Here is a 72,089-nt window from a genome sequence, read left to right on the forward strand (position 1 = left end):
CCCCCTGAAATGTTTGCGTTGCTTTATAACCCCCTGCTCCTCCCACTGCGAGTTTCTTGTACCCCTCACTACAGCTGTTCATGGTGCAGTGAAGGCTGCACAGTCCTCTGCACTGCTCAGAAATTAGCTTCCATTGATCCACCTACACCATTCACCTCCTGCACACCCACCTACACGGACTAGATCAATTCATCCATCTATTCAAGCACTGCCTATATCTTTGAATTATTTCACACACTCACCATTCATCATCCTTGCACACACACTTCAATCATTCATGTAAACACACGCACTCTGTGAACCAGCTCATAAACTCACCATTCACCACCCATACATACACCCTTCATACATCAATCCACATACACTCCCGCCATCCGTTGATTCTTTCACTAATTCACCATTCATCCATACACTCTAAATCTATCTATCCATACACATTACCTACATTGTTTTTTCATCAACCCACTCACCTTCCATCAATCCACACACTCTTTATTTCATACATGATCCCTCCATCGATCAATCCAGTCACAATCCTCCTTTCACTCACCATTCCTCGACTACTGTTTTATCGCACATTCAACATTCATTATTCACTTACAGTCTTTTCATTACTCACCATCTTCTTGCATGACTTTGTTTTTAAACAAGCTAAAAAGTCATCTGTTGAAATCCCCAAGGTTGTGATAAGCACCTATAAATCACACTACCAGAAGGGGGAGAGGTAACATCCCTACTCCGACCTCCCCATTCAATAACTTTAACACACCAAAATGAGTTGGAAAGTGAGTTCTTAAGCAAGTTGCATGTGCTCAGTGGGGAAACAACTGCCCTCACTCACAAAATTGTGACATGCTTCATCATTGGGCTTGCTTACTAACGCCCCTGCGTAGACCAACGCCTGGGGTGGAGTAAAGGGGAAGGGAAAACAATACAAGCAAAAAGATTTAGGTTCACCGAAGAAAAGTGCATCCAGTGAAGGTTAAAACAAGCTCAGATGTGTCCCGTCTCGAAATTGTATTTCTGGGTCATCCTGGCTAGGTTTAAAAATGTGAAGGATGGTGGTGATAGAAGTAATTTAGGATTTCTACACCCCTCCTTACTGCCAATGTGTCCACATGTTTCTGCCATTTCTGTTGTGCTCACAGTGTCGGGTCACTTCGGCATTCGTCAGGACCCTCTGGATCCCAAAATGTATCAGCCTTTAATCCTGGTTCAGGATTCTATGGAATATATTCTTTCCATATCGGGTATACCTACTTCACACTCTCTCCATAATCTGTAGGAAAAGCACACATGGGGGAGAGTAATATTACTATTACATTGCTTTCTTCTCCTCCGAAAAGTGCATATTCCCGAGTGCATTTTCCCTCCTTGTTCAACAACCAAGCATCATCCCACTGCCTACAGTACCCAGTTAGCTGAAATGTAAACACCTGGTCCAACTTGAACCATGCATTCAGTATGGAATAATCTCCACTCTCTATACCACGCAGAAAACTGTTTTTCACCACACAAAACTCCACATCAATCGAAAAACGCGCACTCTTATTGTGCACAAGGGTTTCACTCACTGAGTTTCACCAACCAAATTGCTCGAATTAGCGAGGTGTTGGAGATGACCTCCTATAGTCAAACTCCATAGGAACATAACATTTGTACATATTGATGTTACACAACGGCATGATTACTAATGATCTCTCAATGGATAGGAAATAAATCAGGTAGCATTTGATCGTGCCCTCCACGCAATCTCCAAAAACAATAAAGAAAAGAAATTGTGACAGTCATTATCAGGATCAAAACTGAATCTATTGATGTTATCGGTATCTGTGGATATATCACCCTCTCAAGTCAAAATCAGTCCGGTATCAAATGGATGCTAAGGATGGTTTCTTTCTCATCATAACCTGTGTATCTTTATCTCAAGCTCGTGGCGATGTGTCAGCTCACGGGACCCCCACCCCTTGCTCCTTACTTCATCAAGGTAGGTACATCTCCTAGGGGTAGGAGAGTTAACTTTGTCTCTATGTCCACCACTTTGGGAGTGAAGTCCTCCACCATGTGGACTATCAGTATATAGATCCTTATTTTCCATTTCCTGGGATACAAATGCTCTTTAATAGTATGCCAAAGAACATCTAACTAATATCAAGTGTTGAGACCCTTCCATACTAAAGGTTCGTAATTAATATTAAGTCCACTCCATCCACCAGAATAACATTCAGTGTTGGCTAAACCAGCATGGTTAGTTGTTTTGGTATCTTATATTCATCCAGTACCCTCTGAATCTGGGACCCATGGGGCTCTGAAGCCTATATTCAATACAAAATCGAGAAATATGATAACATGGTCTTCAGGGCATTCCATGGAATATCACCATTCAGCCCCACCACATGGCTTTGTAGACGGTACACCCACTTTTGTTCCCTTAGTAGAAGTAATCTCTTTTGATCAACTGCAGAAAGATAGATTTTGGGTTTATCCAAGACACCCCGGGATAGGTTGTTTATTGTATGGTGTTCCTCTAGGTAGTGTATTGTGAACCTCGTGGACTTCCGGGTCATACGGGTGCTGGCGGAGACAGAATAGGAACAGAGCGTACACGCTAAAGAGTCCGATATTGCAAGACCCATTGGATTTAAAATTTGATTAGGAAGTGATAATCGACATATAAAGTGAAGTGTCTCCACTCGGAGACACTATGTGAAGACTGAGCAACTTATGGAATAATTAATATTGATGTGAGGAAGAGAGAACTATTTTCAGCCGGGACAGAAGTACAACTGGCGGAGAGAACTTACCCGACTTGTTATTTTGCAGACAGCCCTGAAGAAAGTCAAATGGGATTATTCCCCATGACGAAACACGTGTTGGCTGGGCAAAATCCTAAAAATTAAAAGAACACAAGAACGACATCATAAACACGACTATATTATTTTAAAGAGCTCAAGTTACTATGTCCTATGATTGTGTATATTAACAAAAGAATGTATACCAAGTGCAATATAATTAGCGTGTGCGTAGTCTAGTGTTTTGATCATATAAATTACATTTTCTGATTTGCAGTTCGTATGGCCCCTCTGCTCCCATGGGTAGGGTAGAGCCACATCCATGCTTTTAGAGTTCTTCGTAAAATGGCAAACATTGCATGAGCCGCATCTCGTGTGTCCCGCGACCGGAGTCGAATCCAATCAACCTTGTGTAATGTTTGATCTAGTCATGTGCGGTGGTGTATGAACTAGTAAATCTTTCAAGTTGGTGCTTCTCTTAAAACAAAATAGGGGTTTTTCCAACTTGAGGCCATTGGAATTCAATATTCGCCAATTTTTTAGTATTAGGCGTTTGATGTGCTGTAAGACATTGTTAAAAGTGGTCACACAGACAGTATTGGTAACCCTTTATTTCTCTACCTTCTCCAGTAGGTTCTCTCTGTTGCTATTTATGGCTCTCTTCTTGGCTCGCTTGACCACTCTATCTGGGTATCCTCTATTGCGGAGTTTCTTGGTGAGGAGTCCTGCTTCATTGTTAAAATCCATCCTGTCTGTGCAACTGCGCCAGTGGCAAAATAATTGCCCCACTGGTACATTTTCTCTAAGATATTTAGGATGTAAACTCTCAAAAGAGAGCAGGGAGTTCTTGTCTGTAGGTTTATGGTAGACACGGGTGGTTCAAATGGCCAAATCCAGTAATGGCTACTCAGTTTTAGTGCTGGTAGATGTAAAATGCAGTAATGGGTTTTGGTTGTTGAACCACTCTAGAAATTCCCGCACTGTTGGCTCATCCCCCCTCCATATCACTAGTACGTTGTCAATAAATCTACACCATTGTCTGATGGTATGGAACCATGGGTTTCCCTGATCGTAAATGTATTCCTTTTTCGAATCCCCGACGTACAGTCCTGCCAGACTCAGGGGTACTACCCATGGATGTACCATGGGTCTGTTGATATATAGTACCTTCAAATTCAAAGAAATTCTTCATGAGAGCAATTTCCACCAGGTTCAAGATGAATGCCCTTCGGGTTTTATATAACCATTCCTCTGCATATAGGAGGTCCTACAACACCCTTAGTGTTTCTCTCTGGGGAATATTCGTATAAAGTGCTCGATGTCCAGCCCCAGCAGGTATTAATTTTGAGGGTCGAACTCTATCCCCTTTATCAGATTCAATATGTCACGTGTTTCCTGTAGGTAAGCTTTCATCTTCTGCACCAGGGGTTTAAAATAGAAATCACAAAATTGAGATAGGGGTTCCAAAATGGACCAAATGACCCATAAAATCAGTCTCCCTGGTGGTGGTTGTGTGGACTTATGTATCTTGGGGAGTATATAAAACAATAGGGTATGACTGGTTGGTCCTTATTGAGGTATTCTGCTTCCTGCTTTGAAATCCAGTCATTGGCCAAGCCCTCTTCCACTACAGAGCATATCTCATTTCTTGATTTCTGTGGCAGGGTCTCTCCTCAAGATATTATAATTCCTTTGATTGGACAGTAAACATAAGCACTCTTCTGTGTATGTCTTTTATACAAAATGACAATGGCACCCCCTTTGCACCGACTCAGGCGTTGGTCTGCGCAGGGGTGTTAGTAAGCAAGTCCAATGATGAAGCCTGTCACAATTTTGTGAGTGAGGGCAGTTTTTTCCCACTGAGCACATGCCACTTTCTCAAGACACTTTCCTACTCCTTTCAGTGTGTTAAAGTATGTGACAAGCACCTGCCAGCAAATTAATTTTCAGTTGTCACTCTAAACATGTACTGGATAGACGAGGCTAAAGGCAACATAACAGATATGGATGCTGGAAAGCATTGGTGAATTTTCTAGCAGTGAACCTTATTTTCAGATGTTAATATTGATTATGGCTCATAGAACAAGTATGGCGAAGCCAATAGATTTCTCTTATGCAAGACCTGTTGGCATTGTCAATGTTTTTTAGTCATGTTACGCAAGAGCGCAGGCTGCTATGCAACATGGCTTAAAGTAAATAAAAACAGGGCTGGTCAAGCTTTGAGCACTTCATAGCACTTTTTTTGTTTAGTTTGTCATGTTGCATAGCAGCCCGTGCTGCTGTGCAACACTTCTAGAACAGTAAAAAAAACAATTTGGTCTATGAGAGCTTTTTGGCTTTGTGAACGTTTTTTGTGGCATACGGGAGGGCCAGAGAGGTATGGGCGTGGAGGGAGGGGGAGTAATGCGGGCAAGCAACATGAGGAGGGTAGGGGAGGGAGTTGGTGGAAGACAAGGAATGGAGGCAGGAGGGTTGGATGGCACAAAGAAAATGGACGACAGAAACTGTTGCTGGTCCATGTTCCATTGCAAGGACAGAAACTTGGAACCCAGGAGGAAGCAAAGAGATGATGACCAATATGCACGGAAACAAGAGCGACATTCAAGCCAACCAATGGTAAGTAAGGGGTGGGCTTTGAGCACCCTTTAAGTCTTTGGTCCTCAACGGATCTCCCGTCCAGACTGCGTAAGCGCTGTTTGCAGGAGAAACTTAAAAAGGAGGTTCTAGTCCCACACTTGACTTGGCTCTTCGCTGTACTAAAACAGGCCACTATTTCTAAGCACAATGGTGCTCAACCAAAAAGAGGGGTTCGGTGTGTTAAACTCATTTAAAGAATAGAAAAGGCAGCATGAATGTTCAGTCGAAGCACTTTGAAGGAGACTTTTCAGTATTCTGTACAGATGAATAAAGAAATCCCATCCCTTGATTGTGATAATTGTCTCTGGCGTGGATTGTAACTAAGGCTCCCAGTTTAGATATATTCTGCTTTATTCACATAAATGCAGTTGGACAACTGTCTGCAATTAAGCTTAAATATTGGAAATATAGTAATTTGATTGACTGCACTATAAATATTTAATGCAAACTATATCTATTGGAGATTGAATAGATTGGGAACCTCTGTCACATAAAGTGGTGTGATGGGAAAATAGTTTTTAATGTTTACTGCATGTAATGAAGTTTTATGTTTACCTTCTAATCCTTTATGGGTTCCGGAGTGAAGCGCTTCAACACCCTGTCAGGGGTAGCAAGCGCTATATAAAGGCAAACCTTTTTCCCTGTTCTATCCCTACGCTCTCCTTCTGAATCCAAATAACTGACTAACCTATCCACCACTCAAATTACTTTCATATTTCACTATACTAATTCAACACTAATCCTTTATGGGTTCCGGAACAGCGTGCTACTAGCTGAACAAGTGCTTCGATGCCTTGTCAGGGGTAGTAAGCTCTATATAAAGGCAATTACAATTACAATTACATTTATTATGCAATCCAGTGCTACAGTCAATACTTCAGTTGTGTGGAGCCTATGGCTCCCCACAGAACTTTGTTTCTACTGGTTCGCCTACCCACCGAGTCACACTCTGCTAGGGCAATCTTTATGGCACCTAGATGCAGTTCTGTTCCATGTAACTCCATAATCCTGTGCAGCTAGTCTGGCAGGTGAGGGATCACAATACCAGGCACAGTCAGTTGATTTGCACATCTTTGTCAGCACCCTTTATGATTAAGGTTGGCATTGGCAGCAGGATCTCATGGAGCCACCCAAGACCACCATTCATGGTCAGCTGCATTGTTCAACAACTAGACCACTGCTCTCACTGTCAAAAGTGAAACCTGCACACTGCTACATCGTCTGAATGACAGCGGTCATGTTAGAAGTAAAATGTGCCTTTTGCATCTATTATAGGACCATACCAATCTGTACCCAACAACATGGCCTGAGTGGCAGTGGGATGTTGTAAGTAAAAATGCCTATTGTAACTGTTGTAGGACAGTTCTATCTCAGAGTAACTTCAATGCAATTTTAAGAGTTGGATGTGCTCAGAAGCACCTCAAAGCATGTGCCACCATCTCCACTTCAGGCAACAAATAAGAAGCTAATAAAATATATCTCAAATGTATCTTTAGGAAATGGGAAGGAATGGATTGATACGTCTCTGCCTGATCACTTCCTGGATCACCCTGCCCCAGCAGCATAGGCAGGAGGTGTGCCTCAGCAGGAGCGGCATGCTCCATGCTAAAGGGTGGACCCGCCTAGTGAGTGAAGGGGTAGACTATGGGCTCTTTTACACGTCCATTGCACTGTTTGTAAATCACTTTTTTGCTGCACCGATGGCACAGTATGTCTGCCATATTTACAAATTACTCTGTGCGAAAGCGGTGTTCCATGAGAGTTACTGTGGGTGTTTCCATGCAACATCCATGGAACCTGACACATTCCCAGATTTACAACAGGGGAGGCGTAGGAGTGGTGCAACGAGCATTATGCAGCATGCATAGAAAGAGGAATATTCCATCATTTCTTGTTTTTGTGCAGGAAGGTGTCCCTTCCTGCGCAAAAACAATCATCCTCGCAACGCAGGCACCCTTGCAACATGACTCAAGGGTGCCTGCACCGGTATATGGCAGCCAATTGTGCGCCAGCGCAGGCGAAAGCAGACAAATGCATCGTATTGTTGTTAATACGACACATCCCAGTGCTTTTAAAATTATGCCGCTTGGTGCAGCAAAATGGCTTGCGGCACCCATCAGCATAATTTTTTTGTAAATGAGGCCCCTTGTGTCTGGACTATCCATGTGGACGCCAGAGGCAGGCTCTTCCCCTCCCAGGCAATTGTAATATTCTGGGGGGCGACGGGGTTGTGTGTGGGGGGGGGGGGGTCCTAGACAGATTGAGGAGCTAGAATCTCACTGTGAGGTAGACCGACACCTTTACATCATGGCAATCAGGAGCTTGGCATGACCCTATACAAGATGAGTGAATTGTTAAACTGGGCCTGCCGGGGCTCATTCCTTGGTATGTTTCTTTACAATAAAATCATATTTGTCCATAAGGACTTACACACAACCTTGAACATTCACTGCACCAGTTCGAAATATTTTTGGAATTCATGGAACCATAACCAGAGCAGGCCACTCTTTGATTATTAAAGCCCTTCCCTGTTCAGTATTCATGCGATGAAAAGCACCCTAGGATGGACATTTCACCAAATAAGCCTTCATGGTTCAGAAACAAGTGCTTGTGTGACATCGGTTATCATTTATCATTTAGTTGGTTATGAAGTGGTTCTTTTTAGATTAAGAACTGCTTTGATTGGCACCGAAACGTGAAATAGTGCAAGTGTTTTATTTCTCTGCGGTTTACATCTTTAAAACTGTTTTTTTAGTTGCAAAATGCTGTTTCGTTCAATTAGTATCATTAGGGAACTCCAGTTTGCCTCTAGCATGCTCTATAGAACATCTTTTTAAAAAGTAAATAAAATGCATTTATTCAGGAAAAAAAGTATATACTATTTAACTTGAAAAATATTTGCATCACATTACACAATTAATACTCCACTACCGAGGACGTTGAGACATGAACGCTAGTCCACAATTTTTTTTTTAGTTTTTCTGCTAAACACTATCAATAATAGGTGTGACTGTAGCCCAATGCAATGGAACTTTATTTTCTGATCCCGAAAGATTGGAAGACGGATTTATTGTTACTGGACTTTGAACCTGTGCCCGTAGGTCACAACAGAGGCCAATGGTGAGAATTCACAGACTGGAGTCAATTCTATAGTTTATGTAGGTATATTTTATCCACTTCCTCTGATGCCAGCAAGGTCATTTACCTCGTGCTGCAATTTCCTGTGAGATCTGCAAAGTTAAAGTTCACGTGGAGCAACTTCTTATGCTAGGGTCATTAGAAGTCATATATCAGACAGGATTATTACCTATGGTATTTGGGTTTGTGCAATATCAGATTATGTAATGAAATAACGGGTGGCCAAATGGCTAGTGAATCACCCCATTATCCCTGTGATTTTGGTAAGGCGATGTCTTTGGAAGCAGGTGTTCCGGCTAGCCATTACATATCTTACTCATATGAGCCCTGTAGGCCAACTCACAGCAACATTTTGAACACGTTCCTTCTTTTAGAATTTTTCAACTGTCCATGTTTCTATCAACTATCACACATCAGGGAAGCTGTGGAGGGAATGCTTGCATAATGTCAAATGAATAGGATCACCCATATAGTTCACGCCACAAATGTAAATGTTCCCTGGTGCCCACACAACAGCGTCTTTTTTTTTTTTTTTTTTTTAAGTTTAAGTTTATTGAGACCAGCAAGAAAATACAATGTACAATCAAAATCCGTTCAGAAAACATAAATAATTATGATATAAACAATAAAGGATATTAAGCATATTGGTTACAATAAACACGGTAACCTAGAACAAAAAAAAAAAAAAAGGAGAAAGAGGAAGAAAGGGGGGGTGGGAAGCAATATGAATATCATTGGAAAGAGTTCAGAGCAATTAATGGCAATAAAAGAGGTAAAATGAAGCACTACATTGCATGCACTTTAAAACTCTAAAAAGAATATAGTGATATAATGGGAGGAGTACAGTATGCAAAAACAATAATAAATTATTCAAACAAAAGACAACGAAACTAAATCAGGGCGGTTTGCGGACATCATCTGACGTTCTCACAGTAGCAGTAATCGAAGTATTCGAAGGGGGGGAAGCAGATAAATATGTAGTGAGAGGGAGCCATAATAAATCCCTTTTAATTGCTAGTGATACAGGGGTAACATAATTAGTGTCAAGTCTGTGATGAAAACAGATGGCGTTCCACCAGGCTCTGTAAGTGACTTTATCAGCATGTTTCCAATTCAAGGTGATTAGATGTAAGGCTATAGCAATTAACAAATCAATTAACTGAAAATGTGACGGAGGTTGAGGCCATGAGGGGGATAAAGAACCGAGAAAAATATTTGAGAGGGAAAAGGGAACTTTAGTGTTAAATATTTTGTTAATTTGAGACCAAACTAAATGCCAAAATTTAGCAATGTTGGGACAATCAAATAACATGTGTTTTAAGTCAGCCTTTAAACATGAGCAGGACCAGCAGTGTGATGAAGTGGTAGAAGAGAAGGAAGCTAAGTGTGCGGGTGAATATAATGCACGCTGATATACAAAATAAAGAGTCTGAGTGGTATTGGCCGCCTGAGGTTCCGTGTGGGACGGAACGACACTTTTGAGTGGTGACTAATATGGATGAGTTGGGTATCTACGAACCGCAAATGACGAGTATAGTGGGTGTACGCAGTTTCGCTACGCAACCACGTATGGTTCGTCTTATTTTTGGGTTTGTTCATCTGAACCCTCGGGTTCCATTTTAGATACGGCATCCATTTTGTTTCTTGCCCTCAAGTAGCCAGCGAACGGACTTTGTCCGCTTCGTGACCCTGGGACTCCCAAGCTTACACGAGGGACACGTGTTCCTTTGAGTATGACTTTTATGACGAGGGAAATGACACGACGAAGGCAGATGGCCCCGCTCAAGGCTCATCTTGCCGTGCCGGTCTATTGTTTCAGTCATGCATACATTAGACACGGGGTCTCTGATCCCGTTATCAAGTTTCCTTTACTACCCCTAACACTCTTCTCTAATCTGTTGTGCATCCTTGTCCTTTCTTTGCATCTGTTTTTGTCCCTTCTCCTAATGTGTTTACGGTCAGGATGGAATGTGTTTTATTGCAGAGAAGATATGTTTTTACAGTTGGGAACTGGCAATATTGTTGTAATTATGTTCCGGCCTCCTGAAACATGAACGTGACTCTTTTGAAGTTTATTGTGGGAACTGAGTTGTAATCTTTGTTCACCATACTGTTCTATGGGAAAAACGTGTATAAAAGGAGCGATCCACTTTTGCAACTCGAAGCAGTCTCCGAGAACCTACACGTTGTGTACTTCTTGTGACCTCTGTATCCCTGCAGTAAATAAACGCTGATCTCTGACGTCGCTGGAAGTGTCCCGTGTCTCTGTGTTTGGTACGCCAGAACAGGTAACCCACGAAGGTTTCAGGTGTTGTTCCCTGGCACCGCTGGGTCTTAGAATAACCCAGTCCTTCAGTTGGCGCCCAACGTTGGGCGACATCAACGGTACCGGTCCAAAGCCCGACGATCGTGAGGAACTTCGTGTGAAATCTCCGAGGGAAGGTGCACCCCGCTTCATCGATCCAGTTGTCGAAATAAGTGGCCCGACGTCTTTTCCCGCGAAGATCCCCGCCTCCTGACGGCTGCGACGGACTGATGCCCTGACTGTCGACCTGTTTTGGCGCCTGGCGTAGTCCTTTGTACGGCGAGACGATAGACGGGCCTTCCTGGTGACGCCATTGTTCTCTCAGTTAAGTATTTGTGGGTCGCTCCCAGTGTTCCTTTGTTGTTTGCATGGTACCATAGCATTCGTGGTTCTTAGTTGTTGGGTTTTATTTGACGATTGCAATTGCCAAAAACCGAGGGTCTCGCATTTTTTTGCGAGGATATCATAAATTCGATAGCCCTTGAAGTTTGTAAACTCGGTTAGTGTGCGCGATGCCTAGCCGTAGTACTTTGTTTGGGTTTCTCAAATGTTGCAGAATGGATTGCCGGCTGGAGGATTCATGTCCGATACCTCCGGTTGGAACTCCAATTTACGAGCTCTATAGTCGCCATGGTGTGGGTCCTATCGTGTATAATGAATATTGGGTCCGCTACACTAAAAATGATGGTGTTCTTAGTTGGCCATCTCATGGTAGTTTCGAAACTGCCGTTTTAGATAATTTGGAAGCTAAACTGTTTAAAAAGAAGGCTAGGCCGGCCATGTTTGATTCCTTCCGGTTATGGCGGAAAGAGGCCAAGCAGAAAGAAATCAAACAGAGTAAGAAAAATAAAAGAGAAGGCGTTATTACGGTGATGCAAAATGCTGAACAGTATCAGCGAGACAAAGATGAGAAAGAGCAGGAAGTTAGTGCTCGACTTCATCATATGGCGGTGGATAAATGTTATCCGGTGCTACCGTCTAATGTTGATAAATCGGGAGAAGAAGCGGTAGAGGATTCGCTATTGTCTTAGCTGTTGAAATCACCACCTCCCTATGCTCCCGATACTCTGGGCCCTGTGGTTCTACCTCTTCCTCCACCTGCTGTTTTGGCGGCTGCTGGTCAGCCCGCCGTTCCTCCCGCTCTCCCGAATCCCCTTGTGCCACAGATCGTTCATCCTCTTTTACCGGCTTCTCTTCCTACTGCGCCTTTTCAAGTCCCTCCTCAGTCTGTCGTTCCCACTACTCCTGGTGCCGCGTCTACTTCTACTGCCTCCACCCCTACTGTTGCTGCGCCTGCATCTTCTTCCTCTTCTCCTTCTGTTCGTAGTCGTCTTCTGACTGCTGTTGCTACTCTTTATTCCCCGCTTTTTGGGCCAATACTCGGCTCGACTCTTTCAGATGTCGCTCAGAGGCGCAGCCAGCTTCCTGATGGTAGGGAACGTGAATCGCTGGCAAAAATGGTACGTAAATGGATTCGTAATCCTGTTAAATACACTTCGCGTGTAGTGTTTGAAACATTTTCTCAGTTTAATGCGCCCACTCAACGATTCGTGTTTGAGGAATTGTGTAAATCGTTGAAGGAGGAGTGGGATCATGATGTGGTAGATAATGTACTGTCTGAGGTTTCTGAGCTCCAGCATCAGTTCACAACTGGTGTGATCGTGGGTGACAAGGTTCGAGAAGCTCTAGAACGTTTGTTATCATTTCGATGTACAGTGCAACCTCGAGCATTGTTTAAGGAAGAGACCGCAGAGTGGATGGCAAAACCTGGTCAATATCCGATGCGGGAGGTTCCCCCAGTATGGATGCCAGGTGATCCTAATGCTAACCCTCCTGTCCCAGGCCATTTTCAGAGAGTGTGGATACACCTCCCTTGGAAACGATCGGAAGTCTTACAGGTGAAGCAAACCTTGCCTGATCCCCGTAAAAATCCAGCGGGTTATTATAAGGAGCTGTCCCAATTGGTGGATGCTACTGTTATGAACCTTGCTGATATTGACATGTTGTTCGGCAATGTAGTGCCTCAGCCGATTTGGGCGAAAATTCGTCACGAGAATCACGCGGCCGAGTTAGGCGGTGACTGGGCTGCCCTTACGGCGGCAGACGCTCAGCAAGTCGGTGGGGCTAAGCCTGAGCAGCTTATTGTGGCTTTGCCCCAGAGGATAATTACCCTTATGAAAACGCTTATGCCGGCGATGCGCGTCAATTGGGACAAGTTGTCCGCTTGCAAGCAAAAGAGGGATGAAAGCGTTTCCGATTTCTTTACGAGATTCGAGGAATCATTTGTTGATCATAGTGGCCAGGACATGGGTTCAGAGGGTGGTCAGCGGCTGTTTGTTGATAAGTTTGTATCGAACTTGTTGCCCGAACTTAGCAATAAGTTGAAAAATTCTGAGAGTTCGTGGGCTGTTTCTACCACTGCTCAAATATTGGCTACGGCCCAATATTACGAAAATAGGGAAAAGGAGGAAAGTGAACGTGCAGATAAGAAAACAAAGGATCTTAAAACTAAGGTCTTATTGCAGCAAGCGTATCCTCCGCGCTCGAATTTCAGTGATTCGCAACAGCCAAATCGATCGCAATCACAGTTCTCCAGATCGCAGACGCGAAATGACTCTCCCGCACCTCGTTTTGTGTTGGGATATAATCAATGTGCGTATTGTCGAGGGGAGGGCCATTTGAAGTTTAATTGTCCGGTTCTCCGTGATAGGAATAATGGTGTGTCAGCCCGAGGAGGTCGTGGTGGTCCTCAACAAGCTTCACGTGGTAGAGGTCGTGGAGTTACTCAGAATCAGGCCGAGCGTTTTGCCACTTCCTCAGACTCGCAGAATTGTTTCGATCGACGCGAACCATCGTCCGGTAGATCTGCACAGTATCATGTGGATGACTATTACGTTGAGCGTGATGTTGATACGGATGGTATCTACTAGGACAGCCATAGACGAAGGAAGGGAGAAGTATCAGTTCCGGTTGATCAGAGAGGGCCTTATGTTGCAGTAGCCACATTGGGCGTCGTTGAGCCTTTTCTGTTGGACACTGGTGCAGTAAAAAGTTCCATTATGCATTCGAAACTCCCTGGCGCGCCTTTGTCTGGCTTAACGAATGTTTCCGTTGGATTCTCTGGCGCCCCCGTTAGCAATCCAGTTTCTAGCCCCTTGCCCCTTACGATTGGGTCTCATGAGTTAGAAGCTCCTTTGATTTTGACTACTGGTTGTGGTGAGAATCTTTTGGGCTTGGATTTGTTGAAGAGGTTACATGCGACTTTGTACTGCTCTCCTACGGGTGTGGAGCTTACATTGGGTGAGAATGTGATTTCCCCTATGTATCTATCGATCGATAAGCTCCCACCGGAATTGAGTTCTCTTCCGGTTTCTTTGTGGGCGACAGGTCCCAATGATGTGGGCCTGCTGGATATCCCACCTTATGTTGTTCAATTGAAAGTTGATGCGCGCTTACCACGCATACCCCAGTATCGTATTTCCCTTGATGGTGAACGGGCACTATTAGCTATCATTTATGATCTGATCGGTAAAGATGTTATCGAGGAGACACGAGGTAACGTGTGTAATAGTCCCGTGTTGCCTATTCTGAAACGAACTGATCCGTCCAAGCCTCCCGTGTACCGTCTAGTTATTGACTTACGGGAAGTAAATAAAATTGTTGTCCCGCAGTTTCCTGTGGTTCCAGACATTACAGCTTTACTGACTCTGATTCCAGCCTCTGCATCCTGGTTCTCGGTAATCGATCTGAAGAATGCGTTCTTTAGCATTCCGATTGCCGAGGAAAGTCGTGATTTGTTCGGATTTTCGTTAGGAGGTCGCAGTTTCCGGTTCAAACGCGCACCTCAAGGCTACTGTGAGAGCCCATCGATATACAGCCAAGCTCTTAAGAGTCAACTAGATGCATTTGTGCTGCCGACTGGTGCGGCTTTGATTCAGTACGTCGACGATCTGTTGGTAGCTGCAGATACTGAACAAGTTTGCAAGACTGCTACTGTGTCACTGTTGCAGCATCTCTGTGACTTACACCACAAAGTGTCACCTTCTAAATTGCAATATTGTTGTCAAGAAGTTACCTACTTAGGTCACTTATTGTCAAAGGCGGGAAGAAGGTTGACCCCTGAAAGAATCGCAGCAATTGCTCGAATGACTGTGCCGACGACCCAGAGAGATGTGCGTGCCTTTTTAGGTATCACGTCATACTGCAGACAGTGGATTCCGAATTTTTCACTGTTAGCGAAGCCATTGATAGCTCTCACGTGCAAGGACGTTTCGACTCCTTTGCCATGGACGGAGGAATGTCAGAAAAGTTTTTCTGAACTACGTGATGCATTGTGTTCGGCTCCCGTGTTAGGTACTCCTGATTACAGCAAGCTATTCACATTATACGTTCACGAGAGGGAAGGTTGTGCGTTGAGTGTTTTAACGCAACAATTTGGTGGCAAGCAGCGCCCGTGTGCATATTTTTCCTCGACCTTAGACCCGGTAGCTAGAGCGTTGCCAAGTTGCTTGAGGGCGACAGCGGCAGCAGCGGCGTCTATTCGGCAGTCCGCAGGTCTTGTTATGGATAATATGCTCATGGTGATGGTTCCGCATGCAGTTGATACTCTTTTGAATCGGACAAAGACTCAACATCTGACGAGTGCAAGGTTGTCTGGGTACGAGCTGACCCTTTTGGCAAGTCATATACAGATCAAACGTTGTAATGTACTGAATCCGGCGACATTGTTGCCGATTAATATGGAATCAGATGATGTGCCACCACGTGATTGTTATTTACGAACTGAGGAAGAAACAAAAGGTCGTGTGGACCTGAAAAACACTCCCTTGACAGATCCCGATGGTACTTTGTATGTGGATGGCTCGTGCTTTAAATTGCCGAATGGCGATGTGACGACTGCGTATGCTGTAGTGACGTTGAGCACGGTTGTGGAAACTGCGAGATTGAATCAGAATTCAGCACAAGCTGCAGAGTTGATTGCATTGACAAGAGCGTGTGTTTTGTCTAAAGGAAAGCGAGTGAATGTGTTTACCGACAGTCAGTATGCATTCGGTGTTGCGCATAACTTTGGAAGACTGTGGAGAGAAAGAGGATTTATGACATCGCATGGTACGAAGATTCAGCATGGGCAGCTCGTGAATGACCTTTTGGATGCACTTACATTGCCTAAACAAGTGGCGATTGTTAAATGTAGTGCACATCGGAAAGTGACGGATGATGTTGGTCGTGGTAATGCGTTTTGCGGATGAGATTGCTAAGGAAACGGCTAAGGATCTTGCGACCCGAATGTATGTCACGAGTTCCGTGAGGTGGCCGACGGAGACTGGTATGTGTGAAAATACTATTGAGAGTGTGAAAGCAATTCAGAACGAAGCTACTAAAGCTGAAAAGACTAAGTGGAAAGAAAGTACGGGAAAGTTGGACATGCATGGATGTTGGGTTGACATGACGGAATGTCAGAGGTGGATGTTACCAGATGCGTACGTATTAGCTGTTGTGACGATGGCTCATGGGTTGTCACATATCAGCGCGAAAGGAATATGTAGGTTCTTGTCCCCTGTATGGAGGAATGAGGGTATTGCTAAATGTGCTGAGAGAGTGGTTAAGAATTGTATGGTGTGTTTGATGCACAATCCTGGCAAGGGCACCCCCACTCCACCTGGTCATTTTGCTCCTCCTGTTTGTCCCTTTGAGGTTATCCAGCTGGACTTTATCCATATGGAGAGATGCAATAACCTGAAGTATGTTTTGGTTGTGGTTTGTGCGTTCTCCAGATGGATTGAGGCCTATCCTCTTAAGGATAATACTGCCCTGTCCACAGCAAAAATCCTGCTGAAGGAATACTTTCCTCGGTATGGAATGCCACGGATTGTATGGTCGGATAATGGAAGTGAGTTTGTGGGAAGTGTAATGCAGAGTGTGTGTAAGGGTCTTGGAATTCGTCAAAAATTCCATAGTGCTAATCATCCTCAGGCAGCGGGTTTGGTTGAAGGGTACAATGGTACCCTGAAACTAAAACTCGCGAAGATACAGGCTACGACTGGTCTATCATGGCCTGATGCCTTGCCTCTGGCTCTCCTATCGACCAGAGCGACCGTACACTCTCGAGTAGGGCTTAGCCCATATGAGATTGTGTTCGGCCGCCCTGCGAATATTTGGGGGGTCCCGAGGCAAAGGGCTTTTGATAGTCTTGAGTATCCAATGTTAATTGATTACCTGCATGATTTGACCACTAAACTACGGTTAATCCATCAACAGGTCTTTGAAGCTTTACCAGCGCAGACAGAGGGTCCTGGACACCAGCTCCGGCCAGGGGACTGGGTTGTTACCCGAAATTTCGGTCGGAAACGTAACTTGGAGCCAAGATTTGTAGGACCTTTTCAAGTCTTGTTGACAACGAGGACTGCGGTTCGACTGGAGGGCCGGAAGAACTGGGTACACGCCAGCCACACGAAAAAGGTACCAATCCCCTTACCAACGGATGGTTGGGTGAGGACTGGGATTTCGGCAACGGAAATTGAGACTCCTTTGCACTTTGTGCCGTTTAGCGACGCTCAACCTGTGGGGAATGATTTGTCACTGCCAAACCCACATGTGGAGTCATCGGTAGCAGAGAGCCCAAGGTCTGACTCGTTGTCCACTTCATCGAATACTGTTGCGCCAGCTGAACAATTGTTTGTAGAGCAAACTCGACCTGGAAGCAGTCGATACTTTCTTCGTTCAAGGACTAATAAAAATTAGTTGTATATTTGCTTTTTGATGCTATGAACATTATGGACAATTATATCCTTCCTTTTTGAGTTTTTATGTGCTAAGAGATTTGTAATCTGAACGTTTCGAGGAAACCTCTCCATCCGGGTCACCGTAGGGCCGTGCGGGTACTCCTTTCTGTTTAGCAGGTTTCTGACGCTAGGTCGGTTACTTTTGTCGATTCCTGGGAACTCCTGGGGATTGATAATCGCTACTCAGAACGAAGTGCGTCAAGTACGTCACGGACGGTTTGTAGAGGATGGCATTCTCTAAGCTGTTGGAAGTAGAAAGGATGTCGGCGCAGAGATCAGAATTAAGAAGAGTTGTACGTACAAAATGTTTTTTGTTTCAGGTGTTCCTACTGTTCCTGACCGTATCTATGTTATTGGTGGGTGGAGTGTATTTTGGAGTACAGTTGTTATTACCTTCTGTTTCACCTACCTTTTCTCCTAAACTAAGCTCCCTCACCACTGTTTCCCCACATTCTTTTCATCCTCTGCCTCAACATGAACAGGTTAGACGTGCGGAATTTATGAATAACTCCTTCGTTCAACTTCTACATCAGCATCAGTTGGTGATGAATACTACCAATTGTTGGGTGTGTGGGTTAATGCCACATACCATGGATAGGGGTATTCCATATTTGGTCCTTCCTTACAGCTCCCAGGGTTCGGCTCGAGCATTCCAAACTATGTTCCGTAGTGCACTAGATTCCTACCCCAGTCGAGAGCCACGTTCTGCCAATTTTGGTCCTGGGCCGTATCACAAACCTTTGGCGATAGCGATAGCGGATTTGGATAGAGATGTTTTTGATGCATCGCTTATCCCAAATGAAGAGGTACAGGCTTATAAGGATCTGAGCGAGGCTGAGTATAGTACGTCAGTGGGTGATAGACAGCTTAAGAGCTCGTCCCCAATATGGATTGTACCACACCTCGGTAATTTCTGCTTGAAAGGTTTGGGTCGAAATCCGAGAGCACAACTTGGGAACAGTGCTTGCACTGACACGTATGTTCTGCCGATGCTCTCCTCCCCTGTTTTTCTGACTGCTAAGGGCACTTATTTTGTATGTTATGAACGCGCATATACATGGTTACCCCGTGATTTCTCGGGTACCTGTTATATTGCGAATCTTTTACCACCGACTTTCACTGTCGCCTCAGATTATCACAAAAATAGAGTTGTGAGAGGCGTTATTAGCAAAGAGGATACTGCCGGTCAAGAAGCAGGAGACTTCTTTAAGGGTTTCTTGCCGTTTTGGGGACCTATGGTTAATAGTAGGAACCTAAGACAGTTGACACGTGTAGTTGAGTCGACTGCTAATATTACTGCAAGTGCCCTTGGTAATTTAACAGCTGAACTTCAGGCGGATAGACTCATGACGTTGCAGAACCGGATGGTTCTAGATGTTGTTCTCGCAGATAGAGGTGGTGTGTGTAAAGTTATCCATTCGAGTTGTTGCATTTTTATTCCTGACAATGCTCCAACTGTCTACCAAGCCATCTCGAAGTTGCACAAGATTTCCGAGTCCATACACGTGGACGAAGGTAATTGGACGCTTCTAGGATGGTTTTGGGGCCTGATGTCAACTTGGGGTTGGAAGATTCTGATGATCGTAGGGGTTGTTGTAACGTTTCTGTTCACGTGTTGTCTTTGTGTACAGTGTGGTCCTGCCTTATGTGGCCTATGTGCTACAACGTGTATAAGACGGCCATCTGTCACCAAGGAGACGTTGATGAATAGAATGATGTTCCAGCAGCAACTGAACGATCTGATGAATATTGAAATAGATTCCGATCTTGACTAATGCTTGCCTACATGAGGGCAAAAGGAGCGTCTGAGGTTCCGTGTGGGACGGAACGACACTTTTGAGTGGTGACGAATATGGATGAGTTGGGTATCTACGAACCGCAAATGACGAGTATAGTGGGTGTACGCAGTTTCGCTACGCAACCACGTATGGTTCGTCTTATTTTTGGGTTTGTTCATCTGAACCCTCGGGTTCCATTTTAGATACGGCATCCATTTTGTTTCTTGCCCTCAAGTAGCCAGCGAACGGACTTTGTCCGCTTCGTGACCCTGGGACTCCCAAGCTTACACGAGGGACACGTGTTCCTTTGAGTATGACTTTTATGACGAGGGAAATGACACGACGAAGGCAGATGGCCCCGCTCAAGGCTCATCTTGCCGTGCCGGTCTATTGTTTCAGTCATGCATACATTAGACACGGGGTCTCTGATCCCGTTATCAAGTTTCCTTTACTACCCCTAACACTCTTCTCTAATCTGTTGTGCATCCTTGTCCTTTCTTTGCATCTGTTTTTGTCCCTTCTCCTAATGTGTTTACGGTCAGGATGGAATGTGTTTTATTGCAGAGAAGATATGTTTTTACAGTTGGGAACTGGCAATATTGTTGTAATTATGTTCCGGCCTCCTGAAACATGAACGCGACTCTTTTGAAGTTTATTGTGGGAACTGAGTTGTAATCTTTGTTCACCATACTGTTCTATGGGAAAAACGTGTATAAAAGGAGCGATCCACTTTTGCAACTCGAAGCAGTCTCCGAGAACCTACACGTTGTGTACTTCTTGTGACCTCTGTATCCCTGCAGTAAATAAACGCTGATCTCTGACGTCGCTGGAAGTGTCCCGTGTCTCTGTGTTTGGTACGCCAGAACAGGTAACCCACGAAGGTTTCAGGTGTTGTTCCCTGGCACCGCTGGGTCTTAGAATAACCCAGTCCTTCACGCCCGTGAAGTTTTATGAATCTTTAACCACAACTTATCCCACAAAGAGATAGACCAGGATTGTAATAAGTCCTTTTCCCAAGCCAGTTCAGTCTTTGTTTTGCACCGCGGCGAGAGAGATACAAGACCTTTGTAAAGGGAAGATGCAGAAGGGGAAGCGTTTAATAATGGAAACAATGTAGAGCAAGTTGTAGGGAAATTTGGAGAAGGTGTGTCGGGATCCCACTGGTTTCGCTCCTCAGGATGACGCTGAAGCTTAAAGGGGTCCACCTCCCATCTGCCCCTAGTCCGGCGGATGTGTAATACACTCGGACGAAAGGGGTAGGTGAGCGAGGGAAGGACGGATAGGGACGGCTGGGCGGGAGATCTGTGAAATAGACAAACACACAATGAGTGATGGCTCCCTTTACCCCTTCCCCTGGCTCCCCCTTGTGTGTAGCTCTCTTACCGGTCGTCTCTTTCCGTCTACTGTGGAGGGAACGAGAAGGGTTGTCTTCTCCTCCTTTCCGAGCGCACGAGGGTCTCCAGCACCGTTACGTCACGGAACTGTAAGAACCTCGCTGTGGCGATCAGATTCGCGGAAGAGGTGGAGGTTGGTCTTGTCAGGTGTCTGCGCTGCTACTCTAGGCTCAGCAAGGTCTTGAGCCGAGGAGCGCGAGACTATGGGAAAGCTGTGGCCCGGAAATCCGTGGGCGCTGCCTGCGGCGTTTCGCTGCTACTCAATGCGCCAGGAGGAGCCGGGAGCAGAGGAGCGAAACCCCCAGGTGGAGATGCCCGGAAATCCGTGGGCGCTGCCTGTGGCGTTGCGCTGCTACTCAATGCTCCAGGAGGAGCCGGGAGCAGAGGAGCGAAACCCCAGGTGGAGATGCCCGGAAATCCGTGGGCGCTGCCTGTGGCGTTGCGCTGCTACTCAATGCTCCAGGAGGAGCCGGGAGCAGAGGAGCGAAACCCCCAGGTGGAGATGCCCGGAAATCCGTGGGCGTTGTCTGCCTCTTAGCGCTCTCCCTCGATGGTCCGAGGTCGCGTCTAAGTCGAAAGGGTTAAAGTCGGGCTGTTCCTGTCTCAAATACTCACAGGCTGCCGAGCGAGGAACAAGAAGCAGTAGAGGCGTGGTCGGAGTCTCTCGTGCTCTGGAGTCCAAGCCGCTGAGGAGAACCATCCGCTCGAGTCTTCCGGTACCGAAGGCTTCAGAGAATCATCGGCACTGCTTCCCCGGAATTGGCCGCTTTTCAGCGTTTCCGGCAACGTGAACTGTCACGTGGGACGGGAACTACCGGGAGTTCTGGGGGATGTAGTTCTTGCGGTCGCCGAGTTGCTCGGCCGTAGTCCAGGGGTAGAGGAGATGCGTCACTCAGCGCCACCCGAGCGCGGACCGTGACAAGGTGGGAGTAATGAAAGATATTGGTGAAGAGAGGGAAGCAGAAGGTCATATTGTTTCATACAGGAATTAGGAAGGGCAAAGTTAGATTTGAGGACTGCGAAGGATAAAGGTTTATTATCCATCAAGAGTTGAGAAATCCACTTCAAACCCTTGGAGTGCCATGCCTTCCAATAGAAAGCACGATTTTTAATACGTAGTAATTTATTATGCCAAATAGGTTGTTGAGAAAGTGAGTTAAGCGAGGGGTAGGAAGCTGGTAGGAGAGGAGTTAAGAGCTTTCGTGTATAAGAAATAACAGGATGACGCAAAGAAGAAGTGTGTGCAGAGAAAGCAAGGGATTCCATAAAGGCGAAGGGGGAAGTGAAAAACTTCTCGATGCTAAGCCAAATCGGAGGATAGGTAGGAGGGTCCAAGGAGAGCCAAGAAGAGGCTTGTTTTAGGGAAAACGCATGATGATAAGATTTAAAGTCAGGAAACTTAAGCCCACCATTTGATTTATCTTTTTTGAGAGTAGATAAGGCTATCCGAGGGGGTTTACCTTTCCAGAGGAATTTTAATAAAATGCGATCTAATCTCTTAAAGTAATAATCTGGGATATGTACAGGAATCATTGAGAGAGAGTATTAAATAACGAGAGCAAGCATCATCTTAATAGAGTCTAATCTACCCCACCAAGAGAGAAAAAGAGGGTGCCACTTAGTAATAGAATCATTTAGCTTCTTAGCAATGTATTCAAAATTGTGTTTAAGAGTTTCGGAAATAGACGGGGAGAACCATAATCCTAAATATTTTAATTTGGAGGATTGCCAGGAAAAACCAGTGTGGACAAAATAGTGTTTAAGACACAAAACATTAAGGGATAAGACTTCACATTTATCACGATTTAGGCGGTATCCTGAAAGTTTTGAAAACGCATCTACCTGGGAGAGGAAAGGAGGAAGAGAAGTATCGGGATTGGAGCAATATAAAAGAATATCATCTGCATAAACAGACATTTTGATTTGGCGGGAACCTAAATGGAATCCTGTAATTAGGGAATCCTGTCTAATTTTGGTGAGGAAAGGCTCTAACGCCACTACAAATAGAAGAGGGGATAAGGGGCAACCCTGCCGTACACCTCTTGAAAGAGAGAAATAATCGGAAACCTTACCATTAGCAAAAATAGATGCCTTGGGACCAGAATATAAGAGAGAAATCAAGGAAATTAATTTAGAGGGAAACCCTATCCACTGAAGAGCATGGAACATAAAGTCCCAACCAATCCTATCAAAAGCTTTCTCGGCGTCTAAAGCTATGGCAGCAAGCGGGTAATCTAAGGAAGAGGCCTTGCTAAGAATGTTAAAAAAGACTCTAGAATTATCAGAAGATAAACGACCTTTTACAAAGCCCAATTGCTCCGAACCAAGAAGCTCAGGTAAGATTGGGTCAATACGTAAGGCAAGAATTTTAGCAAAAATTTTGTAATCCGTATTCACTAAAGATATCGGGCGATAATTTTTACAGAAAGAAGGGTCTTTCCCTTCTTTGGGAATTAGGCAAATCATAGCATCCTGAAAGGTACCTTGAGACGCTCCGTTTGTGATAAAGGAAGTAAATAAAAGAAGAAGTTGTGGGAGAAGGAGTTTCGAAAAGTGTTCATAAAATTCAATGGTAAATCCGTCCGGGCCAGGGGTTTTCCCTCGCCTTAAAACCGATACGGCATGAGAAATTTCTGTCAATGTGATATCTAGCTGTAGTGAATCAAAATCAATGTGTTGCGAGGGGGGAGAAGAGATGGATTGGAAGTAGGAAGAAAGATCAGAGTGAAGTGGTTGGGCCTCAGGAGTATAAAGAGTTTTATAAAAGGAGACAAACTCATTTAAGATATCTTCATCTTTGAGAAGAACGTCACCATTGGAATTCTTCAAAGAATCTATCCTAGTTCTATCCCGACGTGATTTTAGATAATTAGCCAATACTTTCCCCATTTTATTCTGACCTCCATAGTAACGAGCACTACTCTTCAGAAGATAAGAAGAAGCCGCTTCCGTGGATGCTTTGTTGAAGGTGATTTTAGCTGTGATAAGATCTTTCAAAGAAGCTTCAGAGTACGAGTGGTAATAGGCGTATTCTAATTTTTTAATTTTGGCAAGCAATTGAGCCGAATGTTTCTCAAACGCTTTTTTCTTCCGAGAAACAAAGTTAATAATAAAGCCTCTGGCAGCTGCCTTAAAAGAATCCCAAATCATAGCAGGAGAGGAATCATGAGTTGTGTTTATGGTGAAGAATTCCGAAGCAAAAGAACTGAACTGGCTGGAAAAATTAGGATCTACGAGCAATGAATTATTAAAACGCCAACGTCCAGCAAATGGGGTATAAGGAAGAAGATCAAAATCAACAGAAACCGGTGCATGGTTTGAAATTAAAATGGACCCTATTTCTGAATGAAGTACGTGTTGCGTTAAAGGTTTACTTAAAAAGAGGTAGTCAATACGAGATTGTGATTTATGTGGGGGGGAGAAAAAGCTATATTCTCGAAGATCAGGGTGACCCAGTCTCCAGATGTCAACTAAAGATTTTTGACGAATGGTGGAAGTAAATTGTGAGTGCATTTTGTTGTTTACAAATCTGACTGGGGAATTCCTATCTAAAATGGAATCACAAACTTGATTACAGTCACCCCCAAAAACAATATAATCGTCTTCAAGGGAGAGCAACTTATCAGAAATATGTAACCAAAAAACATTATCAACTGAAACTGGAGCATAAACGTTAAAGAAAACCAATGGTATTTTGTCAATAAGTAATTTAACAATTAACCAACGACCTTCAGAATCAGTCTCTTGAGAGATCACCGAGACATTAAACTTTTTATGAGTAAGAATAAGAACACCATTTTTCTTACCTAAAGCTGGAGAAGAAAACACATTGCCTACCCAGCATTTTTTTAATTTAGATGCTTCAGCCTCAGAAAGGTGGGTTTCCTGAAGAAAAGCAACATCAGTTTTTAATTTTGCTAAATGGGATAAAACTTGTTGTCTTTTAATAGGATTGTTCAATCCTTTAACATTCCATGTGATAATTCTGAACTTGACTGGATGAGATTGAAGTCAAAAACCATGAACATACAATGCGATAAACAGAGTTGAGATTGAGAAGAGTAAAGAAATGAGAACTCAGGAGTGTACGAAGAAGAAGATAAGAGAGGAAAAGATTGAAAACAATAATTTTAAGAAATTCGATAAGGGAAAAGAACAATAAACAAGGAGTATGAATTTGCGAATGATCAAAGAAAGGAAGAAGAGGATAGAACGAGGGAGGCGTAGGTGGGAAGAAAAGAAAGGGAAAAAAGAAAAAGAAAAAGAGGAAAAGAGGAACAATGGCAAAAAACAGCAAAAAAGGCATAAAAAGAGAGTGTGAATAGGAGACATACTTACATGAAGAAGATCCAAGAGAACAAGGGGGGAGGGGAGAGGCCACACGAGACAGGCAGCCCATCCAGGCTGACCAGACGGAGGACGAGGGGGAGAACGCCCATAATATAGGATATCTACGGATGCGAGAGAGAACAAAAACAAAAACATAAACTATTTAGCACTATGAGTGATGAAAAATAGGAGATTTAAAACAGAACAAAACGATTAGGTACCAACTCAAACTAAGAAGACCATCCAAGCTAGGAAAGAACACCAAAGATTACATGAAGAACGATAATGAAGAGAAGCAGTGAATAAAAGAACCATAAGAAAAAACATCAGAACATCAAGTAACATTTGAAGACAAGGGTCTCGAAGCTTCCATGGTCTCCGTCCTGTGAAAGTTTATGAAACTCTGTAACTGCTGCGGGTCTTCATAGGATGTCGTCTTGTTATTGAACGTGACCTTAAAGAGGCTGGGGTGAAAAAGACCATAACGCGCTCCCATGGCACGAAGAGTAGGTCTCATATCAAGAAAGGCCTTACGTCTGTTAGCTGTAGACTTGGCATAATCTTGAGCGAAAAACAAAGTGGCACCGGACCAGGTGACTCGCTGAGAGGATTTAGCCGCTGACAAAACCTTTAGCAAATCCGTGTACTCCAAAAAGTACAAAATGACACCTCTCGGTCTCTGTGAAGAAGATGCATTCGAAGGGAGACGTCCCAACCTATGGGCTCGTTGAATGTTGAGAGCAGTGCCTTCCGGCATATGGAGAATCTTGGGTAGAAAAGTTTTAAAGAAGGTAGGAGGATCCGACCCCTCCGATCCCTCCACCAGACCATAGATACGCAGATTGTTCCGCCTATTACGATTTTCAAGATCCTCAACTTGGCGTTGGAGGACAGATACTTGAGATTGAAGGTGAGATACATTGGTGTTAGTGTCTGTAAAAGAAGACATATGACTTTCAACTGCAGTAATTCGTGAATCAAGTTGAGCCCAAGTGTCAGTGAGAACTTGTAGTTTATTATTTGTTTCCTCCATAAAGGGACGAAGGGCCCTAATCTCTTCCAGTAGTGTCTCCATGGAAACAGGCGAGGTCGATTTAGGAGGAGAAGGCGGGTTATGCTTTAAACGCTTGGTGATAGACTTCACAGCAGGCACTGGTGAGGGAGAGGGATCCATATTCCCCACGGGGTCTTGTGATAATAACAAAGAATCCTCTAGTTTGGAGAAGGCAGTAAAAACTCTTGAATTTTTGATGAGGGTATGCTTAGGCGTAGGATGTTTAGCAAGAGAGCCTTTCGTTCTCCCCATAGGAGGCAAGTCCAACAGTCTAAGTGAGAGGGGCAGAGACGTGGTCCAGAAGTAGAGTAGCACTAGTTAAATGTTTAACATCACTGTTAGATCCAGCAAGTATCAAGCAAACCTGGCGGGCCTCACTGAAGAGCGTGCTCAAGCAGAATTGAAGAATTAGACACTGAATTGACGTATCCGAAAAAATGAGGCAGTTCCATAAAACTATTTCAATATCCGAAACGAAAATACTCGTCAAGAATAATCATGAGTGAAAGAAGAACTGTCTTATTTGAGGAGAACAGCACAGGAAAACACTCTCGTGAGGTGCATGCATAAAATGGCGGCTGATTCGGTGGAGAAAACGCTGTACAAACTACGCACCTTCCGTATTTTCCAGGGATGCATCATTAAGTTTATCAAAAGTTGGTGAAAAAATGAAGAAAAAGCCAGAGATAATCAGCAATAATAACCAAGGGGGGCAAAAAACCACTTTTGCAGCATGTTTCTTCAAGACATTAGCTTACATTCTCCTCAGGCGAAAAAACAAAATGGCGGCCGTTCCGAAAACGGGACTGCCGGGGAAATTAAAGAGGATTAAATGCAGCTTACTGATACAGCGACTGCAAATTTCGGCGCTCCGGATGTTCAGACAGCTTGTCCTCACTTTGTGGCATCCTCGCACTCGCAGTTACGCGAGAAAAAATCGGCGTTATCCTCCCGACCCCGGGAGCGTCAGGGAAAAGCCGCCATCTTCGTTAGGCGTTAACCACGCCCCCACAACAGCGTCTTTAATACCCAAGTCTGTGGTACTTTTTTATGGGCTTGATAAAGTTTGAAGGTTACGTCGGCTCTGATGGGGTTCGAACCTGCACCCCGCAGATTGCACATCGAGGTCTGCAGCAGAAGATTAATGAAACGAGCAACAATACTGTCAGAGGAGCTGCGCAAAAGACCTTTAGCAGAAACAAAAAGCCCATTCACCCTGGCAAGCAAGCCCGAGAGATGGAGATTCAAGGGCTGCTGGTCCCGCCTCAGCGTCTTCTGTCATTTCCGCCGCTTCAACTGAAGATTACATCAAGTCTTAAACAGGACTTTCCATCAAAGATCTCGGGGCATATTATCAAGCACGGCGTTAAAATTATCGCCGCTTTGGCGGCAGAAAACCGCCGCTAAAGCGGCGATAATAGGCTTGATAATATGCCGCAGAGAATTCCAATAGAAGCCCATGTTGACACCAGAACATGGGCTTCTATGGGAATTCTCAAAGGCATATTATCAAGCCCATTTTCGCCGCTTTAGCTGCAGTTTTCTGCCGCTAAAGCGGCGATAATTTTAACGCCGTTTCTTGATAATATGCCCCCTCATTTTTCTCCCTGATATAACTGCGTAAAACAAACGGAGCTTTCGGCTCTCGTACATACACTAATTGTGCTATACATGCACACACACACACACACACATATATATTTTGAAGGTGGTTGGAAGCAGACGAATGCTGATTGAAAAGATATAATATGCAGATCCAGTCTGGACTTTCGTCTATCACTGTGAAAATCTTCGACCTGGTATTCATTAGATGACAGAAAATGGTCTGATTGGTACCCAGGGCCTTTGAAACTCCACGTGAGAGTGAGGGCAAGTGGGCACCACTGCTTGGAGCCGGACTCAAGATGTCATGTCTAAAGGGAAATTAGGGAATACATGGACAGTTTAGTGCTTCTGAAAGACTTTTCTCATTTAGACTGACACGATTGCTGCTACTGGACTTTCAGAGGCACCACTCTGTTGGGGTTTTTTCTGATTTTCCTATAGTACTGGCCAGCTGTGAATCTGTAAGTGTCGGCTCTCTTTCCTCTGGGACTTCAGCTGGAATAATCACTCGCTTGAACATCGAATGTTGCGATCCTCAATTTTTGGCTGTCAGTGTGAATAGGCTGATTCTGTCCTTAACCGAAAATGCATGCTAGAGCCTGATATTGTTGTCCCCATTAGACTACGTCTAATTAATTCAGGTTTAGCCAATCATGGCATGGTTATGGGTCCTGGGACGCCTAAGAGATGGATGAGCCTATATCGGTCCGAGTCTGGTGTTTGACGGTAAACATGGATGAAAGAGGGTGCTTCGATGAGTGGAGCATGAAGAATCACCAGACAGGAAGGGATCCAAAGAGCAAAATGCTCTCAACTTTCAAAGGTAATAAACGGAAATGAATTCAGAGAGCTTCTTGCGAAGCCAACTTTCCCCACTTTTGGAGTCAACAATCTTGAACTTCCTTTAATTTTCACAAACACTATGATTATTACCTGTAGTTTGCAAAGTTTTCTTCCTTATTTTTTTATGGTGAAAGTGAGACTTTGCATCTCCTTAAGTTGTATGGTGAGACAAACAATTGGTAACATCCAGCCAGTTTGAAAGACATGAGGAAAACAGCGTCAAAGTTAACTTATGACAACAGAACATGCCTCTTTGGCACCAACTAGACCTGTGATGAAATATTGCTTATTCGCATTGAAAAACAACACGAGAAGTAAGAACATTGGGAAACGCTACGAACTGCAGGTAGGCCAATAATAAAGAACTATGCAGTTTAGGTTTGACTAATAAAGACCTTGTATCTAAATAACAAGGACAGATTCCTTAAAGGCACACACTTATACCTAGAATTTAGGAAGATGTACCTGGAGTGTGTGCTGCCTAGAAAACCATCAGGTTTTGAAAAAGAACCCTCACTCACCTACCTAGTAGGTGACATGCTCCATCATTGGCTTCCCACCCTGGTCACCGAATGTTTATAGGGTGTGATACGACGCATGATTACAGCGGAGCTGGTTGTTTTTTTGGGTGAGAGTGTGATTGTGAGTGAGAAGTGCTCAAGTGAGGTGCGATTTAAAATTGTCTCAATACTCTCGTTTTAATAACCTCAATTTTATTATTGAGAATATTGGTCAATGTTAAAAGGATGGCGGATAAGGGAAGGATACTATTTTGATCCTTCATATCCTGAGATTGGTCTACATGTTTCAGCCATTTTCTAATGTGCCCGGTAGGGTCAAATGGCTTTCTTCAGGACCGATAGACGCATGCATGCACACTAAGACATACAGCTAGTGTGTGGATTGTACTTACAACCCACTAGAAAAACTCCATGTCGCAGTTAAGTTCTGTGGAGGAAAAATACAGAAGTCTAATCGCATTCATAGACATAAATATACATAGGCAGTGTTGAAAATAGTGCTCAATGCAGGCGAGGAGATTGTCCTGGTCTGCTATTCGACTCTGTGTCATTTGTATAGTCGGAATCACTTTACAAATGACCCGGACAGTTGTTAATCTATCCAAAGGAAAAAATAATAATTTGCAGTGAAAACCAAATGTTTTTATGCTTTTATCTATCAGAAATTTCCATATAGTTCCCAACATATATGAGGAATACAAGACATACCCATATGTAAACAGAGGTAAACACAAAACATTCTTTCCACAAAAACACAGGAACTCTTTACAAAAATGTTGTGGCAGATATACCCATTTCGATATCTGTTTCTCGTTTTCTTTGATCTAGCAATGTATGCATACCCTTGTAATCTCAGGCTAATGTCCAAAATGATGGACGACTATGTCAAAGGGGATTTGGGGGGCAGCCGAGCCCGCGAGGTCTGCCTCTCGGGCAGTTTGGGAGGGGGAGGGGCGGCCGGCAGCGGCCATTTTTTGTTAATTATTTTGGGCTCCGTGTGTAACAGCCCAAATGTAGCCCAATTGATTTTATAGCCCAAAGGCTATATGGGGTTTGCCACTCCTCTCCCAGCCACCATTTTAGGTTTGGTGACCTGGTGGCTGGGAGGGTAGCTGTAATTATATATTGTCTCTCCCGCCCACCCTTAGGCTAGGGGTTTTTTCTGGGCACGGTTTTGGGCAGCACATTTTTTAGAGTTTGCGGTTTTGTTGGGAACAGGTGCACAGGGTTACGATGTTTGTTGGATTTGCTGTCGCTTGAAACAGGTGCTGCAGGGTTGTTCTAAAGTTGGCCAGATAGGCCGAAGTTTGGAGTTACATTTTGGGAAGTTTAGAGGGCAGGGCCAGGGAAAGGTTAGCCAGGTAGGATAAGTTTACAATAGAGGTTAGGTAGTTACAGTTGCAGAAGGACAGATAGGGTTGTAGGTTTTATTTGATGGCAGGAGTTTGGAACTGCAATACTGTAGAATAGGATTGTTATGGAATGTTATGTAATGTTATGTTATTGGCAGGGTGGGGGATTTTATGTGGGGATCGTAGGGGTGGAGGTGGAAAAATGGAGGAGCAGTTTATTTGATGTATAGTGAGGTTTTAGTTTGTAAGGCAATGGCCTAGGTTGGACAGTGTGATATGCACCTCTTTTCAATAAAGCGGCCTTTTTCACACACAAAAAAAGGGTCTCGGTGTTGGCTGTCCCCCTCCCTCCCAATTGACATATGTTAGCCCTTTAGTTGTAATTGAAATGAGGTAGACTGCGCTTGAAGACTGTATGTGCACTGGTAGACATAATTATAGTGAGTAGTAAAGTAAGGTGCGCGTACCAACTTCTGCGACAGTAGCGACTTGCCACCTGAGATTGGCAGAGGGGGTGGAACCTGTAGTCACACTCGGTAATAGAAGATTTCCCTTTAAAATCTTATCAGGTAAATAGTTGAAAGTTATGCGGCCAAAGATCTAAACACGGTTCTACCCCTCTGAGAGCCCACTTACTTCATCAAGGTGTCTCACCCTTTGATACCTATTCTTCCTCGGTTGTCTCGCATCCTGATTGTGTGTTGCGGGAACTGGGTATAAATACCGAAGAGTCCTGATTGTGTGTTGCGGGAACTGGATATAAGTACCGAAGAGTCCCGCTTGTTTCCTGGACCTGTCCGTGCTTGCGTGCACGTCTTACGTGAGATTCCTCGGAAGACTGCGCTGACGCTGTGATGTATACGTAGCGTATTTAACGTAGATCAGGCAGAGTGCCTGATCCTAAGGGCTCGCCCATCCTTCTCATTGTCTATGATGGATTTATTGATAAAGTTACTAGAACGGATGACTATATTGAAGAATTTCATCATCATTGTCATCAATATGAAATATCGATTTTCAGTATGTGTGCATACTGTCCCATTCTATTATATTCATTATATGGACATGACGTTGTCACCAGATCCAGGTCCATGGTGTTATTCACATTGCATCAATGCGATCTACATAAAGTTATTTAAATAAAGTTGGTTTTAACAAAGTTGTTTTTAACATATGTTGATATTTGGGTGTCATCACTTAATGTATTTGCCATAACACTGTGTCTGTTTGTTGGACCCTGATTCTATTGTCCTTGTGCGTTATCCACATGTGTTTAGTGCGCTTTTGGTAAAGTTAGTTGGATTGGATAGTTGATTTCCACAATGTTTTTAATGCGTTTTTAATAAAGATAGTTTTATGAATTAGCTTTGGACAAAAATTGATATATAGGTGTTTTTCGCATGGTGTGTGCATCGTAACATTTTGTTTGTTTTTGAACATGGGCACCCCCAAAGTGAGGAGGCAGTCATTAGTGTTTGGAAAGGGGCCATTCGGTTTTTGAATCCAGTAGTTGGAGCAATTACAAAATGTTGTTTGGAGAAGCTTCTTGCAACGCAGTATATAAGGTTCTTGATAGACCATGACCAACAAGCCATGTCTGATGTTTATATCCTGATGCAGAGTACCACACTATTCTTGAAAGCAGGCCAATGTGCACCTCATCAGTGCTTACAATCCAAGGATGCTCAATCCTAGGATTCTTCGCCGATGTCACCAGTAGGCTGTCGCCGGAGCTCCTCCAGCACTTTCTGTGACTCACCACCTTGACTCTACCAAAACAAGGAGCCTCTCTCCCTATAAATAGGTCCTCCTATTCCTTTCCTCCTGGGGTGACAGCCAGCTCTTGATACCTTTGGAAAATAAAGGCTACCACAGGCCAATTAGCGGTTGAGGAACTCAGATGTGATCCCACCTCCCATTAGGGAATCTTCCTCTGAGCTAGAAAGATCCCTTGATGCCGTCAGATCACCGGACACCCTGCTCCAGTGAGTGACAGGCAGTTTGCCCTTCTTTTCGTTTTATGTTCAATCTCAAGTCACATTTGGCATTTCCTAACTCCACGGCCATGCTCAGCCTCAAGTGATATTTGACATGGCCATATTTTCGACGTCATCATGATGCCTAGGTCCGATATCGAAGCTGAAACAACACCAAAGAGAATGGTGCCCCCCTTGGCACCATGGGTTGTCCCCACTTCCCCCATCAACTCTTCCTAAATATGGAGAGTGAAGGAGTCCTTATTAAATAGTGAGGCTCTTTCCCAGGCCTCCCTAACCTGCCTGCACCAGGGTCAACCAATCATAAACTCGCTGAGAAATCAGCAGCGAATCAAAACTCACGTGAAGCAGTACCATATGGAGACCCAGTGCTACATGTGGTAACCCTTACATAAAAAATACATTTTGGGGTCTGATTCTGCTTTTCTGTATAAATACTGTGCACCTCAAGGAGGTAATACAGATACCACTCTGAATTTACCACGTTTGTGTAGGCACCTCTATGAAAACAATAGACGTTTGTTCTTACAGGGTGGTCAAAAACTGGTGCCTTAGAATTACACTTGAAAGTCTTTTAAGGGTTTTTGAATCAAGGGGACAATTAAGCACTCCCAGGCTTTAGCCTTTTTCTTACAGAAACTGATGAATATGTTCAGAAAATATTTAAGCATAATTAGTTTTATTATAAAAACACGTCCGACTTCCTGACACAGCATATTCGTCTGAGAAAATGTTTTTTTTCACAAAGTTAAGTTAGCTGGATTAAATTAAGGTTGAAAATCCGTCTAAAAGTTCTCCAGCCAGTCCTCTAAAGTGGTGGGCGGTTATGGAGGCAGGAAGCTGATCTTGAAGGTATATAATTTTCTCTCTAATACAATCAGCAGGATTTGCTGTTGGCTTTGTGAAATTACTACTGCAGGCCTAAACAAAGCTCTGATGGGCTAAAAATGGACGCCCATGCCCCTTATGATGGCTCGGAAGCGACAGATAATAATGCGGTGCCCAGCGGGGCAATTATTGGTCCAGACTAATGCGGCGTGGGCGAAGCGGCTCTTGATTTCACGTCGCATAAAGTGTTCTTAACAGTGAAGTACTCTCATCAGTCCATCAGTGAGTGAATGTGAACTTGAAGTGTTCCGCACTGAACCACCCAGGGCCCATGGGGTGATGGGCTCTCTCTCAAGGAAGAGATTCCATGATCACATTTCTATCACCTACCTCTATTGTTATGGATACATGGAAGAAAATCTATTCACAGTATAGTAATTTGATTTTATACAAACTTCACCCACTCTTCTTGTCTGTCAAGTCTGCATCATATTGTTTCAATGGGAAGTAGCATGGCTTTCAGTGTTGGCTTGCCTGGGAAACACTCTTGAGCTACTTCACTAAAAGAGTGGTAAATCTACTCCTATGAAATTACGCCTGCGTGGAGGTGGATATACGCTACTTTTGCAATTCATAAGCATACGTTCCAAGAAGTAGGCATTGAAAGCTGCATTAGGGACATGTTTCCAGGGGCTCTGCTAGGAATGTCGTTTGACATCTCTCTCCGGCCCCTATTCCCACTGTGAATAATTCTACATGGAGTAGAACTGAGCTCGGTGGTATTGGAGCCAGCTGTGCAAACATACATTATTTTAATGCTTTTTTCCTGTGGGTAAAACACTATTCCGCATGGAGAAGGCTTCTGCCCTGCCTTTCCTCCCTATACTAAGTCTGGGGTGATCTGTTCTGGATGAAGTGAACCTCTGACCACTTCCAAGGAGGGTAAAGAGTCAGATCGAGTCTGGGAATACCCACATACATACAAGCATGTGAACCTCTAAAGCTAAGCGTGCCTTTAATGCCTTATTCTGCCTACTTCCCGCCTCTTGCGTGAGATTTAGAATTGCAGATTTCTCTGCACTCCAACTGGAAAAATTCTCAGTAGTTAAGCACCTGCCAAGAATCCTTTTGTTAATGTCTGGCATGCATAAATGGAGGGTTTTTTTTTCAGGCATAAACGTACAAATATGGCAGCAATACACTTGTGAATTGGACCCTTGTTATTGGTGCATATTTCTTGATGTTTTCAACTACTGGTGTTATTTGACTATCTCCACAGCTCACAACATAGCTTGAAGTGGTGTGTTACCTTAACATCGGTGTTTTATTGATAGTAAAGATTTGCAGCAGATGTACAGCACAGAACAGAATAAACATTTGCGATGTGTGGGGGGAGAGGCGGGGTAGGAGGGAGATTGCCCAGTGCTAGTAGTACTGTGCATCTGCTGCAAAGTTTAGGGGAAGAGAGGGGGGTTTTGGCTTCAAGGATTGGTGATGGTTTATGATGAAAAAGGATTTTTAAGGTTCTGGGATGGGTAGTTACTCAGGGATGGAGGAGAGGTATTAGGGTTCAGAGATAAGTGTTTTGTAGGGGTGTTTAGGGGTATTTAGTTTTTAAGTGTTGCGTCGGGGTGCTTACGGGTTTTTGGAGGTCAGAAATGGGTCATGTTTAGGGTTGGAGACGGATATTTAGGGTTCAAGGGGGGTAGTGTTTAAATATGTGGCGACGTTTTTCAGTTCAGGGAGCAGCGGTGTTTAGGGATGGTGAGGTTTTTATATGGAAACGGAATGTGTGGAGCATAGGGGTGGAGGTTTTTTTGAATTTCAAATAAAGTTTTTACTTTAAAATGTTTATTTGTTTTACACTTCTACATTCGTTTATTACATGTACGTCAGTTCACCAAAATGCCAGGGGTAACAGAAGTGCCATCGCCCACTATTTGACCTTTACTTTGACTCACACACATGCTTATGCTCCGGCCTATTTTAGTATCTCGCAATTATCTACTGGAACCCACTCTGGTCAGATGGAACTTTTTACTTGCCTGATAGCATGGAGGGAAAATCACCGTTATCACAATTACAGTCTGCAATTTTCCGTAATCAAAGACTCGAAACTTAATCTCTTGGCTCTCTGGTTTTTATTATCAACATAAAGATTTGGAGATACAATGTCCTCAACACGAGGCACAACAAGTACATAGGCACTAAAACAAATGCTACTCTACGAAGAATCCGCATCCGGCTAAAAATAACTAAAAGTACAATCTCTAAAAGCATGAGGTAGAACACTACCAAGCAAATGTCGATACTAGGGACACTGAACCATACCATCTCTGTCCCTACTCTGTACTAGGTGACATCCCTACATAGCAATCCCTTGAGACCCTCATCAGAATAAAAGGTGTCAGAGCGAAACTTCCTAAGAAGTCCTCACTTAGAGAGCTTGGTCTAAGTTGCCCCCTCTACCCTTCGCCTAGCCGTCCTCTGCTTTGGGCTGCCCCGCTCTGCTCTGCCTCCACCCTCGGGGCGCTGTCCCTAATACAGTACCCCAAGTCTCCGAACACGCCCTTTGCGCCTCCTCTCCTTCCGGGGTCGTCTTTCAGTACTTTTCCACAGAGCGCTGTCCAGTTCCATCGTCCATCGCTTGGCCTTGAGTCCCAGACGCCATCCGCACTAGGAGTTACGATTGGCACATTCCAATACACTCCCATGTCTGGCTTTCTCTACATAATTCAAATTATGAACAAAGAGCTTCTCTACTAACGAGCAACTGTCCTTGCACCTGGGGTGAGATCATGCAAAGCAGACATTCTTCACATCTTTTAAGTTGCAATTTACTACAGCCTAAAACCTCTACTGGAATAAATCCTTTTTGGCCTATTGCCCTTGGCTAACATAAGAAAATACCAGGCCTTTCGCCTCAACGATATATGCGAATTCTGGCCACTACTTCGGTTACACAAGCAGGTTTCAATCATAGTATTGACATTTACGTCTTTCTTTCATGTGTGGTCAACCTAAACAACCTACAGACACGAAGTCTGGGGTACACATTTCTAACACCACATTGCATTTCCCGTAGCTAAACACTATACATTTCTCTAATACGTTTACCATATGCTTGTACATAGCTAGCACTTCTACTTAAAATCGATATAGGTTATACAGTTGTAATACATTGCACACGAAATCCCTGAGTACACATTTGGTTATATACGGGTGCCGACTAACCGTGAATATGACGCACCCCTACAATTCTCAAACTTTTAAACGCTACATCAGTTCCCCCCTTTGATGACATCCGTCATCACACCATTACATTTCCTTCTTCAGAACTGATTTAAACCGTGCTAGTCATAACATTTCCATGTCGGACTCCCTCCAGTTTCTTAAGACTCTCATATTGCTGCTCCTGGAGCTTTGCCATCCTTTTCTCGTTTGCCTTAAGAGCCCTCTCAACCTTGCCTCCTTGATACCACTTCCATGCCTTCACACATCCCCACAAACAGATCACACAAACCACGGCAATAATAATTGGTTTCAACACTGATCCTAGAAATCCCCTTCCCAGATTCGCAAACCAAGTTCCCACTCTTCCAAATCCTAATCCAATCTTCTCCCACACATTCACCTCCGTCAGATCCGTAATCTCCTTGTGAATAGTCGTTATGTTGTCTATGTACTTCCCTATCTCCTTCGAGTTGTCTGGAATATACGTGCAGCATTCCTGAACTTTCAATAATTTGCAGACTCCGCCTTCTTTTGCTAACAACACATCTAAAGCAAGGCGATTCTGCAAAACCATATTCCGGATCGACAACATCTCTCCAGCCACCAATATCAAAGATCTCGCCGTGTTCATAGACAACTCATCAACTACAGTCGCCAACCTTCGGATCTTCACATCATTCAACACCACACCCATACTAGGTATCATTGCTCCGTATATGTCCCCAATCACTGCACCGGCATTTGTAGCCCTACGTTTCCTGGGCGGTCGCTTCGTCTCTAACAACTCCAAGTCCCTTGTGTGATAAATCTTCGGGAATATGATAGCCAAATAGCATACTCCATACCAATTGTCGGGTAGTCTGACATAAGCATTCGTCCCACAAACATAATACACTGTCGGGATTACCTCTACTGGACCTTGCATAAAATTCTTAGCATAAGCTTCCATTGTAAAAGTCTGAGAACAAATGCTATGTCCTACTGCGACCTTCTCCGTCTTGGATTGAGGCCGTGCAATACACAAATTCCCTCTCTGTGCCTCATCCAATGCTATTGGTCCATAACTTCCCTTAGATCTGTGAGCTCTCTCCTCGTCCGTCCAATCTACTGGGCTCTCTCCGGTGTGTCGTGTCTCGGTCAACCGTCTGTATCTGTCCTCTACCTGGTCTATGAATTTCTTCTCTATCTCTGATAACGCACATGTCAGGTTATTCCTGTGAGCATGCGCCGTATCCAGTTTCACAGTCGGTCTAAAATATTTCAGGAGTCTGTCCTCTTTCTTATCCAGGTCATATCTATTCAAATGCTTGATTGCTGGCACCTCGGGAAGTACCGTGTCAAAATTTGAGAAGAAATACTCGAACTGTCTCCTGTCATAAAATAAACTGAGCCATATGCTACAAGAAATCCCATAAGTCAATGGGAGATGATGATACTTGATACCCTCATCCACTGAAGCAGGCAACTGCATGCACACATAACAATCCTTCACATCCATCGCATCAACATACTCATACAGCAACCTTGCATACGCGTTAAGCTTAAAATCACCCTTTGACAAATCCATGTGAAGTCTGCGAACATCTCTCAACTCCGATGATTCCTGTTCGCTAATACTAACACCACTCTGCCCTGGGGTAATAGGTGTGGGTGCTCCCTGAACCTTCCCCTCTTGCCTGTGAGCCACCATGTAGGAACTGATCACTACCGCAAATATGGTGACTACTACAACTCCGATCAATGTGCCTATTATCAGTTTAGCCCTACGATGTGGGTTTACAGGATCTGCCATCTTCGGAATATGCTCAATGTCCAATGCAGTCTCTGAAAGGATAAGTCTCTTTCTCATTAATGTCTCTTTCGTGAACTTAGGCAACCCTCCCTAACTTTCTTCGTTCTACAACGGAAAAATCCCTAATTTTGTTCTTCTTCCGCTCGGCTCTAAGTAATCTTCTTTTTAGCTGGCAACCTTTCTCAAATCAATCTAACATAAGCGCCGGTCCCAACAGCTCCAGGACTCCCTGCAATATTTTGAGCTTAAGAATAATCAGTTCTTGTGGATCTGGCAATGCTGTGAACGTCGGGAACTCTAAATTGTCCAAGATCATACCTCGAATGGTACTCAGGAAGGGCGGACTTGGGATATGAATCGTCAGAATCCCTTCGATCTCCAATCCCGGAACTTTCAGCAACACTTCCACCCTCTGGAGCGGGACACTGTTGACCAATGTCATCGACCTCAATCTTCCCGTGCTCGGTAACCCTGGCATCAGTCACTTGGTATGCCCACTCCGGGGAAGCGTACTTCCGACTTGGCACTCGAGTTCTCTTGGACCTTCTCACACCACCTTGAGGATTTTCCTCGTCTCCCGATTCTTCTTCTGGTTCTTCCGAAACTGGTGCAAGGTCGGTGTCTGGGGCCAACCTCAGGTTTACCCGGTTCTGCTTTGCGGGCCAAACCCTTTCCGCTTCGGTGGCTCCCCCAGTCTTCTCTCCGATACCCTGTGCACTGCCTTCCTCTTCTTCGGCAGAACTCGATTCTGTACTACCCACTGCACCTCTCGCTCCTTCGCCGGTTTCTGGGTCAGTACTTTCTTCACGTCCTCCCCCAACTCGATTCAGTGCACCATCAGCCGCTTCAGCAACCCTTACAGCTTGACTGGCCCTCTCTGGCGATTCTGTCGGCTCACTGAGATCTTGGTTCTCGAGAGGGGCTGTATCTTCCAAGGGTGCTGGAACTCTGCGGGTATGAGAAGCATGCACCCAGTTCGGTAACCCTCCGCACTTGACAGCAGTGTTCGTAACAAGGATTACTTGGAAAGGGCCACGCCACCTAGCATCCAAACAACTCTTCCTCACTTTCTCGCCTAGTTCTCTCTGCCTCTCGTTCGGACCTCTCTCTCGCCTCTGATTCCGGGCTGTATATAGACACAATCGGTCCAATGGTGACCGGTACCCTCAATGCATCCGGTAACCTCATCTCTCCTTCAATCCTTCGGCTGGTCCCCGACTGACCCTGTGAACTCGCTGTTTCAAATGAGACCAACCCTTCCACTCGGGTCTCGGGCTGGATCGTTACCCTTCTAGTTTCCTCTCTCTCGCTCCACCTATCATCTGCCTCATCCGGGTTATAAGGGGGTGGTCTCTCGTCTAGCAATCTTTGCAATATATCATCATCAGAATCACTATCCTCTTTCTGTGCTTTCCCATTCCTTATCCCCGTCTCCTCCATTATCGCGGGATACAGTTTCGCTTCCTCAATTGTCTGCACTCTCCATCTTTTCTCTGCTGCGTCCCATTTGGCATCCTGAAACGCCCTAATCGACTTCCTCATCCTCTCCTGACTTCTTCCCTTTTCCTTATCATGCGCTGCTCGGATCCACGCATGTAATGCTTCAAACTGTGCTGGTCTTGGCAAGGGTTTTAAGGACCCCATCACCGTCTTCAGTTGGTACAGCACCGCTAATCTAAATGAGCCGTACCTCGGGAAAGCTAATTCCCCTTCACCTTGTGTAACCTTGTGCCAATTCTCGATCCAAACGATAGTATGTAACCCCACATTCTGTGCCATGTAATGTGCCGGTGTATCCTCGGGAGGAGCTTCTTCTCCCCCGCGGACAACCACATGCCTATCACCTCTACACAACTCTCGCAAAGCCCTAAGACACTTCATAATGAGCAAATTCGATCTCGCGCTCTATTTACTTCTTATTCTCAAATCCTCCAATAACAGCGCGACTCACACCAACCGGCCTATCACAGCGCGACACCCTCTGACGTCACCTTCCTTCGTTCGCAGCAGTTCCCTTCTCCAAACTCGTTTCACGCTTACTCACGTCCCATTCATACACTGAAATAACCAATTAAGTTATTTCTCTGGCTGTCCGTCCACAGCCTCTGACTGTCCGTCCACAGTCTCTCGACCTTGTTGACCTCGATTGGCGCCCGTCTGCCCCCGTCCGGCCAGACAAAAACGCCTCTGATAGGTTACTAACACTCCGATCTGCTCACCACAACCCACGACCAGCGTTAAGTTGCCATACACACACGCATTCGCTCCCCCTATCTCGGTCCAGGTGATCGATGGTACCTCACGATCTCCTTTGGGTGGTCAACAAAATCTATCTCAGGTGTCTTCTACACCACAATTCCCGGGCTGCGCGCGCTCACAGCCTGATCTCACAATCACACGACATACACAACAACTCCGCAAGACATCACACAACAAATCAACACCGCAATCTACAACCACTCATTATGTTCATACTCACTCCTGGAACTGCTGCTTTCTGCCGCGCTGCTACTCGCCGTCGATGCTCATCTGCCGCCGTCTGCTGCTCGCCATCTGATGATTCAGCATCACTTATCGTCTCTTGGGCCTCAAGGGTCACTTATCCTTATCTAATCTTCCCTCGCTATCAGTAAGAAACCATCCTCGTTTGCTACCAACTGCTCCGGCCTATTTTAGTATCTCGCAATTATCTACTGGAACCCACTCTGGTCAGATGGAACTTTTTACTTGCCTGATAGCATGGAGGGAAAATCACCGTTATCACAATTACAGTCTGCAATTTTCCGTAATCAAAGACTCGAAACTTAATCTCTTGGCTCTCTGGTTTTTATTATCAACATAAAGATTTGGAGATACAATGTCCTCAACACGAGGCACAACAAGTACATAGGCACTAAAACAAATGCTACTCTACGAAGAATCCGCATCCGGCTAAAAATAACTAAAAGTACAATCTCTAAAAGCATGAGGTAGAACACTACCAAGCAAATGTCGATACTAGGGACACTGAACCATACCATCTCTGTCCCTACTCTGTACTAGGTGACATCCCTACATAGCAATCCCTTGAGACCCTCATCAGAATAAAAGGTGTCAGAGCGAAACTTCCTAAGAAGTCCTCACTTAGAGAGCTTGGTCTAAGTTGCCCCCTCTACCCTTCGCCTAGCCGTCCTCTGCTTTGGGCTGCCCCGCTCTGCTCTGCCTCCACCCTCGGGGCGCTGTCCCTAATACAGTACCCCAAGTCTCCGAACACGCCCTTTGCGCCTCCTCTCCTTCCGGGGTCGTCTTTCAGTACTTTTCCACAGAGCGCTGTCCAGTTCCATCGTCCATCGCTTGGCCTTGAGTCCCAGACGCCATCCGCACTAGGAGTTACGATTGGCACATTCCAATACACTCCCATGTCTGGCTTTCTCTACATAATTCAAATTATGAACAAAGAGCTTCTCTACTAACGAGCAACTGTCCTTGCACCTGGGGTGAGATCATGCAAAGCAGACATTCTTCACATCTTTTAAGTTGCAATTTACTACAGCCTAAAACCTCTACTGGAATAAATCCTTTTTGGCCTATTGCCCTTGGCTAACATAAGAAAATACCAGGCCTTTCGCCTCAACGATATATGCGAATTCTGGCCACTACTTCGGTTACACAAGCAGGTTTCAATCATAGTATTGACATTTACCTCTTTCTTTCATGTGTGGTCAACCTAAACAACCTACAGACACGAAGTCTGGGGTACACATTTCTAACACCACATTGCATTTCCCGTAGCTAAACACTATACATTTCTCTAATACGTTTACCATATGCTTGTACATAGCTAGCACTTCTACTTAAAATCGATATAGGTTATACAGTTGTAATACATTGCACACGAAATCCCTGAGTACACATTTGGTTATATACGGGTGCCGACTAACCGTGAATATGACGCACCCCTACAATTCTCAAACTTTTAAACGCTACATCACTTACACATACTAACACTTTCACACACTTTCGCGCACATAAACACACTCTCACCCGCAAGCATGCATACAACATACATTTATCAGCATTTTTTGTTACTTACCTTAGCTTCCAGGTAGGGTCAAATTCCAGCCAATCTACTCTATTTTTTATTACACTAATAGTGGATATTTTATTCACTATTGGTATAATAAACAAACGAACAGCGACCAGGCACATGAAGCTCCAACCAGCACCCATTATGAAGAGCTGCTCCTGTGTTCCAGGCACTGATTATGCCACCTCTAACGTCAAGGGTAGTGCAAAAGCAGTGCCAAGTGTAGCAAGGGGCATGCCAAGGGTCGTGGCTGCCACCCCTGGTGACCTCTAAATGACGTGCATGGTTGTTTAACACTCCAAGCAAAACATTTCATTTGATGTAATTACTTGCATTATACTGCCAATTACATTGGGATACATTACTATGTGATGCAAAGACAATCGTGTTATACATCACAAAGTAAAGCACATAGAAGAGCATCCCAATGTAGCAACTGATATTCATAAACAAATTGTTTGGTGCTTTGATAATAATTATTACTGTTGTTTAACACAGTGATACTGATTTGTCACTATTGAAAGGGTTAAACATGATGATGAGAGTCAACCTCGGCACTATAATCAATTCAATGTTAATTCATCAATAGTTTTCCTGTTTCTACGCAAATCAATTTAGACAGAAAACAGTGTTTAGCTTGCTGTTCAATTTAATACATAGATGGAACACTCAAATTTGGCAATAAGTTTGGAAGCAGAGAGTTACAATAACATCATTTTTCAAAGATGGAAAACATAATGCAGTGATCTTCCTGTTGGGCGTTGGACCGGCAGCCAACACGTGTTCGTTAGAAAGTAACTTTTTCAAGGCTTAAATAAATAATGGATAGAGCTCATGCATATTCTATAGACGTTCATGATCTACCAGTAAAGATGATCAATTTCTATTCAGTTACTACGTGTATTTAGCCCGGAATGATCACAGCACCATACAATTTCAGTGAATCCAATAATTGTCTTCTGAGCATATCAACTACTCGGGACGGCCGGTACACATGGCAGAACTCTCATTGACAGGGGCATACCATAGCCCTATGCCTGCGCTTTTCAATATGGACTAATGTTGAACCATGATGTAATAAGATATGCTCAGAAGACATTTATTGGATTCACTGAAATTGTATGGTGCTATTATCGTTCCGGGCTAAATAGATCGTGAACATCTACAGAATACGCATGAGCTCTATCCATTATTTATTTAAGCCTTGAAAAAGTTACTTTGTAACGAAACACGTGTTGGCTGCCGGTCCATCGCCCTACAGGAGGATCACTGCATTATGCTTTCCATCTTTGAAAAATGATGTTATTGTAACTCTCTGCTTCCAAACTTATTGCCAAATTTGTGTGTTCCATATATGTATTAAATTGAACAGCAAGCTAAACACTGTTTTCTGTCTAAATTGATTCGCGTAGAAACAGGAAAACTATTGATGAATTAACATTGAAGTGATTAGAGTGCCGAGGTTTACTCTCATGTTTGATACTTACACTGGGTTCTTTTGAACCACAGTGGGCTGACACCTGAGGTAGTGGGATTTATGTTTTTTACCTTGAGGGGCACCAATACTATATTTCAATTTTGTATGCATACAAATAGTGACGTGCTACCACTAAAACCACCACTACTGTCTGTAAATTATTGAAAGGGTTACATCCAAAGCTCTGTGTGGAGATACACTACAGCAATCCAGCATCTGCCTGTCAGGCGTCCCTGTCATCGGCAGCAGGGCACATATTCTGCAGTGGTGCAGGTTGGTTGTCAGAGGCACTGCATCTTGTGCACAAAAGACATTTTACACAACTGTAGAGCTTTTTTCATAGCTGAGCAGCCTCTTGGTGCTACATGTGCCACAGTTCTCTTGCATTCTGTCACATAGTGTAATTTCTGCACTGTTGCTTTAGGTTTTGCGGTAAGGCTGCTTGTTAGATTCATGGTGCTGCTATTCTGCAGTAGTTTCATCTGTACCAGAAGAGTGTGACGTGTTCAGCAATGACCACTAATGTTCTAGAAGAGCATGGCACGTTCAACACGGCCGCCTGATGTTCTAGAAGAGCATGGCATGTTCAACATGGCCGCCTGATGTTCTCGAAGAGCATGGCATGTTCAACACGGCCGCCTGATATTCTAGAAGAGCATGGCATGTTCACCAACACTGCCTGATGTTCTAGGAGAGCATGGTATGTTCAACACGGCCGCCTGATGTTCTAGGAGAGCATGGCATGTTCAACAACACTGCCTGATGTTCTAGAAGAGCATGGCATGTTCAACAACAGTGCCTGATGTTTTAGAAGAGCATGGCATGTTCAACAACACTGCCTAATGTTCTAGAAGAGCATGGCATGTTCAACAACAGTGCCCGAGGTTCCAGAAGAGCATGGCAAGTTCAACAAAATTGTGTGATGTTCCAGAAGGGCGTGCCATGCTCAACAACATTGCATGAAGCTCTAGAAGGGCATGCCATAATTAACAATACTGTGCCATGTTTTTCAAGGGCATGACATGTTCAGCAACACTGTGTGATGTTCCAGAAGCGTGTGTCATGTTCAACAACACCATGTGCTGTTTCAGAAGAGCATGGCATGTTGAATATCAGTTGCGGCCGGCATGACTCGCGGGTAGGGATGAGGGAGGTCGCACGGGGAGGAGGGGTTAGTTTAATAAACTTAAATAAAAATAAAACTTACCATTGCCTCCTGCCCCGCGTCAAGTCTCCTGCTCTCTCCCTGCTCACAGGAAGCCGAAGCAGAAGTAGGCAGCCACCCTCTCCTTCCCTAAGCCAATCAGAACGCTGCAATGGCAGCGTTGTGTTTGGCTACGATGCCGTCTGTACAGGCTTCTATGGGGAGGCCGTTTTCTCCATGCAGGCTGCATGCAGCCTACTTGGAGAAAACAGGAGAGTGCTCATGACAGATTTGGTCGGCCCTGGGGCTGACCAAACAGTCAGCGCCCAAAACATTGGGCTAGCCACTCGTCCTCGACCTGATGAACCAAACCCTTCTTCTGCTTTCTTGCAGTGCGAGAAGCAAAAACATAAAATGGTATTTATATCATTTTATGTTTCTGCTTCTTGCACTGTGCGAAAGCAGTGGGGCGATGGTCCTCCGCCCACGTGGAGGAGCCGCCCCTGTTGAATACCACGTGGTGCTCTAGACGGGCATGACATGTTCAACAACACTGTGTGATGTTCTAGAAGGGTGTGTCACGTTCAACAACAGCGCGTAATGTTCCATGAGGGCATGACATGTTCAACAACAATGTGAGATATTCCAGAAGGACATGACATGTTCAATAACACCACATAATGTTCTAGAAGGGCATGAGATGTTCAACAACACCACGTGATGTTCTAGAAGGGCATGACATGTTCATCAACACCACGTGATGTTCTAGAAGGGCATGACATGTTCAGCAACACTGTATGACGTCTTTCAGAGAGAAATCCTCTTCCACACAGCCCCTCTTTCGAAAGTGGGAGTGGGTATTCTACAGAGGCCGTGCGTGAGTCAAAGTGGTGTTTAAACAAATGGATCATTCATTCAGTGCCAAAAAATCGAGCACTACCAGCTGTGTAGTAAAACAGCCCACTGCACTACATGGCTGGTGGCTCCAGGACTCGGGAAATGCAGCTAAATCCTTGTAACATCCCACGGAATATAAACATCCTAGCTGGAGTGGTTTCAGAAAACCTTCAATTCACAAAATGGCAATCACTAAAACCGCATGTACAGATGTTTGATTAAGTGCTTACAATAATGCAAAGGAGGCAGCTATCTTAAGAGCTGCCTTTTGGCTTTATGGTAAAGTGATTCAGCCATTCTACTAAAAGGGCCCTTCCTTGGCTCATGTCTAACAGTTGAGGCTAGCCAATGGAAATGATGGGCTAATAGTCGGAAATTGGGTGATCATGGTTCACCCTTTTTTAGGTATGCTGAGGTAGCCAGGATTTTTTGGGGAGCCTATGTTTTGAAACCGGCACTCACAGTAGAACAATTTTTTTGTGCTCTAAGGGCCCTGAAGGCCTGTTTGGAATGGTTTACCATCAGTCGCAGTCAGAATTCTAACCACACCCGCGGGTTCTGGGTTTGACCCTGTGAATCTAGTTGTGAACCCCCGCAGGTTCACTATGCATTTGATCCTCCCAGAGTTGATGAAACAAGTAGCACTGTGCACTTTAGTAGTCCGAGTAAATCCGATACTTCAGAAAACTCCACGATGTGGACATGCACTTTTTTACAAGACATATACAATGTTATGAATACATTCTTTGAAAAAAACATCACTAACATTGGAAAAACATTTGAGGTGTAACTATTTATTAGCACAAAACTTGTAACAAGGTGTCACATACTGCATGCCAAGCTAAAAGCGAGGATTCACAAACCACAACACTGGCATACAGGGAATAACAAGGCATGCTTTTCAGTGAATTTGCAATAACACTGCTTATTGACTTTGACGACAGGCTCATTTAATTTTAGCAAAAATTGAGTGTGCATTGAACACAAAAACTAGAAGACAGAAAGCACAAGAATAGTGTCAAAACTTTAAGATGAAAGCCCTATACTCCACGCACTCCTGCTGCTCGGTACTGAGAAAGGACAGGTATACAGACTACTGGTGATGTTAAACAATGGTGGAGGCGAGCATTGACCCCCACACCTCCTTTGAATGACGATCCCAGGAGGCCTTCCCCCCTTGCACTGTTTTGGCAGCCAGATGCGCAATCCAGGATTCAAGAAGGATTGACTATGTGGCGGGAGCTCTCTGTGCAAGCTTCACCATGATGAAACTCTACAATGGGTGGGGAGAGTACAACCTCAGTCTAGAAGAACCGCAGATGAAGCCAGGAGCCGCAGTCGGCACTCTGTCTCCAGGGTCCTAACTTACTATTAGGCCCTTATAACAATGTCAGGCGGATCACCACCGACAAGCCATTGGTGGCGTTCCGCCTGACATTTAGGTCAGTGGTCCGACTGCCGGATTACGATGCCGGCGATGGAGCGCAGAGGGAAAAGCCACCACCTCTGCCAGGTTGAAGGAGCCCGTCAGGACGGCGGTTGGACCATAATCCCTACAATGGAGGCAGTGCCTGCGCAGGCACCGCCGTAAGGATTACGATGTCCATTTCCCACAGCCTTTCAATGGCAGTGGGACCGCTATGGAAAGGCTGTCAGAAAAGAACTTTGGGGCCCCCCTAGCAGGGCCCCCATCCCCTGTGGGCTTCCGCTATGTGGCACTTGGGGCACAGGTGGTGTCTCCCAAACATCCATGCACTGTGTGCCAGGTACTACAGGGTGCCTGGCACGCGGTGCACGGTTGTTTCAAAACATTCCTTTTTCTATTGCAGATGGTGCTGCGACCGTTTTCTGGGCCGCAGCACAAGACGCAATAGAAAAAGGGTTGTTTATGACCGCCTATACAGCAGTCGCATCATAATCTGGCGGGTGGGACCGCAGACTACTTGTCGGTCAGTCTCAATTCTGCTGCAATAGGGGTCGGACGCTCGTCAGGACTCCATCGTAATAAGGCCCTTTGTTCAAATATCAGAAGACCACAGAGATGAATACTCACAACAATATAATAAGAAAATTCCTCTTCCCGGAGCTCTTAATGTAACATAAAATATACAGAAGATGAGAAACTGGTAGACAAAAGTCATGACAACTGTGTCCTTCACAAGTTGTGATTAGCAATAGTGACTACGCATGCTCACCAACAACGTCTTACGTTGTGTATCAGCTCCTTAGAGCCAGGTGTAGTCACGAGCCAGATGTTTTGTTTTCTTTTCAAACCTGCCAAAAACTGGAGCCGTCGCGTGCAGGGCCATGACATTATGCGCTGACATGCATGGTCATGTTGTTGGCATGAAGCACAGAGCACTTTGATGGAATGCCGCATCTCGCAGGCTCCTGCTGGCGCTGATGCAGTCTGTGTGCAGGCAATGGGTGCCCCCAGCCCTCGGAGGCTGTGATATATGGAGGGAAGCCATTGAATGAGAACTTGCTTGGCTGGTCCAGTTGGTGCCACAGAGACAGATTGATGCGACATCACGAGTGCAGGGCCCAAGTATCAGCTCTGCACGGATTCTGAGCTGGTTGAAGATCACCCTCGAACCAGCTTGACATCTGCAAGAAAAACCGAGGAATATTGTGATGTACAGTAGACTCGCAGGGCTCTCTGTTACAAGAGATGTAACAGGCACCCAAAATGGCGTCCTGGTACTTGCAGTACCAACAGCTCCAGAGGGATCAAGGGACTAGTTGGAGAAATAGGAAGATTTTACAGCTTCATTAAAAGGCAAGAAAGTATTTTGCAAGTGAAGACATTGCAAGGGCAGCCCCTGCCCGTTTCCAGCTTGACCTGTTATTCTCTGTTTATGGAAAACCGAACACTTTCAGTCGGACAGTGTAGGCACTTCTATGGATGATTGTCATACTTTCAATGGGGCTACAGAGGCAATTCTCGGCATTATTCTACAAGTTTTAAGGGGCAGTGCAGACTCCTCTCAGCAGGAATCAAATGCACTGTACAGTGGGGGCACTTCTCTACAGTATTCCTGTTTTAATTGTGATAGCACTGCCACTTATCAAATGGGTTCGCGTAAAATTAAAGGGCAATCTTGGCACTTCTCTACAGTCTTCTAGTACTCTTAAAGTGACAGCACTACCGCACTGCTCAGCACTGGCACTTCTCAGCAAGATTCGAAGACGTTTGAAAGGACCGCAGGATTCCAGTGTGTTCAGTGAGTCAGTGCTCGTACCTCTCAGCATTAGTCCAGTATTGTTTAAAGCAAGAATACTGGCAAGGCTCAGCAGGTTTCAGGAGCTCTTAAAAGCCTCACCCATAGGATGCCATTGTTTTCATGAGTTAGTCTTGACACTTCTTTCAGGGGGTGCCAGAACAGCTAGCGAAAGGGTATTTCGTCTTCTCAAAAAATGTGGACTTGAGAAGCCCGGGTTCCAATCCCACGGGGCATACATGCCCAGCCAATTCTCCTTCTCCAGTGCACCGCTTCTATCAGTGCTTTTTGGTAGATATAACATTTTCTCGTTTCTGGCTCTCAGGCAGGCCTTCTTTCAGGGCTGCAGAGATGTTGATTTATGCTTGTGGGCACTATATTGCTGGCAGTAAAGCAGAGGGACATACAGCAAGACCTATGTTAATTGACCATTAAGCAGTGGCCGCTCCTCCGCTAAGGGGGAGGAGCGTGGCCCCACTGCTTTCAAGCAGTGCAGAAGCAAAAACATAAAATGATAATAACTTTCAGTTATCTCCATTTTATGGTTCCTTGCAGGCGGGCGGGGCTGCTCGGCTAACGTAGCAGGGCAGGGGAGGAGTGGTTTGCCCACTCCTCAGTGCGCAATGACTGTTTGGTCGGCCATCTCGGCCCGCCCAAACCAGCCATGCACACTTCCCTGTTCTCCAAGCAGCCTGCATTACAGCCTTCATGGAGAGCATGCCCACCCCTCCAGCCTCTGGCTGAGCGCCATATCACTGCGCTCAGACCAATCACAACGCTTAGGGGAGGGAGCATGGCTGCCTGCTTCCTGTTCCTGAAGTCAGAGCAGGAGAGCAGAAGAAGAGACGCAGGACCCGGCGGTGGCAAAGTAAGTGATTTTCTTTTTTTTAAAATTGTGCTCCCTCCCACAATCGTGACCCCCCAGCGTCACCCCCCGCCACCCCCCCTGCACTTGCCCCCCCACCCGCAAGTTATGCAGGCTGCAACTGCCTTTAAGAAACAGGATTTCAAAAAGGCTGCAGCTCGCACAGGATAAGACTGCAGCCAGGACTAGGTAGGGCTCTAGGTTCAGGCATAAACAGCAGTAGGAGGGTGACCAGAACAGAGGGGACCTGTGTTGTGTTTCTTCTGTCACATCAAGTCATTCTTGGTTCCTCTACCTGCTTATATCACTTCAGGCATTTTTCTCCCTCAGCTGTGCAGTACTATTTGGACATTTTACTAAATTTACAAGAGCTCAAATGTACAGAAATGGCACCACATATAAATAAAACTCAGCCCACCCTGAGACGTCGCAGCCAGTCACCACAATAGCATCATTTAGAAGCTGAAGCCTAGCGGAGACAGAAGGCAAACAAGTAATGCACTAATAGAGGCCTCAAAACGTGCATTTACCTGCTTTGTCAGGGCCTATCCGATCCTCCGATTCATGCAGTGGTCATAACACTTCCTTCCAATCATGTTTCAAATCCCTGAAGAACATGATGCAGAAATTCAAGGCATGCATCTGCCCGGTGGTCCCATCGCATGCGTGTCAAGTTCTGCCAATCCTCCTTTCCAGCTCGCAGCCCATGGCCTTATGGGAGCTGGAAGAGGGCATGAGGGCAACAACAAGTCCCAAAACTTCCAATGAGAGTAAAATCTCAGCAATGGCTTCAGCTGCACCCCTCATTGGCCCACGTGCCCAATACCTCCCACCCTAGGCTTTCAAATTCAAATTCAACACACATTTGAAATAGTTCTCGCATATAAACAAACATAGATACACACACAGCCCCATCAACACAAAACAAGCACTCCTACGAAGTTAGAGGTTGCTGAGCACAAAACATACCTGCTCCTGTTCTACATGAGTGTGCACATGCTTTGTCAGCAGACCAGTCCCATGCTTTCTGACTCCTCCATTTCCTAACTCCACCTCACATCACACCAAATCTTCAAAACAATCAGAAGCTGGAATGGGGTGGAGGTACCACTGCTGTCTTTTTTTCTCTAGTCCAACCTATTAAGGGTGCATGTTTGACAAGCCCTGAAGCTCCATTATCTGACATGTTGCACTGTGTGATGCTAGTGCAGCATGTAAGATATGGATTGTGTATGCGTGAGGCCGGGCTGTAACAGACCCTGCCTGACACATGCACAACATAGCCAATAGATACAATTAGCATGTAAAAGCTGTAACATACCAACCAATTAGTGGCAAAGTGAGGCGGTGGGTCGATGCCCAGGCACTCCCGGGGGGGGGGGGGCGGGGGCACTGCTCATACTTAGAGAAGTTGATCAAGTAATTTATGCTTAACATTATCATTCTTTCAATTTCACCAAATAGTATTTCTCTCACTGTGTTCTTCTTTCTCAGACATAGCTCCTTTGAGCACAGCTCAGCCTATGCTTGTGTAATTCTGACCATTGGCCGGTAAGTACTTAAACTGACAGTGTATGGCCAATGCTGACAAATCTATAGAACATCCAAAGATAAGTTTGACTATAGTTAATACACTGCTACCTGGACTGCAGCTTGTCCCTTGACCCCCTGGCATTAGTATGTAGATACCTTCAAAGTGAAGGAAAACTCTCTTGTGCGCATGTAAGAAGAGATCTCTAAATCCCACACAAGTCTCTTGAGGCAGCCACCGGCAGGATGTCAAATCAGCCTAGATGCATGTGTGACCTTGGTACTCTAGCTCTTTTAAAAGTTAGTGTTAGCCAGGTTTACATTCTTGACAGCCTTATTGTTCTCTTTCAATGCTTGAGGCTTGTTCAGTCATACTGTCTCTCTTGCCCCATTCCAAACTTATCGCTAGCACTCTCACGCCTTCAAACTCACCTTTGCTCTCTTACTCAATTGCTCTTCTACATTTTCAAACTTACTCTGTTGTGCCCTGACAAAACCAGTCATAATTTCACTTATATAGTTACTCCCTCTCCAGTGCTTAAGAAATAAACTTGTAAAAGTAGCTTGGGCAGGCACTGTTAAAGACGTACAGTACTAAAACCTGTACAGTACATTCATAACCTGTCCTCCAGAATAGCTCAAAATAGATTTTAAACGGTGAAACACCTTCAATCGAAAAAAGTGAATGGCTTAAATTTATTTTTGTAGTTGTATATAGGGCGTAGAAGCTCATAGGGCATTGGAGTGCTTTAAATACACACAATGAGTGCACAAATAAAATACTGCCAAAATGAGATAACATCAAGAGGAATAACACTATGTAACACAAAGTGCAGGTAAACACCAATTGTCAAAAGAAGGGAAAGAAGCAAAATATACAGGCGCTTATTTAGAAGCCCAGTGCACCGCTTGAACGTCACTTTTTATGACGTTCTGGCGGCACACTGGGTTTACCCATCTCTGCGAGGCCACGGAAAGCCACCCTGCGTGGCTTTTCATGGCCTCGTACATATGGTGTGAGGTCACACAGCGCACGTGGCTGCATTGCCTCACACCATGATGTGGAGGCATGCCATGGGCATTACGGTGGGTGTTCCCACGTAACACCCATGGCATTTGACACATTACCAGATTTACAACATGTTGTAAACCTGGCAATGCATCAACTGCCTACGCCTCCCAGAGGTGGCGTAAGGGTTGTTTTTGTAAAGGAAGGTGTCCCTTCCTCCACAAAACCAACCTGATTTGGCAGCCATTAGTGCCTCAGCGCTCTGAAAGACGACAGGAATGCACCATATGCCATAGATATGGCGCAATCCTGCCCTTTTCTTTTGCAGTAGGGCTGCACAGCAATAAGGCTTGCAGCTCTGCCCTATGCCAAATAGTTGTAAATAAGTCCCACACTTTTTAGAAAGCTGTTATGCTGTGAGTAGCATCCCTCACGGTGGTGAAGTTAAAGGACATGATTACAAAACACTGTGTTAGCTTTCATCGCACACATAATTGGAAGATAATTACGACAGTGATTTATATCGCAAGGGAGGCCCTGGCCTGGCAGTTCTAGATGGACAGTTACTTGTGGAGCATGGTGAAGACTCATTTGAATGTGGCTGAGTCCAAACTGAGCTGGCATGGTGTGCAAACTAACAATTGACTGGAATTTGGCCCAAGTAATTACAGTGGCTGAGATGAATTCAAGCATTCTACCCATCACTTTTTTCAGTTGCGGTCCGTCCCCTGCCAAAGAGGCAGGGTGGCCGAGCCCAAGGAGGGGTGAGGGAGGTGGAGGGGGGGTTCCGGGCTAAATATAAAAAAGAATAAAACTTACCTTCACGCCGCCGTCTCCCGCAGCATTGTGCTCTTCCTGGTTGTGAGCACAGGCTCCCAGAATGCACTGGGGCCAGTCCTGACGCTGCAGGAAAGCAGTGCCAGGATTGGCCTGAGTGCCTGCACCTTGGGCTTCCAGGCAGACTGGGAGCCTGTGCCTGCTCTCTCCAGCCCCAGCAATGCACCTGGGGCTGGAGAGAGCTTCACTGCGCATGAGGGGTTTGGCCGGCCCCTTGATGGCGGGCCAAACATCTCTTGCGCGGTGAAGGGAGTGCCTCACTCTCCCACCAGCAGGCATCCCCTGGACCCTTGCCCAAGACTCATAAGAGTCTTTGAGGCGGGTCTAGGGAATTAAAATAAAACAACAATAAAACAGGTTTAAAACCCACTTTATTATCGTTTTATTTGCTGTGGCGCTCCTCAGCTCCAATGGAGCAGCCGCCGCTGACTTTTTATGTTTCAATGAAAACAATCTGGTGACAAAAACATGGCTGTAAACATGTTTAAATAGGCTTAGTTTTCATCTCTCAATTTTAATTTTTAAGACATTAATAGTCTTGGCTTCCCCTGCTCTGAGGCATGTAGGTGATTTGGCGAATTTGTTGGCATCATGTAGCCCCAAGCTTCGCCCTGGTCTTTACGTTGCCATCCTGGGTACATCTCAATAATGATGAAGCCTCAATACAACTCACAGCTGGAGGGAGCATGACTGCAGGGGAAGATATGGATGAGCATTAATTTGTTAAGGTAAATGATTGGAGAGGTGATGCAAGACCTGAGTGTGTGAAAAGAGAAACACAAGCTTTCTTTTATATTTGTACCCTTTGTTTTCTCTCTAGGTCTGCTTTGACTCTAATGAAAAGAGTAGTTATCACCAAGATAGTGATACTTCTGTAATTTCTTTATCTACTTGTTACTTTTTCACCAGGAATGGTACAGTGCTGGTTGACCTAATATAGGCGGTGTCCCCCCAAGAAATTGCAACATTCTCTCTTGAAGGTTTGTTTTAAAATGTCAAATGTGGAGAATTACTATCTAGTCGTACAGCTTTAGTAGGTGGCAAGATGGGTTGTGGACCTGGCCTCCCTGATGTCTGATACATGCAGATGATATTGGGTGACTTGTTGGTGCTGAAGCTTATTGTCTCAAAATATCTGGAGAGGCACAGCAGACTGGTGCTGCTAGACGTCACCAGTTACTGCTGGGTTAGGATTTTGTTACTGATCAAAACAAAGGTGGCATATTTCCCAGTTTTACCAATATGGTGTATGGTGAACTCCTAAAGTAGTGAAAGCTGTGGATATGGTGACATGTGGCATGGGAATTGAGGCGGTGGGCGAACAGTATGGAGGCAATGCACTTCACACATTCTAAATGTTGCACCAGCCAAACTTTTTTCGCAAAAGGTCAGTATTTAATTTACAATCCATTTACCCAGACAATTAGGAAAATTTGATCATGCAGAACCGAGGTCCGGTCAATGAACACAGTGTTGGAGAAAGTGCTTGATTTGGTAAACAGCATAAGGGCAGTGCCCACATTATACTCATCATTACTAGAAATGACAATGGCAGCTCTCCAGGTGCTTCAAGATGATTGAGCAGTCAACCTATGGGAGGAAGTGACGGATTCAGAGTGACATGCCACGAGTGGATACCCAAAAACAATGTCCAGAAATGCTGGGCTCAAGCTAATACTGTATTTTAAGACTTATACAATATTCAATGAGTGTCTGGAGCACAGACCAAGCTACAGTAAATCCAATCAAATCCTAATTTGATGGCAAGGAAGACGTATTTATTGCTAAAAATATCATGATTTTAAAACATAGCAAATGAAGTTTTTCTAGCAAACATGTAGTTCAGAAGTATCGAATACAGACACAAATAGATGATGATGATGAGGAAGGATTTATAAAGCTCAACATAAAACCTGGGGTGTCTAGGCGCTGCCCTTAACACATACAGATTAAAATGGACTGAGGGGAGAGAATTATGCCTTGAACAGCCAGGTTTTTAGACCCTTTCTAAATTTTAACAGACTGGACTCTTTTTTAGAGAGGTTGGCAGGAAGTTCCACAGCATGGTTGTCGTAGCCGTGAAACTCTTGCCACCCCACCTGGCTCTGATAACTCTAGGAACAATTATGTTTCCAAGTTGAGCAGGTCTAAGGGATCTTGCAGGTATATAAGTCTTTAAAAATTTCACCAGTTGCAATGGACCTAGATTGTTGAGTGATTTAAAGGCAATGCAAAGTGACTTAAATTGGATCCTCTTAGCTACTGGTAGCCAGTGAAGATGGAGTAACGCTGTGGAGAATGAGTTGAATGTAGAAATACCTAGGAGTACTCTTGCTGCTGCATTCTGAGCAGTCTGTAACTTTTGATGGTACGCTTGGGAGCACTGGAATAAAGGGCATTGCGGTAGTCCAATCTTGAGGATATCAACACCGATACCACAGTTTTCCTCGGGTTCATAGGTTCTGCCAGAAGAATTTTCTTCAAAATGTCCAAGATGAAAAAGCAGGCCGAGGTGACAAAATTGATTTGCGCTTCAAAGGACAACTTAGTATCAAAGATAACTCCTAAGTTTTTGGCTTTGAGCACTGGTTTAGGTATTGAACCAAGTTGGACCAGCAACCAGCTATCACTCCAGAATAAGGGATTGTTCCCCGGTAGCAAAACCTTAGTCTTGGAAGAATTCAACTTCAGACAATTGTCTGTCATCCAATTAGCTATATGTCTCATACAGTCGTGAAAACTAATAGCTGACTGGTTAGATGGAATGCTCTCCGATATGATAATATGTGTATTGTCTGCATAAGATACAAGTGGTAATCCATAACTTTTTACTAGTCTTGCAAGGGGAGTAACAGAAAGGTTAAAAAGCGTTGGGCTCATGGAAGAACCCTGGGGAACTCCACAAGGCAGCATAAAGGAAGGCAAAGCAATGTGTTCCAGTGACACTTCCCGGACCGTTCGGACAGGAAGGAACCCAGCAGTGAGAGCGACTTATCCCTGATCCCGATGGAGGCTAGACGGACCCGCAGTAGCTCATGACTGAACATATCAAAAGCTGCTGACAGGCCCAGAAGGATCAGAACTGTGCTCCCCCCACTGTCTAAGGACTGCCTAAGCTCCTCCGTAACTGTAATAAGGGCCAGCTCAGTGCTGTAATAAGCACGAATTCCAAATTGGGAAGAGTCCGGAATAGCGTTATCATTAGTAAAAGAGGATAGTTCGATATTACTAGCTTTCTCGATCACTTTTGCAGGGAAAGGGAGTCTCGATATGGGTCTATAGTTGAGAGTCTCATGAGCATTCAGATTAGGTTTTTTTAATAACGGAAGTATAGATGCCTTCTTCCATTCCATTCCATTGGGAAGTACCCTGTTGTGAACATGGTGTTAAAAATCACTGTGAGTGGAATCGCTATAATTTCAGGAGAAATATGCAGAATTTTGGGGGGGCATGGATCTGATGGAGAGCCAGATTTAATTGCACCAATGATTTTTTAAGTTTGTTCAATTGTCATGGCAGAGAAAGAGAAGAGGGTTCGAGTAGCTGACTCTAGTGAACCTTGTAACTTATCATAAGTTATAGATTGAATCTTATTGGCTTGGGCAGGTGTCTGAGCTAGGCTGTTGTCCTGAAGCACAAAAGTGTCAAAAACAGACTTGACCTTATGCTGAAAGGATTCTGCTAAGGAGTTGCAGAACTCCTGAGTGTTGTTAATATCTGGTGTAGCTGGCAGTTTTGCCAGATTCTTTACCGTAGTAAACAAGGCTTTAGGACATCTGGCGGCTGATAGGATTTTCTCCAAGAAGTAAGAAGCTTTTTCCCTGAGGATGAGTTTCTTATATGTATGGAGAGATAATTTATATTCCGTATGAGTGATTGAGTTGTCTTCAAGTCTCCATTTCCTCTCTAGTTTATGACATAATTGTTTCTGACATACATGTACCATAAATGGTACATGTATGGTAATACAGTAGGCAATGTGAGTTGGATCTGTCCCTAATACAGGGTAAGGACATCAGCATATAATCACTAACACTAACACAGTTGTCAAGATATGACCAACACAGCCAACAGATGTTTGTCTTTGTATAAGACTTCCTCGGGCTGTGAAAACAAAAGATATGAGAATGTACAAACATATTGAAGAATTCTTAAATAACTCAGCTCAGTGAGTGAGCTGGTGTGTGAGTGGCTCTGTGGGTAAGTATGTGAGTGTTTGAGTGGTTGTATGGGTGTGTGTGTAGGTGTATGAGAGATTGTGTGGGTGTTTGAGTCGATGTATGAGTGGTTCTGTGGATGATGGAATCACAAATGTCATTTGAGATGTATCAAAGTTGTCACTGACCATGTCATTAGTGATGTAATATGTGAGGTCATAAGCAGTGTATTGCGGGGGCGTAAGCTATAGTTAGCTCAGGTATCTATTACTGCTGATTTTCACTGGTTTTGTAGTGAAATCTGAGTCTAACTATAACACCCATGGAACCTTAGTTTTTTTTCAGTGAATTGCTAAGGGTTTTTAAATTCTATTGCCTAAATATAACGTCCCTGTAACCTTATTGTTTTCAATATATATTCAGATATATATGTATATTTTTTATTATAACCAACTTTATTAAAGTTTTACGGCATGACAGCTTATCACACAGTGGACAATACTAGAAAAAAACATGAGTGACATTGTGAGCGGCATGGGTACATAAGATGTACAAGAGCCCCATTTCAAATCGACAAGCCATAGTAATTACACCATTTATCCCATATCCGCGTATGCTTCTGGGGACAGCCACACGCTTCGAAAACAGGCTTTTCTTGATGGGCGCATCATTCCACCCCTGCCCGCCAGCTCCCAATCGTTTGTGGCCTTTACCCGTTTCCATGCACGTTCCACATCCCGCTTAGCAACTAAACAGGCCACCCACAAGAATGTACGCTCAGCTCTAGGGCACCGCACTTACCCCATCATCCCAAGCAGTGCCACCTGGGGCGTTAACTCCAGAGGGTGATCTAAAACATATGTTTTAAGGTTAAAGTAATGTTATCGTTAGGTGAAAATTTCACTGCCAACGTATTATTTTAAACCTAAAACTCATGCCCTAAGGTAACTATATCTCGCGTGGCTACCATGCACATTCTTCTCATCAATGATGTTATTTCAAATGTTGCAGACTGATGCTATATGTGAGTAAATTAGCAGTGCATTGCAAGGGTGCGAGTTTTTCAGTGAATTTTTAGGATGTTTTAATGTAAAGTAATATTTTATCACCATATATAAAGCCAACACCCCTGCCACACATCGGGGGTTGGGCTGTGTGCCGTGTGGGTTTGATTGCAGGGCCAGGTCTGCAGCCCTTCCCTGTGACCAACACCCTGCGGGCAGCCACCCCCGATTTTATGCAAAGCCTTTCATCTGTGGCCAAACCCTGAGATCAACCCCCTCAGACAGCCAACCACCTTTGTGCAAAGCTTTTAGCCTGTGGCCAGGCCCTGTGACCAACCCATTTTGGGCGGTTTACCCCTGTGAGTCAGCTGCTAGGCATTCATTTTTTCAAATATATAACAAACAAAAAATATATATATATTGGGGAGGGGGGCATACGGTCTCTCTCCCTAAGCTTTTATGGCCAATTTGGGCTCAGGAAGGGTGGGCGTACGCCCCTCCCCTTAAACTAATGTGTTTGGACCCAGAGCATGGGGTATCCAGGGCCACTACAGGCTTGGGGAGAGGGGGTCAAATGATCCCTCCTCTAATACAATATACTTCAGAACCAGGGTATGGGTCCCCAGGGGCCATCTGTGGCAAGGGGAAGGGGGCTGCATGCCCCCTCCCCACAATAACAAATAGATGTAAAAGCAGACAGGCACATATAGCAATCCTGCAGGAGTCCCCCAAGTCATGCGGGAATTTGCAGGTTCACAACTTCAAAAATATATATATGTTAAGTTTAGACTTAATATCTCTAAAACTACTGAATGGATATACACCTAATCACAAAAAGCTCAGGATTTGTCAGGGGGGGACAAACAACAAAACCCTTACCTTCCACAGTAATCTGTTGGACTGTATGTAACAAAATACCCTTCAACAACACAGTGTAATAATAATCCACCAGTAAAGGCCTACTGGCTTTGACAAAAGCTTTTCACAATAATTGAGCCAGGCCTACTGATTTTGTCATACATTTTATAATAAACACATCGGACCTATGGAATCAGTCATAGCTTTTCTAGTGAACCAATCAAGTTTATTGTCTTCATCATTGACTTTTCACTTTAACCAACTGAGGCCTACTGTATTGAGCATCAGCTTTCTGACATCACAATCATCAGACATACAGCCATAAAAATACAAATGTATGTAAAATTGCAGTTGACAAGGCAAAATAGTAGCGCTGATTATCAAATGGCAAATATTTTATCCCCGGGGTTTATCAAAGGGGATAAGCAACACCATTGTCGACTACGGTAATATGTAAGATTCTATATAAGAAAATACCTTTCTGCAAGCTTTAATTCAGACTATTAACAATCCACTCCTAAGTTCATATTGATTTTAACATAACCTTTTCACAATCAATATGCCAGGCCTAGTACCAGATCAAGCCTATTTATTTACCACAACAGTCCTGCTGTATTGACCATAAGTGTTCCCAGAATGCAAAAAGTGCAAAACAAGCATTTTCGTTCAGTGGAACCACACAACGTATGTCCAATCAAATGCTGTACTAAAAACAAAAAACATGTAAGGCGGGGCCTAAGCCCTTTTCTCAATATTACTTCTGAGGAATCTTGTTTTATTGGTCACACAAGATCTGGTGGCAGTTGTGCTGCCATGCCAGACCTAATGATTCAAAGGGACTTGAAGGGAGCCACTGGAAGCAGTGGTTCATAGAACAAGTGTGTGAATGCAGGCAAGATGAGAGCGCTTACCTGGCAGCGTGTGGTCAGTAATGAAGAGTCATTATTTGTGAGTGATGCAGAATTTCATGTTTACAAGTATCAGCAAACATGGAACCTGAGTTTAAAAAGTAAGGGATATACCATTGAGGGACAATATTTAACACAACCGCACTCAGCAGAGAGATCTCAAACGCTCCTGTTTTAGACTGGCTACATAATCCTGGCCCTTTTATCTTTGCATCTTGGTATTTGTAGTTGTTAGGTTTTCTCTTTGTAGTTCCAGAATGTCAACAAGGTAACCCACACCTAACATGGTGGCACTTGTTATATATTCGTAGCACCACTGGGTGAACTGACCACTAATATGTAAGCAATATATTTTACATTTGTGTGCCATGCAGCATAGCCAAATTACATAGCTGTCAATTGGCCCCACTTCTTGGGAGTCACTTATTGCCAGACCTGGATTTTTTTTTTGCTTGGTATCTGCTTATTAAAGCGTTTCAGAAAACAATAAAAAACGTGTTTCAGAGCAAGGTCGCACCACATTTACACAGACCTTGATTTTTGACCCAACATCAATAGGCGTTCAGATAAGTAATGGACTATAAGACCCAACATGGCGTCCACATGGGTGGAGGAGCGTCACCCCACTGCTTTCTCGCGGTACGAGAAGCAGAAACATATTTTAAAGACCATTTTAGGTCTCTGATTTTCGCACTGCGAGAAAGCAGAATGGTAGGCCCGATTGGGGGAAGGCGGGTGGGCGGTCCTGCTCCAGACAGGGGGGAAGTGGCTAGCCCACTGTTGTTGGCGCTGACTGGTCGGACCAGTCCTGCACACTCATGTATCCTACATAGAGAAAATGGCCTCCCATAGACGTCTGTGGGGTAGGCGTCCCAGCCAATCACAATGCTGCCATTGCAGCATTGTGATTGGCTTAGGGGAGGGGAGGGAGGCTGCCTTCTGGCTGTATGGAGAGGAGAGAGTAGACGCGACATGTAGCGGGACCAGAGAAGATGGTAAGTTTATTTTTTTTTTAAATAAAATTAACCCTGCATGACCCCCTCATTGCATGACCCCCTCACCAGCAACTCACGCCTGCTGCGACTGGTGGCGTCTATCGACACTAGGAAACTGCTTCAAGAATTCACCCACAATTTGGTCAGATGCATGGATGAGAACGGGGATAGGCAGGGGTAGCGAGTGCTACATCTTGCTACTTTGCTACCTCTGGCACTGCAATGACTATCCTTGTTCCCAGGGATCACGAAGCCAGAAGTTGGGACAGAAATATTTACTTCCTGTAGTTTCCACTTTTGCATTGTTCTTGTTTCTCAGTAGTAAGTACAATCAATCAAATCAATCAATCAATCAGGATTTTATATAGCGTGGCTACTCACCCATGAGGGTCTCAAGGTGCTGCCTTGCCATTCGGAAACCAAGAGAGTGATGAAGGCAGTCAAGAAACTAAGACATCCTTAGCTGTAAAGTGTGCATGACGTCGCCTCTTCTGCTCTTGGTATCTTGATGAATTAACCACCAAGTTAGACATACAATTTGTGGCCTCTTCCTAATGTGGACAATACTGTGCAAAGTAAAATTTGCTTGTTATAGTTACAAATGTATTGACAAGTTTCTATTTGTTTCCTGGATGTCAACGACCAACACTGCTTGGTCATCAAGTGAATTGTACTGTAGCTTTAATGAATAGTGGGCTATTTGTTAGAAGCCACAGATTCTGCATTTTTTTATTGACTCAAATTTGAATTTACATTGTGTGAATATATACCTCAGAAGTATTGTAACTGTACACATGTCCCACTTTTAAATACCATGTACCCCTCCTCCCCTTGTGAGATTGTGAGATGAAAGGCTCACATAGGGGTGACTTACCAATATTTAAAAGGGAGGTTTTTGACAGGTTGCTGTGCTTGTTTTGCACTGTTACACTCAGGCTACTGTAGTAGACCTGAAGGCATGTTTGGACTGCCACCATAGTAAATGGCACAAAAGGTGGTGCAGTTCACTAGTGGCATTTAACTTCCTGGCCCTGGATACATTTCTGCTATATATTAAGAACCAATAACAAATATAAGTATGCCAGTTCAACCATGTCACTATTATAGGCACTATTGTACTGTGTAGCAGGAATAATGTGCACAGAGAGCTAAAGCCAGCGAACTAAAGGGTCCAGCAAAATGAGAAAAATCTGGGGTAACAATGCAGAAAGGGCGGATTCCTACAATAGACAACTTCAGGAGCATCTGAACAAGTATGCTCTGCTGGATAAAAGACAGTCAGTATTCTACCCACGCCATAGTACTACATCTGCACTGACAGATGTCAGATATTTTTTATAGTGACAGCTCGCACATAAGGACTTCAGGGCTATGCCATCCTTAATTTCTCGCCCATTTTCATTATTCCAACAGTTATTAATAAGCTATTAAAATGGAGTTGCAAAAACCCAAACCTGGCCTATACAGGCAGCAAGGTAAGAGAAACATGCTTTTAAAACTTGTGTGTAGGTGAGTGTTTGTCTGTAAGAAATAGTATGTGTATGTGTAAGTGTGTCTGTGTGTGTGAATTTAATATGGAGTGAGAGTGACAGTGGGTATGAGTAAGTCAGAGTGAATGAGAACGAGCGAGTGATAGTAAGATTGCGTGCAAGTAAGAATTAAATTAGTTTGAATGAGTTAGAGTGTAGGAGTGAACGCAAGTGAGTAAGAATGAGTAAGTGAGCGCAAGTAACTGAATGTGAGTGAAAGCAAATGAGGAGTAGCAGAGAGTGCAACTCAGAGTGAGTGAGAATGAGTTAGAGTAAGAGTGACGAGAATGAATGAGAATGAATGAGAGTAAGTGCAAGCCAGTTTGAGAGTGAGTAATAATTCATGAATGAGAACGAGTGAGTGAGAAATAATATGAATGAGAATGAGTGAGAGAATGAGTGAGTGCAATTGTGAGTAAAAATGTGTAAGTCAAAATGAGTGAGGAGTGAGTTCAAGTGAGTGTAAATGAGAAAGTATGAGAGAGAGTAAAAGTGAGTGCAAGTGTGAATGAGAGTAAGTTAATGTGAATGAGGCTGAATGAGAATGAATGAGAGTATGAGTGAGTGTGAATGTGAGTAAATGACAGAAAGAAAGTGAGGATGAATGAGTGAGAATGTGTGTGACTGCGTGAATGTAAATGAGAATGATTGTGTGATAGTGCGGCATAGTGCTTGTGAGTCTGCAGTTGTACTTGACACACTGAATGCAATTCTGGCCTTAGTGAGAGACACTTATTGTCAAATGCTGGTGCGGGCATAGTGGAGGTAATTCTTAGCATAATAACGTGGAAAAATACTGCTGCTGGTATACTAGAGGTAGTAATGGCAATAGCATGCTAGAGATAATACTTGATACTGGCATACTAGAGTAATACTTAGCACTGTCATGCTTGAGTAATGCTTGGCACAGGCACACTACAGGTAATACTTGATATTGCCATACTAGAGGTAGTACTTGCCATATGGGATACACACGGCAACATGCTGGCTCTAGAATACTGAATTAATTCTTGGCTACCAGACACCCATGGCAAAATACTGACACTTGCATACTAGAGGCAAATCTTAGCATATGGGACATGTTTGTAAGTTTTAATTTGCTAGAAAATAATGATTAATTTAGGCATGTTATAGTTAGCCTAAGTAGGTCACACCACACCACTTTGACAATTCATGAAATGCTGCAACAAAGTTCATATTTATATTAGGTGTAAGAGTGTTCCATGTGCACGTGTCTTTCTTTATTTAAGAAAATCAATGAAAATGCAGCCTCAGCTGTGGTCAGTCATTCTCCAGGGAACAATGAATTTTCTGTTATAAATTCAAGGTCACTTAGCCAAACTCTGCTGATTGTTGTAGAAGCAATTGCATTCCTGTGTTTCACAATGTATGATTTCGTCTCCTTAATTAAATATTTCCAGCTTTAACTAATAAGGTGCTTTAGAAAGTTGAAGTTTCTAGGGTGCTGTACCAACTAATGGGCATGTTATCAAGACCAGCGATAAAATTATCGCCGCTTTAGCGGCAGAAAACCGACGCTAAAACGGCGATAATGGGCTTGATAATATGCTCTATGGAATCGCAATTGAAGCTCAGGTTAGACGTCCTTCACATCTAACATGGGCTTCAATTGGAATTCCATAGAGCATATCATCAAGCCCATTATCGCCATTTTAGCGGCAGTTTTCTGCCGCTAAAGCGGCGATAATTTTATCGCCTGTCTTGATAATATGCCCCTATGAGATTTATCTGTTGTCATGATTGAAACATTTTTCATCCAACCCTTCTATGTAATGTCACACTATGAATGAGTGTGCCTTCTCTCCCTGAAACATTATAAAAGATGTGCTATTCTGGAGGAGAGGCAGATGCTTTTGTAATTGTTCTGCAGTTATCTTTTGGGCTTTCTGTATGTCAGTCTATGTTACAGATTTATTTGGATACCTAGAATTATGCTAATTGTTTTGATTTATTAATCAATCTTCTTGCTTTATGTAATGATGCTATTTTTAATACACCCACAGGGTTATTAACTTTAGATCTTGTTATGAGATGGTTTTATTAATAGCTTTGGACTAAGTCTATGAGTGAATCAGAAAGTACCATTACCGCCAAATGACCATTTAATTGGGGCCAAACTGAGCTGGCATGGTGTGCAAAATAGTGATGGACTGGGATGCAGGCCTGAGTGATTACCAGTGGCTGAGATTAATTCAAGCATTTCATTCATCGCTTATACATTTGATGAAACCAGCAGCTCAGTCGCCAATGCCAATGCTTGCCTATATTTTCTTCCGCTTTCTTGGGTTTTCTTTTCCATTTCTGCATTTGAGCTCATAACCTGAACAGCAGACTCAACTTCTACACCCCCGCCCGCCAGCTCCGCTCTGCAAGCCTCGCCCTCGCCGCCGTCCCCCGAATCCAACGAACCACCGCCGGAGGCAGATCCATCATCTATATCGCGGCCAAGACCTGGAACTCCCTCCCCACCCACCTGCGGCAGACCCAGGACCTGCTCACCTTCAGGAGGCTCCTCAAGACCTGGCTCTTCGAGCAGTAGCAGCAGACCTCCCCCCCCCCCCCCCCCCCTTCAGCGCCTTGAGACTCTCGCGGGTGTGTAGCGCGCTTTATAAGTACTGTGATTGATTGATTGATTAAGTGATAGACATGGAGCGGACTTCTTGTTGGTTCTGTAGACGAACAATGGCAATGAGAATTCGCTCTTCCAGCTTTCACCCTAATTCTGGGGGAAAACTATTAGCACTCTTTGGGTAAGGTTTAATTCTCACTTAATTCAGGCACTATCAAATTGAAGGAGGATGGTATCCCGCTCCATGACTGGCTGGGGATGGGAGCGTGAGGACCAGTCATACCTTACAACTATCAAATATCAGCAGGACGAATAATATTAATTAATTAACCATTGTTATAGCACAAACTAAAGTGCCTCTAGGCACAATAGAACAACCAGTATCATTAAACAAATTAACAACACTCAATGTAATTAACTTGAAGGATAAAAAGGTGAAATGATCTGCCATATTTCACATTTACACAACATATAGCCTCTGCAGTAGGTATTATACCCGCTGAGCAGCAGTTCAATCCGAGATGTCGCTCTAATCGTGAAAGGAGATCTCCATTGTTGCCTGTAATGCTCCCCATTAATGCTGTGTCTCTCACACGCAGCAGTCATGCATTACTTACCTTTAACGTGCGCAGGTTTGACATTTTACTTTGGCGACCTCCAACCTGCCAAGGGTTTTCTGTATCTATTTTGGGGGCCTGGCCTCCTTCCAGAGGGGACCGCCATTTATCCGGACCAATTTCTGTCATTAACATGTGGGGCAGGTGCAGATTATGCAGAGTGAGGCATTAGTGAGAGCGGATATTGCTGGCGCTGCCAGCCTCACAGCTCTGCCCTGATTTACAGAGCGATAAGCAACTTTTACCAGCGTCCTTGAGGCCAAGGGCGGGCTGGGCCCACACAGGCTTCAGAGGCGCCGCCCGGGAGGGACCCACTCCCTTTGTCATTAAAGACAGCTCCGCGGTTAATGCATCACCTGCAGTGGTGTGGTGCAACCTGAAGGTCACGGGGTGGGGTCCTCACAGGAGACGTGCTGGGGAAGTCACTCAGTGTTACAAGGATGAATGAGCAGGGCGCACCGAGTGATGCATAACATCAGATGTATCATTCATTGGCAACACATACTGCATGAGATGTACTTGCTTCCCTATAGCAATGTTCCAGGTTTAGGGAATGGAAGACTTCATGGCGCACTCAGGTATCACCAATGTTACAAACCCAGGGGTGCGATGGCCTCAGTGTTGTACTGAAAGTTGGTGTGATGCTTCAATGCTGCAAGGAAACAAGCTAATGCAGCGGTTACCAGGGTGCATTAATACAGGCTGGTGCATCTTAGCAAGGGCCAATCACAGACCTTGCAGCCCCTGCGGTGCAGAGGTATGCTTGCCGCTTCCCCTCTTCAGGGTGCCCACATTTAGCCTAAGGCATATGAATGGCAGTGAGAAATGAAGTGTGAGGGTCCGCTCTCCACATTCTGCAGGAGAACCCCATCATTTTGTGTTACGCCACAATCTACGTGGAAGGGAGGGCCTAGGCCGTGAGCACCATGTGTTCAGGCAAGGCACCTTTTCGTTGTGTATATAATTAAGGAAATGGAGCAATGTATTAGATTTCCATGGGATTTTTGAAAAGTTGGGAGATGGGGCGAGTTTTCAGTCATTGTCTAATTGTTGGTAGTGCCACAGTGTTGTGGGTTAAATTAGTCTGGGGATAGGTGGTAAAAGTGTATGAGGGGGCATGGCCAGGAGCGTCAAGATAGCGGTCGCACTTTAGGAGTGCTCTGGACCCTTCCGTCATCCGCTCCTAATCTGCCACCATCGGGGAATCCTTGAACCTGAGACCCGACTGCCTGACTGCCCTGGGTTCTGGAGCCCTCTTCGGCAGCGATATTAGAAGCGTTTGGGTGCCATAATCAGTCCTCGGTACAGGAGCCCTGCCTCGTGGCAAAACTAAAATGGTGGCCCGCAGCAGTGAGCTCCTGATCTGCCTGAGCCCTGACCCCCGGAGCTGCTTGCTGTGTGGTGGGAGCGGTCGGCCTCTGAGGGGCCACTGGTGTAATCCTGACTGGACCTGAGGTGCTGACCCCCGCTCTTAGCGCCAGTGTGTACCTGCCGGACATTGGGCGCTGGGGGCGGCCCGGTGAGGCCTTGCGTGTCATGCAGCAGAGGAGGCTCCTGTGGTGCTGGTGATCTGGGACGCGCGATCGGCCGTCGGTCGGATGGCGGCGCGGAGCGGTGCTTCCGCCCCGGCCCCCCGCTGTTGCTCTGCTCGAGTGGTGCTTGCTTTGACCCCTGGCTCAGTGCCGGTCTTGAACCCTACATCCGGAGGTGGCGGCTCTGGGGGCTGAGCTCGTGTGCTGGTTTGATGCAGTGAATCTGTGGTGCCCTCGGCTGTCAGTCGGACAGCAGCGGGAGGAATGTGAGGCCTTTTTCCTCCGAGACGTCCCACCTCACATCTGCGACTTACGCTGCGGCACTGGCATCCTAAGGCACGCGATCGGCCGGCGGTCGGGCGGCAGCGTGGAGAGGTGCTTCTGCCCGGCGCCCCTCAGGTGCCGTGGTCTTGTGGAGCTCGCTTTGGCTCCTGGCTGGGTGCTGGACTTGGGCCCTCAGTCGCGGCTCTCAGCTCCATAGGTTGGGCCGTACGCCAATTGAGTGCTGTTGCCTCCACGGTGCCTTCGGCTGTTGATCGGACAGCGGCGAGGGGGCGTGAGGCCCCTCTTCCCCCCCTGTGACGTCCTTCGAGCTGCTTTGGGGAAGTTTGGCCACCAGTTTGGGTGGCGTCAGTGAGGAGCCTTGTTGGTCTTTCTGCCACCGTGCCCTCCTGCTGACCCTCTCCACGCACGTCCGGGGATTGTGCCCCATTCCTTCACCTAAGCCATTCCTTTAGACCTAGTCCAAACGTTGACCCCATCCCGCCATTGGGATCCCTCACATCCGAATTCTCGAGTGGGGTGCGGGTGACCCTGCCAGAGGGGAGTGGTGGCCGTTGATCGGCCAGTATAGAGATGTGGAGCGGCCCGGCCTTCCCCCTCCCCCCTCACGTCTGGACCTCCTACCTTGCTGGGCGGCAGCCATGGATAGAGACAAACCGACAAAAACTCCGGTCACCCAGACTAAAATAGACCGGTTCACTACCACTGACCCTGGGGCGACTGGGGGAACCATGGACAAGGATGTCCCTCCCACGGCGGACCTGTCCACTATTCTTCAGGCTATTCATGCCTCGCAATCTTCGGTGGAGGGCTAGATTGTCGAAGTCCGGGTCGATGTGACCCTTATTCGGCAAGACCTTCGAAATGCCACGGCCCAGATTAAAGAAACTGAATCTCATAAATCCACCGTGGAGGATGAGGTCCTGCAGCTCAAAGGTCAAGTTGCTTGTCTCCAGTCTCACACCCAGGAGCTTCACCGGCGGGCTGAGGATGCCGAAAACAGATCACGTCGCAACAACCTCCGCTTGGTGGGATTTCCGGAGGGTGCAGAGCAGGGCCGGACGGGGGACTTCGTGGAGTGCTGGTGGCACTCATGGATGCCTGAGGGCTCCCTCTCCCCATGGTTCGCGATCGAACGGGCACACCACTCACTTGCACCTAAGCCGTCGCTGGGAGCACCTCACCGACTGATCATAATACGGATCCTCAATTTTAAAGACCGTGACTCCTAGCCGAAGCCCGTAAGCAGCAACACCTTAACCATGAAAACCAATGATCATGATCTTCCCTGATTATACTCGTAAGGTCCAGGATCAGCGCCAGTCGTTTGGGGAAGTCAAGCAGAAGCTGCGCACTCTCAACATACAATACAGGCTCCTCTTCCCGGCTCGCCTGCGAGTTGTGTTTTCAAACAGAACCCTCATCATTGACACCCCTGAGGAGGCATGGACATGGGCAACAGAGGAGTGCCCCCTACAGACTGGTGCTTGGAATCCATCACCCACGAGCACCGCTGGAGGTACCCGTCGGGAGGTCCCTGCCCCCATCCGCAATGCACCCGTTCGCGCAGGTGACGGGGTCAGAGGCGGGCACCTTCAGACTCACCATTGGGCCCCTCTCATCAGCCGACGTCTGGGGCGCTCCCCAGGGGCCCCCTAATCGTGCAGCGCTCTGGTTTCTTCGGCTGCTCGGACCCTGGGGGTGCCTTGCCTCAGCCATCGCTGCTGAACCTGCCTGATACGGATCTGTCTCGCAGCCCGACACTTCTCACGGGCCCTGCCTGAGCCCACCTTCATCTTCTAGTTGCAACCGGCTCCACCACCAGGGGTCACACATCGGCTCATCACTACTTAAACTTCCTGATGGACACAGCTATGCACATCTTACTATGAGGAGGGGTTCTCCACGATTCCCCGTTACCAAGCGTTCTAGTTTGGTTCTCTCTTAGTTCTCCACTGTTAGGGCGACAGATGCTTCCGTTCCCGAAGTATAGGTTGGGGGGATGGGGTTGTATTGGGGGGGACTGTTCAAATATACTATTTGCACGCTGCCTACCTCACGCTGCTGCGTCTTCACCGTGCTGGACTCCGACCTGCTGCATCCTGTCCCCGCTGCGAATACCCCCAGGCCGACTTTTATCACATGGCATGGCTTTGTCCCACAATCACGCTCTACTGGGAGTCAATAACGGGGGAACTCACTGAGGTCCTGGATTGGGAGGTACCCCTTAGCCCAATGAATGTGCTCCTGGGTATTACTGAGGGTATGGATGGTTCCAGAGCTGAAAAACGCTTTCGAAATACGGCTATAATGGTGGTCAAAAGGGACATTGCGGCCCACTGGCTGAACTTGACTGCACCCACTGTGGCGCGTTGATGCAGGGGGGTGGATTGGTGCACTCACAGGAGCGGCCCAAGTATGAAGCCAGAGGCTGCCTGAAGAAGTTTCGCAGAATGTGGGGCAAATGGGTTGGGGTGGTAGAGGATTGATACTCTCAGGCGATCACTTATGGACTGGGGCGAGTGTGATGCTAATTCCTTCTTGTCGGTTGGACTCTGTATACTGGTGTAATATTCTCTTGTCTTGTTCTGCACTGACAACTGTATCATTGGCTGGTATTGTTTTTCTTTTGTTAGTCCTCATGAAGTCAATAAATATTGATTATCAAAAAAAAAGTGGATGAACAGTGGTGTGATGTGGAAGTCTAGTTGGCCAATACTCGCAGAAGAGGGGTTAGTTTGTCTGCATTGTATTTTGATTTAGCAGTGCTGAAGGCCTTGTTCATGATAAAGAGTACTTGAAATGCATCCAATATTTGACAGGGAGCCGGTAAGGTTAGAAAAAGGCAGGTATAATTCGAAAAATAAAGATCATATTATCAAGGAGTTCTATTGATAGCAATATGATTCAAACATTCTTTTCGGCTACAGAGTACCACAGGTAGTAACAACTATAGTTGAACGTCTCCCTGAGTCTATCCTTCCCATCTTAAAGCCCAGGCTGAAGAGTACACAATTATGATTCGATGGTTTGCCTTCCATTTTCTTCTCAGCTTTGAAAAAGACAGTGCAGGAAGATTCTTTCTGGTACCAACTAATAGACATTCATCTCCTTTGTTATAGAAGTCATTTATGAGGACTTGATGTGCAAAATACTGGTCAAAATTGTCATCTGTATATTTTTAACCAGTGTGAATTTTGTGAAATGATCTATGTTGGTTGGTTCGCAAATGTACCCCCTGATTTGGGTTGCAATCAAACCTCCCTCATGAATGTTAATGAGGTAGGTTTCAAATTGCAACTTACTCCTACTGGGTGCCATCACAAAGTTGGTGATTTCCTGCGGTCAGCAGACCACCACATACCATTTTTTTTTAATGCAGCCCTATTCCCTTAATGGAAATGGAAATCTGTTTAAATAGAAAAAGTTACTTTTTTTAAACATTTGAGAATTGCTATTTGGAGCAAATGCCTACAACACACTCCTTTGAAAAAACGATTTCTTATGGAGTTGCAAAGATGTTTTAGGAGTCAGTAACAATTTTCCAACTCTTAAAATAGGGTTTGTACATATTATAAAAAAAATACTGCTTGTGATTGACCAAATGTTTTGCACAGAAGGCTCTTTCTTCTAAAATCTTGGAGAATTGTTACTTGCAAAAAAAGAGATTCGATCCAAAATATTTCATATGGGATTTCATGGTTAAGCCTATATTTATTTCCCTTGTAATTTGCACAGTTCAGAACTGAATTGCTTCTAGGTGCAGAGGCCGAGGACAGGGTGCATTTAAAAGAAAATACATGCATTGCAATTATTGGACAAACATTGCACATTGTGCATTTGCATAAAAAGCGCAGGTATACAAGTATTATGTAAAATACAGCAATACGATTTGTAAAATATAGGATGGGTAAGGGGGGAACTTGCAAAATGTTCTAAACACATGGGGGCTTATTTACAAGCCCCTTGCGCTGCTGGTGCGTCACTTTTAATATGGGAAAAAGCGACATACTGGTGGCACAAAGGGCTTATAAATAACCCCTTGGGTCTTGAGTCTCGGCTTGGGCTGTTCCACTGATTGGATGCAGTGGTGCTGAGACAGTTTTCAGAGTGATGGTTCTGCAATAAACGTTACATCACTGGGCTTATAGGGATTCCGAAAAATCCAAGGATCAGTGCGTAGTAAGGGT

The sequence above is a fragment of the Triturus cristatus genome, chromosome 7 (assembly GCF_964204655.1).
Source record: "Triturus cristatus chromosome 7, aTriCri1.1, whole genome shotgun sequence".
Taxonomy (NCBI): Eukaryota; Metazoa; Chordata; class Amphibia; order Caudata; family Salamandridae; genus Triturus; species Triturus cristatus.